The sequence below is a fragment of the Cupressus sempervirens genome, chromosome 1 (genome assembly GCF_028749045.1).
Source record: "Cupressus sempervirens isolate cs-2001-9-10 chromosome 1, ASM2874904v1, whole genome shotgun sequence".
Classification (NCBI taxonomy): domain Eukaryota; kingdom Viridiplantae; phylum Streptophyta; class Pinopsida; order Cupressales; family Cupressaceae; genus Cupressus; species Cupressus sempervirens.
In genome coordinates this window covers 596,566,005-596,638,093 of record NC_143118.1, presented here as the reverse complement: position 1 = coordinate 596,638,093, position 72,089 = coordinate 596,566,005, and the positions used below count along the sequence as shown (strand labels likewise).

Genomic DNA, 72,089 nt, shown 5'->3' with positions numbered 1-72,089 from the left:
TGTTTTACTATCAAGTGTCGGGCATCAGTAATTTAGTCTGTGTTGACTAAGCATTGCAATATAGATAGAGAACTTACGATGACCGAGCTAATGTATTGACTGAGTAAATTGGTATTAATCAAGCAAGGTGATAGTGACCGAGTATTTGAAAAAGAGGTGTGAAAGGTTGAGACAATTGGTGTACACCTACTAGAGTACAAATGCATTTATTGCAATCCCAATTGGAAAAATTGAAGGTATACATCAAATTTGGGCATTCATTTTTACTTTACCAAACGAATTTGAGTGTACAAGAGATTTAGAGGCAATTAAGGTGAATTTAGTGACAAAGTGAGTGAATCATGATGTGCCATTGGAAATTTGATAAAATTAAGTAAGTAAAACTTTTATCAAGCTAGTTGTTTGTTTGCCATTGTCATAGAAAAGTATGTTTCAAAACCCTTGTTTGAAATGACATCATCTGCAACTGTGAGTGAAATGCTAAAGGAGCACAAATTATGAGGAATGATCAATGTCCCCCACCTAATTTCATGAATTGTTCAAATTTTGAAGCAATAGAAGATGAAATTGTCTCTCTGTCATCGATTCCACTAAAGGTTCTAACAGTTTAGTATGTACGAACTTGTTATATGAGAAAAATTAGGGAAGTCTGAGATTTTGAGCTGAGAACAACTTATGAGAAGTTGTGTGATAATGGAGTATTAAAGGATGAGTATAAGATTATTATTGAGAAAGGGCTTACTTGTGCCCTAGGTTTTCCAAAAGTCTTCAAAGTGGAATCGATAAATATTGTGTTGAGTGGTATTCATTACATGAAGGTATGGTTAGAAGGTAGGCCAATTAAGATTTTAAAAGGCCATCATATGCCGACTAACATGATACCCTACCCTAGATAGACCGAAGACAATGAGATGTGCAACAAGAAATGAAGTTGAGAAATCGACAAAGGCTAAATGGAACAGTTGAGGTATGTTAATCGATGAGATTGATGATCTTGCTGTCAACTTTGTAGTACGAGTGATTGCACAAGTTTTATTAGTCAAGATGATTGAATAGTGTGACATGCATTGTAGTGGACCTAGGTTACAAAATTGTTAAAAAAGAATCACAATTATGATCTTGTCAAGCTGCAACTACAACAATTGACAGAGAATCTTGGAGCTATAAGGAAAGTGAAGAATACATCATGTAAGTTTGGCTCCCTGTTGGTTTGTATTATTTTCCATGTACCAAATTCATTTCCTATCATTGGCACAGTGGGATAGGAATAGGCCAACTATGGAGCAAATAAATGACTTGATAAGTCAACTAGGAGAGAAATTTTGAGGCAATTATGGATAACTATTTTGAGGAATTCAAGAAAAAAATGAGATCCATTGTAGATAAGTATTTTGATGATATATATGTTTCATGGTATAAATAGATTTTGTTTATGCTCAGGTTGTACTACCTAGAGTTGCATGGTTAAGGTTGATGCATTATGAGGTAAATGTCAATGAAGTCACAACATCAATGACTGCACTTTTGCTAGAGGATATTGATGTGAATGTCAAGCCATTCGACACATATGACACAATAAAGGATCAAATGAATACAAACATAAGTGCACCCAAGAAAGATAAGAAAAGAATGAAGACAATCAAAGGTCTTGAGGAAAAAGATGATGAGAAGGATTTGAACATGCAGTTGAGGTCAAGGAATCTAAAGGAAAAGAGCTAGCTCTTGTTGAGCCCAAGGCAACAAAGCACAAGAAAATAATAATTATTGATCCAAAGGTTACAGAAGATCTCAAGAAAGGTGTGCAGAAGCTTCTCACACAACAAAAGCTAAAAATTTGAGTACTAACAAGATCCAAGATAGCTTAGCCCCTCGCTGCAAAACCAAAGGAAAGTCCAATAAAGAGGAAACTAACTAGTTCACCAAAGCAAAACCTACCTAGGAGGCTAAAGAGAAGACTGTTTGTAACACAAGAGGACAAAGATGAAGAAAAAATAAAGTCTGATGATTTGAGAAAACTTCAAATTGTGTTGAGACTGCCTCCAATGACTGTGGATAAGGTATGTCAAGAGATTAGTGAACTAGTGAGTTTGACAAGATTCAAAGACATTAATTTTGATTCTTTAAGTAAAGAAGACCAAGAGAAGCTTGAAAAAAATATGATAGATATGCTGATATGATTCAAATCTACACCTATAGAGTTAGGACACAACATTCCTCAAAATTTATATAATAAAGTTTATGTTAAGTTGAAGTGGGCATTAGCCATTGAAAGACGAATTAGGGAGACCATGTTAGCACAAAAAATGCTAGATATAGGGAAGACACACATGTTTATAGCCCTAAAATATTTTGTGAATAAATTTATGCCTAAGGAGAGGGCTTATAAAATTATGATGAATAAAGCACATGAAGTTGAGAAAGAGAGGATAAATATATGGAAGGGGGCATTTGAGTTGCTTATTCCATCAACTAATAAAGAAGATGACAAAAGATAAGAAAGAGGTGGATAAGTTAAGGAAGAAGAGGATGATGTAACAAAAGTTGCAAAACTTGCAAAGGAAATCAAGCAATTGGTAGAAGGTGTGAACAAAAAGATGTTGCTACAATTGAGGACATTCCCGATTCATCCCCGTAGGATCAAAATGTGTTGACTAAAGAAAGAAGACCTAAAAGATGTTGAATCAAATACATCTCTACCAAGAACCAATCTAGTATTACTACAAATCAAGGATTATCCAAGGATTGAAAGTGCCAAAACTGATAGTTTTCATGTTACATCAGTTACTGTCATTACAAGTGTTGAGCAACAAGGCAAGGCTATAATTGTGTTTCCATAGTTTACTTGTATCCCACTGTGCCATACAGTTGAGAAGGTTGGAGGAGCGAAAGAAAAAAAATGATAGAAGAAGGTGAAAAATCCAAAGAAGAAGAGGTTACACAAGCTCTTATACAATTGTCGAGTGCCAAATCAGCTAAGATATTAATTGTTACACTTGAACAACAAGTTATGTCTAGTCAACATGAGCATAAACATGTATCTAGATCTATTGAAAAGGGTAAACAATTACAGATATCACTATCCAGTGATATAACTCCTCAATCTCAGATAGTGGCACAATTAGGTGAGATTACAGAAGAGTCAATAACTCTAGATGAGGCAATCACTTTACCCATGTATGACTTCAATAATTTCGCATTGGAACAAATGCAAGAGCTAAAAACTTTGTTGCACCATAAGGCAAAACAAGAACAACTAACAAGAGAGCACAAAAAGAAGTAGGTATTAAATAACATTAAAGACATTTTTGTTGTTGCATTTGGAATCACTGAGACTAATAGTTGGTATCCAATTTTGGATCAATTAGTGTACATAACTGTGTTGGAAATGTAAGAGTGTAACTAAGAGGGGAAGGGTGAATTAGTTACAACAAAACCAAATCCTTGTCCCTTAGATGTCAAAACAAACTTCTACTGATCATGCAATATGGAATAAATCGATTAACACTAAAATATTACTGATGCTCGGTTAACAAAGCTATCTTAAGATTTATTAAACTATTGTAACCTTTAGTAACTTAGTTACAAAAACATAAAGCAAAAGAAAATAACATGAACATATATTACACCAAGATTAAACGTGGAAACCCAATTTGGGAAAAACCACCTTGCAACTAGTCACAATAATTTTCACTCTTCTGAAGTGAGCCCTGTTAGGAGCCAACCTCATTAAAGGATAAAAAATATACTGTTAAGTATGACCATGTTAAAGGATTTAGACCACCCTGTTAGGAGTGGCTTGGTTAGAGGTCTTTAAACACTTCAATCTTGAAATGTCACCTTGTTAGAGGATTTACAAAATGATTGTTAAGTCAACTCTATTAAGAGAATTTTTTTTTGCTACAATGGTTAGAAAGTAATAGTAATTTGACTAGATTGAAAAAGAAACTAACTTTGCAGAATTAGATCTATGTTCTGGTTCCTAATTAGATGTTCTTTGTAGCTTATCTTTCACAGTTTCCTACTCTACCTTCGCTCACATATCCATCTTTTATTTCATATTCACTTGTACATTTTATCCTCACAACTAGACCTTTCTTATATATCATAAGCTAGGACAAGTCATCTTGAATACCTATCCAAATAATTAATAAACACCCAAATAGTCGCCCTTAATCAATTAATTATTAGACAAATGCATTTTGCTGACACTTGGTCAATACTAGGATTGAACGCTCGATTAATACCAAGATTGAATGCTTGGTTAACACTACAAGTTCTTTGATGCCCGACCACTCAGTCAACACTACAAGTCCTTTGATGTTCAACCACTCAGTCAATACTGCAAGTCCTTTGATGCCCGACCACTCGATCGATACTATAAGCAAGAATCTCTTTATTAACCAATTGGTCGATTAATACTAAGACATACAAGGTTAATACTATAGACTCTACATTGCTCAGTTAATACTGGCATTTGTGTGAACATCAACGACATTATACAATTGAAGAATTGTTTCCAACAAATTGACAAAGTTCAAACAGATGATATTGAGACCAATGATAAATTGATGCAATGGTCTCAGAGAAAGTTTGAGCACAATTTTTTGGAGAAAGTCTCTAAGGAACTTATAACCAGATACATGGAGCTTTCTAATTTAGTCAAACAAATGGAGAAAAAATTGAAGATTATTCATTCTTTATAGATGAAGTTTTTTGATGTTGAGTTCTTCACATTGGAGAATCAATGATCAATTGATATAATTTAGACATATATAAAGGCATGTTCACATTCATTGGGCAAGAACACAAGTTGAAGCTTGCCTTCATTAATAAGTTGACATTTGGTCAACAGAGGTTAGTTGAGTTACTAGCTAGAGACAGTGGCATAAGGAACAAATTGATTTCTATTCAATTCATGCTACTACCACATTTGGAGATCATTCAAAAGGAATTATCTATAGCTCAAAGTCTATTGAAGAAAGACATACATTTTTCCAGTGTTGAGAGCATCATTGATCTAGTTATCGAGCTAAAGAATCATATTAAAGTCATGGAATCTGCAAGAGATAGATGGAATAAAGGACTTGAAGAAATTTTCGCTACTCATTAGACATTTTTTGATAAGTACAAGATAACCCCAACAAACCCCAAGCCATAAGTGACAAAAACAAGGGGGAAATATCTAGAGATAACAAGAGGAAATATCTTCATGACACATAAGAGAAGGGAAAATATAGAAGGTGACATAAATCAAAGGCAACATTATTAGATGGAATAACATTAGAGATTTCAAACATGTACATACTGTATAATAGAGATTAATTTTTTTGCAGATCGAGTTACAGTCTCAAGGGGAGTATTATTTTTTGCAAGAAAAGCTAGGTCGTGACAAAGTGTTTTCGCCACTAATGTCAAAGGGGGAGATTGTTGATCTCTAAGCCTAAGTTTTCTATTAGTGTCTAATACTTAGTCATTTCCTAGGCAATGTTGGATGGTCATCACTACGATCAAGCCATCCAAACAAGGTCAAGCTACAAAGGATGTATTTATTTGTTAACATAAGCTAAGCAAGTCAAAGGTTGTTGAGCACCCCAGTTAAGATCAAGCAAGGATATCAGCTGAGTAACATAGTTAAGACCAAGCAAGTATAAGTCAATTATTGTCGAATGAATAGAATATGTTGAGCGAGTAGAAGCTGAGTGACAACATGAATGTTAGTTATGACCGAGTGTTGGAACATTTAAGCATTGAGTAAACCATTATTGATATGTGAATTTGTAATTACACAAACACTTATGTAAATCATTTTAGTTGACCTCTACATGACATTTAAAGGTCATAGAGACTATTAAGGAGGAGATTACACATTTTGTGATATGGCATTAATCCCTAGACAAGCAGATTAACCAATCAGAAAATCATAATGGAAAACGACAAAAGGATGAAATATGGATTGTTGATCCTAATCTAGAACATTCTAGGATTATCTACTTTAGAAGGGTTCCTCCCCTAAGATCATAAAGAGGAGTGTGTATGTGAATAGAAGTAAAGTGAAGGAGTGAAAAAGTTAAGTATAGAGTGAAAGAAGAATAAGCCTAAAAGAAGTTCAGACAATGCAACCAGCCCAGTGAAGGACATAACAAAGATATCAGATAAGGAGATTAGATTGAGATTTTGAAGAGAGGAGATCCATTATAAGATTATAGAGAAAACCAAAGGGTTAGGTATTAAATCAATTTTAACAGATCAAGTCCTGGAAAATCTCTTGACACAGTGGTTCTAATAGACCTATTTCAAATCTCTTAACAAAGTCTTGACTTTATTATAAGTGTAAAATCCTTTAACAGGATAAGACCTAACAATCTTAAACACTTTAAAGATAGCAGACCCCTCATAGGGTAGATTATCTGATATGATCAAAATTGTAACACTATTAGGTTAACTTTGTTGTTGCAACATTGGAGATTTGTGGGCTTCATCCCCACCCTAGTTTTACCTTCATATTGAAGTGTTTCTAGGTAACCAAAATCATTATGTTACGTGTTGATGATTTTAATGGATATCATGCTTAGATAGATTTCATTTTAGCAATACATGTTTATGTTTTATGGTATAAGATATGAGATATGAGATGGATTAGGTGTGAATTGTTTTATTAGAGAAAAGTATTATAGATCTTGATTCACCCCCCTCCCAGTATCTTGTTTCCCATTAAGATTTAAAACAAATGATGACCCACGTGATGAAGACCATCAAAATCATGTGAATGCTAAATTAAGGAGAAAAAAGAATAGACTTTATATTTTAATACTTTAACCAAAAAACTATCCACATCGTCGCCATATCTTATCTACAAATGGCCCTATTCAGATACCTAAAATTCAATGTCTTGAGAGTAGTTTGGAAACAACATAAAGATAATCATAAGTTGAACCCGTGCCCATATTTTTAATGGGGACAACACTACCTACACAAGCAACACTCGACAAAAACCAATAGTTCTTCAATGCATTAGAAAAGTCATTCTCAAACAATAATCCTTTCCTAAGTATCTTAGTAGCTAGGGCTAAGAGGTCAACATGAGACTAAATGAAATCCATGTCATTTGAGAGGAATACCGAAACCAACTAATGGGGAGTTAAGAAATGCTTGGAACCCGGTGAAAGATCCTCATCACTCAAGAAAACTCTAATATTAGACTCACAAAGATCACCGTTCATGTAGAAAATCAAATTTAGAGAATCATCAGATATGATACCAATAAAGTATTGCTAAGGCAAAGAAAGATGCACTACAACATGTCATTTGAGTTCACCATGCTCCATCTTCTTCGAAATGCACTACAAATAGAGAGGTGGTTCCTTATTCTCATCAATGGATTTAATTGAGCTCATCTTCTTATATCCAAAAAAACATGATTATTTTAGTCTCCAAATGCACAAACATCATATAAAAAAGTGGGAAATGAATGAAGAATGTGTGAGAAGGGATATATTACAAAAATCCACAAGGCATAAAGTTTCATTCCATGAAGCTAGTACATGTCACCCAAGAAACTTGAAGTTGGCATACAAAAATATGTGTACGTAGTGGAGGAGGTTGGTGATTTGGAGCGTCCAAAAATGTTTTGGCAGCATGAAGTAAATGTTGCAACTTTACAGGGAGATTTAGAGACAATATGACATGATATGAGATGTGTGGCGGTGAGGTAATAAATGAAGCATGACTTCTCCATCGAAAGAAGTGCAATGCCTTTAAGAACCAAATCTTAAAAAGATACAAGCTGGTTCTGCCAACATCCATACCAATTCAATGTGGATCACATGCCATGTTGGCAAAAATTCATTAAGAATGATTATATGAAGGATTTGAGAGAGTAATTAACTATGAGGAACTTTTTTATTATGGACACTTGCCAAATGGGGAAAATTAGCATAGCAATTAGAGCAATCATGCAACGATATTTCCAACAAGCTCACAAATGAATCTACAAGCATATTACCTTCTCTGTAGGTGTGTCCTATAACTACATTTTGAAATGGAGTTATAATTTTGTGGGGTTTATACATGACATACCAAATTTTCTAGTTAATTGAAATCCCTATCTTAGCTGGATGAATGACCAAGGCCGAGTCCCCTTCAATGTGTAAAATTGGTAATACCCGAATTTGGCATTGCCCTTAAACCAAATAGAAGAGAAAGAGCCTTAAGATTATTTGTTGTGAAGTCAATTGGAATAGAAGATACTAAAATCAATGTACCCCTCCTATCACAAATTGCAAAGCCAACGCCTAATTTTCCTGGGTTGTTTGGGGAAGAACCATCAAAATTCAACTTCATATATTAATTAACCAAGGGATACTATTTCACATCTTTTCTCTATTTCCATACTTAGGATAAAAAAAAATAGAGCCCATATTTGGTATTTCTAGTGAAGGCCATTATTTCTTCATACTTCATACTGTCATCCCAAGAGGTAAACCACTTGGAATGATGATTTACCTGAACAACATTTATATTTATAATTTCAACAATATTCACAAAAGCTTGAAAGGAAGAGTGTTTCTGCCTCAAGACTATGATATTTCTCTCCCACCATAATGCCCAAATAATGCATGAAGAATGATGCGCCACGAGGAAGTGAAAAGAGAGGATCTTAACAATAATGGCTAGGAATCAAGTAGTTCCCAAAGTGTTAGGAAGTGGAGCCCGTCTCCAACAATCCTAGGCAAATGAACATTGTAGAAAAAGGTGATCCACATCCTCAATACATGTCTAACAAAGTGGGCACTGAAATGGGATAGAGATGTTAAGGTTGGCAAGTCTATCACTTGTCATGATTCTCTTGTGGAGGGAAAGCCAAGTGAAGTAGTATGCTTTTGAAGAAATAAGGGAGTTCCAACAAAACTTGAATGGTGATGTTTTGATTGAATGGATATCCATGGCAATCAAGATCTCATAACCTTCACTAATTGAATATTGCCTAGAGGATGAAGGTGCCAATTTAATCAAATCATTTCCATCTGAATAGAAAATGAATCTTGTATTCAATTATGACTATGATAAATTTTGATAGTATAATGGAAGTGGAAGGAGGGAGAAATCCTTCCAAATAACTCTCATTATTATAAGATCCACCACATCAATATAATTATATAACTTATGGCTAATAATTCTAGAAGTGATTGCTGCAATTATGTAGAGATGGGTTATCAATCAATGATGGATATGTTGACCAAGAATCCATCTTGAAATTGACATCCCTGCCATTGTTGACTTCCCAGGTGACAAATTTGACTAAAACCTCTCTGGATTGTATAGTAAAGTTCCACATTGTATATCCAAGAGGAGGATTTACAATTGTGAATATACAAGCATCATGATTGTTGTCAGTGTTGTTGAAAACTTACAATTGGAACAATTGTTGTTTTATCATTGATGTCAAATCTATTGATAAGACATATTGCAACCTAATATAAATGTCATATCTATTTGATTGATGAAGAAGATATGAGAAATTGCTCATAAAAATTAGCACCTATAGGAAAGGTTGAGTTGTGAAAAGGTACAATGGACATTTGATTAGTTAAACTTTGATGAGACAAAGTGATTGTTTATATCAAAAAAATTAAGCCAAGCTGAGCAATAGAGAAAATGGTAAAGGAATGCCAAGTGATGCTAGTGTCAACTGAGCCACAGTAGGTGTCAAGCAAATTTAGTGTTGACCATGCATCAGTATCGACTGAGCAAGCTAGTCGATGCCAAGCCAAAAGATTTACAACAACCGAGCGTTAAGTGATGATCGAGTGTCAAAACTTAGTGATTGTCGAGTAACACTATTGAAGATGAATTTGAGGAAACTGTAATTCCTAGTCAACTCAGTTGATTTCTTGGGAGATGTAAATTGTGTTGAAGATAAGAGTGATGAGTTGGATCATTAAATTCAAGGTGAGGATTAGATAAAGATCTAATAGACATATTCTAGAGGAAGATCAAGAATATAGACAAGTACAATGAATCGTGTTGAACTTGATTATAAACCCTAAGATCTACAATGATTGTCAAAAATGGTAAAGAAAGAATTGCCTATTTAAAGAGGTATAGAGCCAAAATAGTGTGAGTTCCTATGCATGTGTGGTGGTAGTGTGTATGGGAAAGAGACATACACAGAAAGGTGGATTAGAGACACACACGTGAGAGTGAATGCGAAGCTTAAAGAGATTGCTTACACAGATGTTATTGATAGTGATAAGTGAAATATGAGAAAGAATGCTTAAGTCTTGTTAAAGGGGGAAGACTGATTACTTGAAGGGTTTTTGAGCAAATCAAGAACATAGATGTCAGTGGAGAGCTTATCAGTGAATCAACACCTAAACTGAACAGAGATTTGAACCTGCAAAGTGAGTTGCAATCATACATATCGAAAGCCTATTGTTTTCTTTCTAATCATTGTGAACAATTTGTATTGGAATCCTTTTAATAGAGGTTGACATAACAATCATTTGAAAGATTTAATAGTCTGTGAAAATCCTTTGACAAGGTGACATTCTAACTGGAATGATCAAAGTCCTCTGACAAGGCCACTCCTAATAGGGTGATTAAATCCTCTAACCAGGTCACATTTAACTGTGTGTATTGTAACTTTTAATAGGGTTGGCTCCTAATAGAGATCACTTCGAAAGAGTGAAAAAGTGGTGACATGTTGCTAATGGTTTTTCCCGAATTGGGTTTCCACGTAAAATCCTAGTGTCAAACTTGTGTTGAGTGCTTTACATGTTTTACATTTTATATTCAGCAAGGTATGTTATATTTGGAACAATAATTTTGGTTTACAGTAGAGACTAAGAAACAACTGGATAAGAAGAACAGTAAGAGTTTTATGTTTAATTTTTCAAGTGGTACTTAAGGACCTTGAGTAACTGATTCAACACCACCTCCTACCCCCCTCTCAATTATTCTAAACATTTCTAACAAATGTATTTAGCTCGCATAATTTGGACCCACAAAGAATTAGGATTAGAATACATTTTCCATCCGAGTTTCACACCAAAAGCTAGGTTTCTCAAATGAAGATCATGTAGACCAACCCCTCTTATATATTCATCTTGATACATGGCAATCAATGAGATAAGGAGGACCTTTTTTTTACTTGACATAGTGTCCTTCCAAATGAAAGACAAAATGATTTTCTCCATTTTCTTGATAATGGTGCTTGGTGCTTTGAGGATTGAAATGAAATAATTTGGAATAGTTTCCAAACATGTTTTGACAAGAAGTAACCTTCCCAAAAGCATTAGTCATCTAGCTTTCCAAGAGGAGGCCTTGAGTTTGAGTCTATCAACAATGGCCCTCTAGTAACAAGATTTGTTAACTCCCATAAAAAAGGGGTTTCCAAGATATGAAGTACACAGATTAACTTCTTGAAATTTAAGAATTAAAAAATTCTTAGTTTTGAGAGAGTGCTTGGTATCAAACACATACATCATAGATTTTTTTTATGGTTAATCACTTGGCTTGAAGCAAGTTCATATGATTTGAGAATGCTCTAGATCTTTTGTATTTCTAGAACAACTGGTTGCACAAAAAGGAGAGCGTCATTCACAAATAATGAATGTGCGAGAGATATTGTTGAGTGAGGGACGTCAATGCCTTTTCAATCACCCACTACATGTGATAATGTAATGGTCCTACTAAGTTCTTCTACCATGAGGATGAATAGAACCGAAGATAATGGATCACCTTGATGAACTCCTTGTGTGCTTTTGAAAGACTTTGTTATATGCCCATTGTTAATAATAGAAAAGGTAACCCCTTATATGCAAGCCCTTATCCACTTACACCATTTTTTGTAGAAACCAAAGGCAACAAGAATATTGAAGAGGAACTCCCATTTTACCTTATCATATGCTTTGAGCATATCTAGCTTGATCATATAGGCTGAAAGCTTATTCTGCTTAATTTTATGGAGGGCTTCACGTGCAACCATTGCACATTCCGTTGTGGGAACAAAACCTTCCTGGTGAAGAGATATTAGTTTTGATAAGATGTTGTAGTCCTAAGTAAATAGCTTTCAAAAGTCTTGTAGACTGTATTGCAAAGAGCAATAGGTCTGAAATCAACAAATGTGGGAGGCTGCTGAGTCTTTGGGATACGGGTGATATTAGTTCTATTAATATAAGAAAACCTTGCACCATTTTTCCTTGATTCTTCTATGGCTAGGAGTAGATCGAATCCAATAATATCCCATGCTATCTAAAAGAAATCAATAGTAAAGCCATCAGGTCCTGGCGCTTTATCAAGAGGCGATGAGAAAACCACATGTTTGACTTTATCTACAGAAAATCACCTCAATAACATGGTGTTATCCTCATTCGAGATGAGTTTGGGGATGACATTAAACATGGAAGAGTTTGAGATACAGTTGTTCAGAATTTGTGGTTGAACCAGAGCTAACAGTTGCCTATGAAGTCGAAGACCTTCCATAGCACTAGCCAGAGACTCCAAGTGACGCTAAGTGAATGGAGAAGATAGTCTTATAAGCCTTTTAAATTTTTGCTGAAGCATTTAAAAAACAATGTTCTTGTCGCCATCTTTAAGCCAAATTTCCCAGGATTTCTATTACCAGCAAATCTCCTCCCTGTGTGATAGTTATGTCCATTCCTCTTGAAGAGCTTTTTGTTGAAGAAACATTTGAGATGTGAGCCCCTGTTGGATCATAATGACACGAATACAGGGGAATCGTATCAAGAGTCATCAAAGTTGAATTGTAATTGTTTAAATTCTCAAGATTGTTTATTAATTAGAAAAATCAGTGGTTCTAATAATTGTTTATTCTCATAGTGTCCATATTTCCCCAAAACGTTTGCTCTGAGATTTCAAATAAAATAAAAGAAAAACTTTTGTAACTTTTTAAGTATTTAGAAAATTTTGAGTAGTTTAGTTGAAGGTAATTTAGATTGTAAAGTTCATTATGTTATTGATTTTTTTGTTAAAATGTAAATGACATCAATATCTACAATTCAAAAAAATCAGTTGTACATATCACGATGCGTTAGTTGCAGAGGAAGAGGAGTAGAAGGATATCTATATATAGGCATAAATAATTATTAAGTATTAGACATTACACGTGTTTAATAAATGTTTAACAATTTAATATCAAACAAGTGATTAATATGATTTTATTTTAGTTTTTATCATATATTTACAATTATTTATTAAATATCTAATTTTATTACGAATTTTATATAAGTAATTTTTAAATATTTACATTAGTGAATATACACAAAATAGTTTGAAAAGTTCAATATAATTTTCATGATTTATTTTATTCACTTGTAACATGGTGCTAGAGATGATGCTTATTTTTTTGAAGGAGAGATATTTTTTGATCAGTGAAAAATAGATATATACACATATGGGTCTATGAAGAGAAAGATAAAAAGAGAGTAAGGCTAGAGGAGAGAGATGAAAATAAATAAAAAGGGGTGGAGGGATAGGTGAAGATAGAGAGATATGGAGATAAAAAAAGGAGAGATGAGGAGGATGAAGAGAAAAACATGATTAGATAGAGCAAATTTTGAATTATTGATTTAAAAAAGCTAAGTTATCAATTTCATATAGGAAATGATAGTTAGAGGGATAATTAAATATAGGGAGAGATAAGGGGCCAAATAAGGGGGAGAGAGTAAGATTAATAATATAATGAGAAAGAACGATCAAGATATATGAGGGTATACATACATGGTAGATAAATAGATAGATAGATAAAAAAAATATTAAAAAAATAGAGGAAATTTGATATAGATAGAGAGAGGTGAAAAGTAAAGAGAGGGGTAAGATAAGATAGAGACATGAAGGGAGAAATAAGTGTCTCTATATGAGTAAGAAAGATACGAAGGTAGAAATAGGGAAGTAGATAGGGAGAGTTTGTGAGTTAGAGAGAGACATAAGAATATAGAAATATAGAGGCACGAAGATCCATATATATATCAAAATCTCAATATTTGATATATACCTTTTTATTGACATGACCATTGCACCCCTCAAAGGTGTAAGTTCTAGTTCGTTCAACTATGCAACTTATAATGCCCTAAAATTGACAAGACTTTGGCCTCTTTAAGATTTTGGGGCTCTTAAAATATTGTAATTATCACAAACTAACAAAAATACATGCTATCACAAAAACATTACCAAGAGAACTTATTAAGTCAATGCGATATGATGTTACAAGACACCTATTCTATATAGATCTATCTAATATATCCACACAAGCTTTTTTTAGATGACATTATTATAATGTCTAGTAGTAATAGAAAGCCTTCTTGTACTTTAACTAAATTTAGAGGTGTCAATATCTTCTCGAGTATTTAGCTCTTGCTAGATCTTTTGAATGTATTAGTTAAATGTTTTTAATGTTGCATTAATTTCCTCCTTTTTGAGTCTTTTGGACAATGTTCAATTCAAATTACATGCTTTGTATTAGTGCTCTAGGTTCATTTTTTTTGTAATTCTGTGTGCTATCTCATACATATACTCCCTATTAATATCTCAATTTTTTCACAAAAAAAAATTCCATTAGGCCATTGTTCACTCCAACCTTTGGATTTGGCATTCAATTGGTTAATGAACTTTTGAACTTATCTATCTCTTGTACATCTTTCACTAAGGTGGATGCTTCCACTATGACATATTTAAGCCATTCAATGACTTATTTATCTTATATGTTTGAATCTTTTCAATAATCGTGAGGATATCTTCTCCCTTTTAGGCATCCACTTAGTCAAGATATTTCTCAATCTAATTTATTTTTTCACTCGAGTATATCTACATAGGATTCTTTAAAGACTATTTCTATTTTGTCCCCATTTGCAAGTCTAAATTCTAAAGCTCTATTATATTTTTGGTTTTCTCCTCATTATGCTTCCAACTTGTCCTACATCTCCATTAATGATATTAAAATTATAAAATAAATTGGATACACAATTAAATCATTCAAAATGTAAACAAACTAAAATAATTAAAGATTGCATGGACTTGTTCAGATTCTATAATATAAATATTTTTGTTGTAGTTTCTTTAGTCATTTTAATGATACTTTTCCCTTAAAATTCAATCATTCAACTATACAATTTAGTGAGGTTTAAATCTTGATGACAAGAACAACAACACCACAACTTAACTATCACAGATTTCTAATATTGATAATAAATAAAAATATATTTTATATAAATTAGTAAATATATATATTTTTATAATTTATGAAATATGCATTGTTAATTTATTCAACATTAGAATTAGGCTTCACTTAATTGGTTAAAGTTTGGTATGCAATCATTAGTCCAATTGACTAACATAACATTTCATATACAAATTCATTTGTGCCTTTTCATATTATTTATAATTTTATGGTTTTGAAAGTCTTGAATGTTATAGTCATATAATGACGAGTGCACACATTTTTAGCATTATGATAATTAGTGATAACTATGTGAAATCATGCCAACATCAAATACAATTACCTCAATTTAGTTAAATTATAATCTATAATTACAAATCATGACAAGTGTCTAAAATATTTATAATTAACTAATGTTTTTACAAATTATTTTATTATGCCAAAAGTTATCAACATTCTTTATTAATAATGCATATCTTAATTCCAACACAATAACTATTTATAAATATTAATTAATTAATTTCTCTTATGTATGAACTCAAATAGAAGTTTATTGGTGCCTTTTCAACATCTTTCCTTAATTATATATATTATACTAATAACTACTATTATTTGTGATTTTATAATTTTGAAAGTCACAAGGGTTTTAGTCATATAGTGATGAGTACTTACATTTTTTATATTATGTTAATTAAGGATAACTATGTGAACATCAATAACACTTATCACAACCAAGTTCAATTACATTTACAAATCATGACAACTATCTAAAATGTTTATAAAATTAATTAATTTCATATGTAATTTTTTATTTCAAAATTTATCAACATCCTTTCTTAATTATATACATTTTATGTATATTATACTAACAACTATCATAATTTTACAATTTTGAAATATAGGAAACATTAAGATTTTTAAAATTAAAATTTCATAATATTTGATATTAAAATTAAAAAAATTCTAAACATTATTTATATGTTTTAAATAGTTATATATACTATTTTAGACACCTAATTATTATTTTCTCCCACATAGATAAATTGCATTAATTTTAAGTTTACTTGAGCCCTTCTAACCTTTTATCCATTTTATTAAATATATGACTATATATATTTTTATATTCAATCTCACCTTTTATTCTACATATTGAATTTAAATTAATTTGAAATCCTCCTTTGCCCTCATCCTTTTGCATCCCCCTAACTTCTTCCACTTGAACTCTTAATCTCTTCATTGAGGTATTCCTCCTCTCTAATCATTTGCACATTCCTAGTCCTTTGGGTTAGGGAGAGGGTCAACTCATATTCCTAATCTTAAGTGGTAAAGCTACTTGCCTCCTTAAAGACTATCTCCTTTCAATATAATATCACACATGATACTCCATCCTCTTTATCCTCCCCAAGGAATTAAAAATTCTTTCACTATACTGTCCCAAGTACCTCGGAGGATGAAGACAAGAAATGCCCTTAGTTTCATCATTTTCAACCACCTCCTCTCCTCTCCTCGTAGGTTGACACTTCATAACCTCTCATGATAGGCGTGTACCAAATAGATTTCCATCCTTGATCAATTTCCCCTTTCATCCTAGCCCTCCATTTCATTTCTATCCACACTTAGCCAAAAATCATCTCTTCCTTTCACAATGCAACTACAAACTATAACTTCATATTGTTGGACTAACTGCCAACATTCCCCTTTGGGATTTGTAACATGGTTTAATCGCCTCTTGTGTTCTATAAGTCTAGTGGTTGTATCAGTTGATCTTTTGGTGAAACGACAATTCTAGCTTGCAAAAAGTGATATTAGTGCTTGGTCACAAGTTCAAATCTCCTTTGGTAACATTGGGGGGATTGATGAACTAACTTCTAATGTTCCCCTTCGAGATTCGTGACACAAGTTAATCCTCTCATGTGTTCTACTGTATTTATATCATATGAAGATTGTAAAACATGATACTTGATACTTTTTAAAGATTTTTAATATTATATTTTAAAGAATTAAAAGTTTCATTTAATTAAAAACAAAATAAAATTACATATACATAAATAATACAATAATACAACAATTTAAGGCAAAAAGCCTATAACGCAACGGTAACTTGCAAGTTTCTCATGTGGGAGGTCTTGGGTTCAAATATACCTTTGCTTAACATATAATAATAATTTAAGAAAGAAATACAATTATATATTATTATTATAAAAATATTTTATATACTACAATAAATTTATTAAATGGAAACTAGATTTATACTGTCTAAAGTGAAACTCCATTTCATGGCACTTGTTTGATATGCAATAAGTCTAGATTTATACACTGTCTAAAGTGAAACTCCATTTCATGGCACTTGTTTGATATGCAATAAGTGTAAATTTCGAGATACAAAATGAACAATATGTTCTGTTTAAACTTAAGAAAATAATACAACGAAAATATTAGAGAAAACGTTAAAACCAGACCTCAAATGTATTTTTCACTGTAAGAATAATTATTAATCAATTAAAATTTTATTTTTAATTAAAAACACAGAACAACATGGAACAAAAAGGAAAGGAAAGCGTTTTAATGGTCCACCGCAGCAGCCATAATTTTTGGGTTGACACAAATACCAATGTACACGTGAGATCTCGACCCAAAAAGTTGCCGAATGCTCTGGAGAAACAATCACTAGCGGGAAAAACAAGTCAAACAGAAATCAAGAGCGCCACCTGTAATACTGGCAAAGCGGGGTCTCATGAGTGTCCCTCATGTTTTGGGAATGGTAATGGAGTTGATAGCCTGACAGCGGGCTCTCCATCTTCTACGGTAAGCATTTCGCATTTAAATCCTAAACAATGCGAAGCTTTGCACACGATTCCTATCAGCGTTACTCGAAATGGCACATTCTATACCAATGCAAAACTTCTCCGCGGAATCCACATCTTTCAAAAACAGGCGTCATTCCAGGTTTTTTTTTCCCTCTTGCAGAATTTTTAAATCCTAGTTGTCATGATAACTGCTGGAAAATTGCTTGATTCAGAAAATGCGACTATAAGATGAAAATTTAGGATAAATAATTGCTAAACTTTGAAAGGCTCTGTAATCTGTTTGGTTTGATACGAGTTTACATAAAATGAGACTATTAGATGAAAATATAGGGTAGATAATTTTTTTGAAAGCCTCTGTACCGTATTCGCTTGATTATGGAAATCTAACCATCGATCAAGCTCACAGCATGGATCGATTTGGATTGAGGGACTACGAATTACATGGACATAGGTTTTGTATCGGTCTGAAATGATTTAATCTTTGCATCATCATCCCCCATCGTTGCCGGGCACAATTGTGCAGTACATTTATACTGGTTTTGATGGTACACCAAAGCCGGATGAGTGCAAGAGCCTCTAAAGACATTCTTTTGGTCTGTTGGTGTGGGGTTACTTTTACATGTAAATCACTTGCGAATTTTAGTCTTTCTATACAATAATTATCCAGGTTTTCACTATTTGATAAATCAGCTTAATTTCGGTCCAGGTGTGACTGTATCATTGTTGCTCTGCTCAGCAACCCTTGGTAAGCCACGAGCCTAATTAATCGGTATCGGACAGAGACTTCATAGCTTCAAACTTTTGATGTTTATTATATCAAAAGATAAGATTATTGTAAATCATCTTTGGATTTTTGTACCTAAAGAAAAGGTGAATCAGCTCCCTTTAGCCAAATTTCATTTGATTTGTCTTGAATTAGCCCAATTTCTATTATGCTAGCTTCACTAGCAGGTTCTGATGTTCTAATTTGTATGTTGTTCGTTCTACACACCTCATCTCAATCGAAAGACCTAAAATAATTAAGTTCTAAACAGAAACCCCAAATATTTCAGGGTTTGATCCTTAATATCTTAAAACAAGTCATCGCAGGGGTTTATTCACAACTATTTTAAATAGAACAATCAAGGATTGGTCTGGGTTTATCCTCAACTTTTCTCTGAAAATCATTGTAAATAATTTGATTTGATCAAACTATTCCACAATTTGCAGAATGCCATAATACTCGAAGACCTAGATCAGACGAGTTAGGTAATTCGATCAAATTTACTTTTTCCATAGATTAACAGACTTACAGATCCAGTATATAGGAGAAAATGAGTATATTCAATTGATTAAACTTCAGGAAGGGACTAAGATGAATTCTGAATTGGCTTCAGTCTGCAAAAGGTCCAATTAATAAAAGTATCAATTTTGACTAAAAATGTCGCTTATTAAAATTTCTGCTGTGTACACTTCTGATAGCATATAATACTTATAAAGAAATATGATTAAAATTTGATATATATCCTGTAACACCACCATTGAAATGGTCTCTATTAATAGATCACAGTAACAATTAAATTGTCCTCGCTTGGTAATATTTTCTTCATTTTCACGAATTATTATTATTTGGCGAGCATTATAGAACTACATGCAATTTTTGAAGGCCAGATATTCTTGAACAAGTTGCACAGGATTGATTTCATGTTCGCCAGGTTCGATATGTGTTTCTCCCCTTAAATTGGTACACAATTGTTTGAAGTGGCAAGAAAGAACTCATTGCTATAATCAATGCAAAGGAGTTATTCAGGGTATCCACTAAGGGAATATTCAAGAGTCTGCACAGTCTAATAGTGAACCATGAATTTAGTTTTATACGGTACCAGGCTCTTGATGCTTATCTTGCTTATTGAAGACTAAGTGCCACGGTCCACAAAATCCTGACCCTGCCCTCGAGTTAGCTTATCTCCCGCCTTTCACGGTAGGTTATGGAATTGGAATAGGTTTTAAGTTTTAGTTCAATATGCTTGTGCTAGAAGAAAGGGCCCCGATCCTTGCCTATATATTTTGTTGTCCGAGGCCTCAACTAACCTACTTCCTGGACTTTAATCGTTTGTTCTGGAGCTAGATCACAATGATCTTGCTGTTCTTACCCAAGAGATCACGTTGCTTTCTCCAATCTGTCAGTGGTGGAATCATCTGTCTTTGTCTTGGTTCGATTTCTACACTTACAAAACATGAGCTGGATTGATGGCGAATTTTGATGACGAACTTGTCCAGTGACTTGCTTAAACCTTGCTTTGCATTCAAGACTCGTCTATTCCCACCATCCAGCAAGTGATACTATCAAATTAGCTCCATATTTTTTGTTTCAAATGTTAACAACTTCAAGGCTTTGAAGACTCCTTTTACAGAGGAAGAATTTCGTGGTTGGTTTTGTGAATCAAGAATCAGAGATAGTTCCATTTAAAGAAGGTTTGAAGTTTAAATAAGGTGTTTTTGTAGCACACCTGTTGTGTTCAAGAGTAGTAAATTTGTTAAAGCTTGATGACACTGACAGTTGATATTGACTGTCCTGAGGACGTGCTTAGAGGCAGATAAAGACATGTGCCCTGAGATTCTTCTATTTTCTTAAATACTTCATGCCAAAATCAATTGGTAAGGTTTGTAATTGGACAAAATTGCCCCCAAACCTTCATGAGGGGTGATGTGCCTGTCTTTCCTTTCTCCATTTTAAGGTAGGGTTTTGTGAGGGGGTTTAAGATTTTATTTTAAGAAAGAGGAGATTAGGTGACCAAAATTTTGTTTGGCTATTAGATTATTTGGAATCTTCTTTGTTAAAAATAGGAGTTCCTATCTTTTAGCACTATTTATTTGAGTGAATAAAAGGTGTGGGATTAGAAATGACTCCACCAACTTAGAAAGTCCATATTAGGACAAGGGTCCATTAGAGGGGCTTAAGCTCTATTTTAAAGGAGCTGGATGTCCCAGGACACAAGATTAATTGAAATATCTTGTTACAAAATAGGAGCCTCTACTTTCTAAATCTCAGAATTTGAGTTGGTGAGAACGGAATGGGACTAGAAATTGTCCTACCAATTTGTCAATTTAGAAAAATTTTCTGCCACATGCCAAAATTTGGAGCAAGACTAATCATTTTAACATAATTTCTTTTAGTGCTTAATTTTTAGAAAACTAAAGGTGGGGTCCCATGGGCACCTGCTTCCTTGAAAATAGAGCAGGTGCTGCTGAGATTTTTTAGGGATATTTAAAAAGGGAACCGGTCCTATGGATTTATATGTGAATCCGCTTCAAAAAAAACATAGCTGCTAAATTTAAGGAAGTTTTTGTCTCATGAATTTGAAATAAATGAAATTAAATTTATTCATAAATTTGTTTGGTGGGAATTCATTTTGGTGGGAAAATGAAGTGTAGATTGTTGACAAATGGCATAATTCCTTTCTAAGCTGGTGGGGCTAAATTCAGCCCCACCCCTTTTTCACCCGCTCAAATTGAGAGGGCTAAAAATTCGGGGCTCCTATTTTGTAGGAAAAGATTCCAATTAACTCTTTAGCCCCCCACTAAAAAGGTATCATGGAGCCACCTGCTCTACAAAAATAGAGCCCAAGCCCCTCCCATGGAACCCCTCCCCAAAGATTTCTCAAATTTTAGAACTAAACAGTTGAACTGAATTGAAGAATAAAATTCATGAAATTACCAGCTTTAAACTATTCCTAAAAATCCACAAGCAGCTCCACCTATACTTTCAAGAAATAACCCTTCCATAGAACCAGCCTAATTATTAAAACTATCATATAAGAAACTTAATCAAAATGAAGAACCTAGAAAGAGAGACTGAAACTAATAATTTAGAAAGTTATCTTTAATTTACTTTATGACTATCATAATATCATTGATCAACAATTACATATCATACTACCAATTTTTTTTAACTCAATACATCTGTACGCAGCTGTACTGTACCCAAGGTACCGGCATACCAAAACCCTATACCATACCCATTCCTGTACTAGACTTGGCAACTTAGCAAATTTCAACTGACTAGCCTTCTAAATTTCCCTTTGAGGAGGATAGAGGACATCATCGAAAGGAACACACTTGCACAAGACTTATATATGGATTTTCAGCAGATCAAGAGCAGCGATGTAAGGATTACTACCTACCTAACTTGCTGGGATACTTTTTCCCTAACAAATATTCAACAGAAGCCATTGAACTTCATGAAACACGGTTTAGTAAATTGGGGAGATCATTCTGCCAAAAAGTTCCATATAGGTAGAAAATCTTTCCGCTCCTGTTTTGGCACGTTTCTCTTATATTGGTTGATATATCATGATCCGTAAGGATCCAAAAAGAGAAAACACATTGACAAAAGGATTCATTTTGGAGTTCTGGGGTTTCAAATGCCTCGAAGGGACTAGCAGTATGAAACAACTGGTTTTTTTAGGGGTGGTTTTGAAGCTGCCACATTTGTTAGGAGGGTTTCAAAACCTCGGGTTCCCTAAAGAGCGGTTTTAAAATCAGAGAGGAGTTTATGAAAAGAGCTCAATATAGCGTTCTTGAAAGGAGAAATGTAATGATAAATAGGGTAAGTTTAGTCACAAACAACAAACAACTGCCACATGCCAGCAACCTCTAGATCGAAAATAACAAAATTTTTGAATTTTTTTTGCTGTATTTTTGTGAATTACGGTCTATATTTACCAATAAGCAGTGCAAGACGATTGAAGTATCATTAATCGTCGGATCTTTCACTTGTCAAATTTGGCGGTGGGCACGCTTGAACGTGTCAAGAAAAGTCTGTTTCTGTCGGGTTCACGTATGTTCCAACCAGTCATAGTAGAGCGGGGATGACTTCGCTTGTTTTTGGGGTCTTTTGGGCTTTGACCTTCCTGCCGAAAGATGTTGACGGAGCTGTAGGGTGCTGATGGAGCGGATGGTAGATGAGTTATCCATCGAGCTTTTGCTTAACAATAGATAAATGGAAAAAAAATTGCGTACAGAATATAATTTGAGGAAGAAAGTTTGGTGGATCATTTATTTTTAGCTTGGCGAACCAAAAACAATATCCCTTTACCTTATTGTAATTTGTTTAATAATAGTAATATCGGGGACACTTGAACATTCCTCTCAACAATATTAGTAACACCATTGCAGCCACTTACTATATTAAACTGTTATTTATCTTATTAAACTTATAGCTCTAATATAATTAATATTTTCCAGTTTTCTTTTCAAAATAAAAGATCGTTTAGTATTAAAATTATATTAAAATATAAAAAATACAATAAATTTTAGTAGTAAAATATTAGTTGTATAATATTTTCAACGTTCAAATAGAAAATAAATAATAATTTAAAAATAAAAAGATTGATTACTATAAAACTATTTTAAAATGTTGATATATAATATCTTTTAATAGTCAAATGTTAATTGTATACTAATTTTAATGTTAAAATAGAAAATAATTAATAATTTAATTATAAAATCTAATTTATATTTATGAATTATTAAAATTCATTTATTTATAACTATTTATCATATTAGACTAATTTTTTAAATTTTTACTTGAGTTTATATAACAAACTAAATTTCAACCACTTTTTCTTCCTTTTTACTCGAGAACTAATGCAAGACTATTGAACTCTTCTTCTTGTCAAATTTCTAATGGTCATTTCTGTGTTAGGGTTAGGTTATAGTTGTGCATGTAGTTTAAGGTTTTATGGTTAGGATAAGGAGTTATTATGGTTAGTCTTAGAATTTTAATTAAGGTTAAGGTTGGGATTGAGGTTCGATATAAGAATATGGTTAGTGTTATGGTTAAACTTGGGGTTTTTATGATTAGGAGAAATTACTTTAGTTTTAATTCACCATTAGGGTTAGGGTTGTGTTTAGAGTTGTTTATAATTAGTAATAAGATTAATAAACTAGTATAGATGGTTGTCAAATTTCACTTAGAAAGATAAAAGTAAACATTAACATACTCACACCATCCCATTCCACCTTTTCATACTGTCATTCTATCTATCTATAATAAAGGTTCGTATAAGGTTCAAGATTATTGTAGTGTTAGGTTCTAGATGATGGTTAAAGTATTGTAGTGTTAGGTTCTAGATGATGGTTAAAGTTACAAGACATGATCTCGGCCTCATCCCTTTTAGATGTTGGGGGATTTGCACTCAACAAGACTTGATCCCTGGTGGGCTCTTTGTGAGCCTTTCAACTTCACCAATAGACCAAGGGCCCTTTGAGAGCTAGGATATTTATCTTTGTGTATCTTCTATCTATCTATCTTGTTTTTTCTAACCATCTCTTTTTCTACTAACTTTATCAATTCCATAAATATATGCACAAAAAAATCAAATTGTTTCTTTATTTGAACTCAAATATCTCTTCAGCGTATCCATTGCACCCTAAGGTGCGATTGCTAGTTTATTCTATGTGAACAACTTTTCTATTTTCTCCATCAAATGTAAAGAGTTTTCATGTATTAATCTAGTTTATGGAGCATAATTTGTTGAATATTGTGAGTCAAACTAGTTAATATGGTCTATATGAACGTCATTGCTTTCCATCTGTATGGTCTATATGAACGTTAGTGCTTTCCATCTGTACCATATCTCCAGGTATTGACTAAACAACAAAATAAACGCAATAAGAGAAGTTTTGCCTCGCTAAGATATACATTTTTGTTTTTTTAAACGTTGGCTAAACAACAAACTAGAATAATACAAAACATATAAGATTTAAAAAAAAAAATACTAGTGTTAACCCTTGTAAAATAATAGTTTTTTTTGCAATGACATTAAACTTTCTAGAATGCAAAATATATAAGAAAAGTTTAAAAAGAACATTAGTGCCCCCTTTGTAAGATATTAGTTTTTGCAGGAAACTAATGGAATCATGTGATTCCATATTAATTATATAAATCTAATTTTTTTGAAGATATACTAATGTTTGCAAAAGCTATATTAATTTGTATTTTTTTTAAATTGAAAAATACAATTTTTTGAAAATTGTATTGGCTCATGATTAAAAAGGCAATAAAAAAATTCAAATTTCTTCAACAAAAATACAAATATTTTCTAACAACTCTATTAATAAATGCATTAATTACAACTTTATCATGTTCACATTTGTGACAATGGATTAACTTTTAAAAAAAAATCATTTTTATCTTCCACTTCACAAATGAATGTCTAATCAATATTAATTATCCCTATCTATTTTCCTTACCAAGTTCAAATATAGAGTTAAATGTTTTATATTTCTTTTTAAATATATTTATTATTAGTTTTACATTGATGTTTAATTTTTGTAATTTAAAAATGTTATTCAAATATAGATATTTTAATCAAATACAAAGTTAAATGTTTTATATTTCTTATTTTAAATACATTTATTATTTAAGATAGTTTATGAAGAAGAAGTCATATGAATTTATAGAGTTAAATGTTTTTAAAGTTGTATAATTTAGATATTTTAATCAATGGATGTCTAATCAATATTAATTATCACAATTTCAAATATAAAGTTAAATATTTTATATTTCTTATTTTAAATATATTTATTAGTTTTATATTGATGTTTATTTTTGCCAATTGTAAAATGTTATTTCTTTAAGTTGTATAATTTAAATATTTTAATCAATGAATGTCTAATCAATATTAATTATCAGAATTTCAAATATAGAGTTAAATGTTTTATATTTTTATTTTAAATATATTTATTATTAGTTTTGTATTGATGTTTATTTTTGTAATTTGTAAAATGTTATTCAAATATAGATATTTTAATCAAATATAGAGTTAAATATTTTATATTTCTTATTTTAAATATATTTATTATTAGTTAGTTTTTTTTTTTTGGGCAAAAGTGGACAAGTCACTATATATATATATATAAAACTGGTTCAAGAGCTCAACTGGGAAAGAACCAGAAAAGAAAACCCAGCATCGTTGCAATATGTACAAGTGACTAACATCGATATTTACAATCTTATTATATTGATGAACAAAACTAATACCATCAAGAATTCAAAATTTATCGAATTTTACATTTTTATGCGTATCAAACAGTAAGCATGGAGGACCTGAATTCAACCAAGATTGTTAGCAATTAACATAGCATGCCTGAAGTTTGGAAAAATTACCCAAAAAAATAGAGGGAAGCCTTTGTGCTATCTTTCTTCCATATCCCTGCATCAGGTGCCCTTAGCAGAAGTGGATGCCAAACCAGGATTGACAGAGAAGCCCCATCCAAAATTTGAACATGTTAGAGGAGCAACCTCCCATCTCGAATTGGAGCCTTCAGTTGCGACATCTGAAATGCCAGTGGTAGAAGGCGCACCCCAAACATTTGATTTGGGGAAATCCGAATGGGGAGACCAAGTAGTTTCTTGTGAGACATGGTGTACAAAGCTAGGAGCACTGATAGCCAAAGCCTACCAGACACCTCGTTCACGAATCGACTAAATTGGGGGAGCCAAAGGTATCTTCATGTGGGTTGATTTTGCTCGTGCATCAGAAGTTGGAATACCCAAAATATAAAACAATTTATTATTAGTTTTACATTGATGTTTATATATATATATATTTCTTATTAGTTTTACATTGATGTTTATTTTTAACAATTGTAAAATGTTATTTTAAAAAAGTTTACTCTATGTTTTACTAGCTACTATTTTACAATTTTGCTCAATTTTTTTTATACCATTAATATTACCCCTTAAACTTACTACATATTTCGGTACTTTGATTTAAGTAATCAAAATTTTTTTTAAATTAAATATTTCAACTTATAATTGAATTGGTAGAAATGAGTAGTTCATTTATATAATATAATTTTTATTATTATTTATATATATTTTAAAATTATAAAATTATTAATATTTTTCAAATTCTCTTCAACTCTCTCTATTATTCTACCTTTACTTATCCTTATAATAGCATATCATTCTCTCTTTTAGCTCTCTCTTCGTATAACATTATATCCTATAGGCATCTTTGATATCAACACTAGCTTAGTTGTATATATACAGAAAAATGTTAAGAATGTTTCCATTTTAAAAGATACTTCAACATTTTCCATTAATTCCTCACAAAACACGAAAACTAATCTTGAGCCATAAGTTTCCATCAGTAAAACACAGAGGCGTTGACAAGATAGAGATCATTGCAAAAGCTACTTCAGTCAACCATAAAAACATGAAGGCAGGAACTTTGGCGCATGCACCCCTTGTTGATAATAGCATTAAACTTGAACTCTTATTTTCTAATTAGTTCATGCTTATATTCAATAATTTAAGCTTATTTATTCAGCTCGGGTAGACTCAACCCAAGACTTCTCCAATGATCACATTTTACGATTGTATTATAGACTCTTGTCTTAATATTTTTATAATATTATAAAATATTAAAAATTATTATCTATTTAAATCTTAATAATTATGTAATATTTTTTACTATTCAAAATATATTTTCATTAAATGACAATTTTTAACATATCTTCACTATAATATTAATAGTAATAATCCGTTTATGCAATTTGACAGTCATCATGTCAGTTGTTCTATTCAACTCCATTAACTATTTAAACTCTTAAGTTAAATCAATGTTAGTTTGTATAGTTGATTGTTTCTTTAGTTTTCTGGTTTTTGTCAGTTGAACTATTTTCATAGTTGAACGACTATTAATACCGGTGTATATTTATTGTTACATGCGTTGATACAGTTTTTTTGTTTTTTTTCGTTAAATATTACACAATCATTTCCAAAACTTTCAATGATAAAGCACGAGATCACCAAAATCCAATATCCCACAATCCTGATGATAGCAGAAGATCGCACCTTATCACATCAGCATCACCTGTAAATTGAAATTACAAAATGAGCATTAACAGTTGATGAAATGCCCCTTGCCCTGTGAAATCTCAACCGAAAAAGATGCTGAACTTTGTGGAGGAACATCCATTGGCGGGATAAAATTCAAATAGAAATGTAGCGGGCCATGTGAAAATTAACACTATTACAGTCATTGATTATTAATCTTCTATCGTAAACGATTATTAAACTGCTGAAAATAAATTCACAACTAATATCGAAAAATAACACCATTGCAACTTCACCAATACAATACAGAAAGAAATTCACAACACAAAGAACAATATTTTTGGACAAATTGTCCTTGGAAAAACCCTAAGGGAAAACTAGTACTGTAGATGGAAAATATATTAACTCTAGCAAATCAAGAGATACAAAATTCCTTGCCTCTCATTGGTAGAATTCAGACAACCTCCTAATTTCTCCTGCTGATATTCTCCATTGTTATCCCCAACGCTATCACTGTGCCCTTGCTAACACTGCAAGATTGTTTGCTATCACTGCAAACTCATTTGCTAACACTGCAAATGCTTCTACAACTTGTGTTCCTCTATTTTGTTCTTCTGTTGCTTTATTCTTCAAATGCCTCCATTGACCCCCTTTTATACTACTTAACCAAGAGGTTTCTAGTTGCGTCTTGATCAAGACAACCTAACCAAGAAGTTTCTAGTTGCTTCCTAACCAAGAAGTTTCTAGTTGCTTCTCGATTAAAACAACCTAACCAATAGGTTACTAGTGGCTTCTAGAAGGAGTCAATTAATTAACAAATAAGTATTTGCTAATTAATCACATGTGGACGAACAACTGTCCAAGCTACCTAAAACTAACACTCCCTCTTAGCAAGGAAGTTGTTCTGCATGACACCTAACTTATCTCTGAAGAAGATGAATTTCGCTTTCTGCAATGCCTTAGTTAGAATGTCTGCTACTTGCTCCTCTGTAGGTATGTAGTGTAGTTGAACAACCCCCCGTTGTACACAGTCTCCGATGAAGTGATATTTGATGTCTATATGTTTAAACCTCTCATGAAATATTGGATTCTCAGACAACTTGATGCAACTCTGATTGTCACAGTGTATCACAGTAGTCTCAAACCTTTTGACCAAACAAGGCTACTAACAACTTCCGAAGCCATATAGCTTCACATGTCGCCATGCTAGCTGCTATGTATTCTGCTTCCGTTAAACTCAGAGCCACAGATTTCTGCTTCTTGCTGAACCAAGATACAACTCCTAATCCTAAAATTGAAACAACACCCTGAAGTGCTCCTTTTGTCCATTGTACTTCCTACCCAATCTGCATCAGTATAGCCCATCAACCTGATACCTTCACCTCAAACATATCTGATCCCATACTCAACTTTACCACGCAAGTAAAACATACATGCTTGGCCGCTATCCGATGCATTCTCTTTTCTTCAACCATGCACTGACTAAGAGAGTTTACTGCAAATGCTATATCTAGCCTAGTGTTGACCAAATACATAAGCGAACCAATCAATTGCCTATATAAAGTGGGATCTACATCCTTCTCCTTAGATGTATCTACCTTCCTCCAATTTGTGATCATGGGTGTAGGCATGGCTTTGCAATCCTCCATCTTGAATCTCTTCAAGATTTCAATGCAATATTTCCCTTGACCAAGGGAAATCACTCCATTTGTTTGTCATACCTCCATTCCTAGAAAGTAGTGCATAAGTCCCAAGTCCTTCATCTCAAACTCTTCTGCAAGGTCCCTCTTGCGGTCTTCTATGAGCCCTAGTGAACCTATAAGAAACAAGTCATTCACATAAAGAACAAGAATGTGAACCTCACCACTAACCACCAAGTAGTAGAGGTTAGCATCCGCTTCACTCTTCACAAAGCCCATTTGTTGCAAGTATGTGTCAATGCGCTCATACCACGCTCTGGGAGCTTGCTTGAGTCCGTATAGTGCTTTCTTCAATCTGCACACGTGGGTCTCTTTGTTGTGTGCTACAAAGCTTCTGGTTGCTCTATGTATACCTCCTTTAACTCACCATTAAAGAATGCTATCTTGACATCGATTTGATGGATCTGCCATCCCATCTGTGTTGCAAATAAGATCATAGCTTGTATAGAAGTATACCTGGCCAATGGAGCAAATATCTCCTTGTAGTCTATTCCCTCCTTCTGAGAGAACCCCTTGGCCATGAACCTTGCTTGGTATTTCTCGATGCTAGCATTTGCACCGTGCTTTATCTTATAGATCCAGTGTGATCCAACTACTGCCCTATTTGTTGGTCTAGGCACTACCTCCCACACATCATTTTGCATTATTGAGTTATGCTCCTCAACCATAGCATTCGGCCATACCTGATGCTCTGTAGCCTCTTAATACCTGGAAGGTTCACTATCTACCAACTGACTAACTAATGCCACATAGTCATTAAACTTGGCTGGTTGTCTCCACTGTCTAGTACTCTTCCTAGGAGCTCCCACAAACTCCTAAGTATCCCTTTGTGTCTCTTGAACCTCACGGTTCTTGTTGCCAAATGTAGAGGATGAAATATCAACCTCTAAGTCTTCTATATGCATATCCTTTTGCACCTATTGCTCCATGCTCTGTGAATCTTCACCACCTGAGCCTACACTTGTATTGGTAATTGTATTTGTGCTCTGCTGCCCTTGACTAGGCCTTGGAGCTTCTGCTGGTTGCTCACTCTGATCATTTGCTGACAAATCTCTAGACCTTCTAAATGCCTTGTCCTCCATGAACTTGACATCACGTCTAACAATAATTCTTCTGGTCCTAGGGATAAAAATCCTATATGCCTTTGAGGTTTCACTGTACCCAACAAAGTACCCTCTCTTTGCAGTCTGATCTAACTTGGTACGTGTATCACCTGGAATATGACAATATGCCAAACTCCCAAATATTCTGAAATGGCTAACATCAAGCTTCTTACTAGTGAAAGCTTTCTCTGGTGTCATGCTCCCTAGTACCTTGTGTGGAACCCTATTTTGAATGTAGACTGTTGTATTACATGCTTTTGCCCATAAGTAGTGAGACATATCCTGGTCATGTAGCATAGATCTTGCCACCTCTGATATAGAACGGTTCTTCCTCTTAGCAACTCCATTCTGTTGTGGATTGTAAGGAACAATCCACTCTCTCTTGATTCCTTCCTTGGTACAAAACTCTTGGAAGTTATTTCCTTTGTACTCGCCTCCATTGTCTAACTGAAGAACTTTTATCTTCCTTCCTGTCGAGTTCTCCACTAAAGCCTTGAACTCTTGGAACTGACTGAAAACCTCATCCTTGATCTTCAAGAAGTATATCCAGGTCTTCCTGGAGAAATCATCGATAAAAGTAACATAGTACTCATATCCTTTGATAGACTTTGTTGACATCGGTCCACATACATCTGAATGTACTAGATCAAGAACAACTTTAGATTTGGTGTCACTCCTTGGAAAAGATGCTTTCGCAAACTTCCTCAACATGCATCCCTTGAGAAATCATCGATAAAAGTAACATAGTACTCATATCCTTTGATAGACTTTGTTGACATTGGTCCACATACATCTAAATGTACTAGATCAAGAACACCTTCAGATTTGTTGTCACTCCTTGGAAAAGATGCTTTCGCAAACTTCCCCAACATGCATCCCTTACATACATCATCATGCTTTGTGCTCACCTCTGGAACACCGGTCACGGTCTCACGAAGCAATTTGAGTGCTCTATGATGAATATTGCCCATCCTCCTATGCCATAGCTCTCTAAGATCTCTAGGATTATTGCTGCTCATGAGTGCCTTAGGAGTATCAAATTGCAACCTATAAAGGCGACCACTCCTAACTCCAATAGTTATGGGTGATTTTCAATCCTCGCGCTTAATCAACACGTGTCCATCTAGAGAGTACATTATACCCCCTATCCTGAAGAACAGATACAAAGATCAAATTCATACCTGATCCTAGCACATGCAACACATCATGAACTGGAATTATCTTTCCATTCTCTCTAAAACTTAACAGTCCCTTTCCCAATTGGTTGAGTTTGGATAAGTTTTCTATAGAAATTTGGAGATTGGTGTTCTACTCCTTATAACTGGAGAAGTACTCTCTAACTCCTGTCATATGAAATGACACGCCACTATCTATATACTAGATAGTCTGTGAGGTTGAGCTCACCATACAAACTATAAGTGCAAACTCATCTTCCATTGTACTGGAGAGTTCTTCTACACTTAATTTAAGATATTGCTATCAGGACTATCAGGAGAGTTCTTCTACGCTTGTTGAAGCTACCACCTGCTTCTTTGCCTTCTTCCTTTCTGGGCAATCATTGACATAGTGACCATACTCGTGACATCCAACGCACTTGACCTTACAAAGGTCCTTCTTATCATTTTGTGGATTCAATCCTTTGCTAAATCCATTCTTTGCTTTCCCTTTCCCTGCTAGGGCAACATTCTCCAGTTCCACCTCACTTTTCTGACTCTTGTTGGCTCCATTGACAAGACTTAGTCTAAACTCCTCCTAAGTGAAATCAGTCCATTGTCGATCCCAACTTAGTAAGGTATCTCGTCCATTGAAAACTTGAACAAAGACACTCCATTGTTTAGAAAACCCATTTAAGGCTATTCTCACTAGCTCATCATCACTGGGACTACCTCCAACAGTTGCTAACTCATCCTTGACAAGTCTAAGCTTGGTGAGGTAACTTGTAACATCTTCTCCCTGGTTCATCAAGGTATTCTTCAACTTCTCTCTGAGAATCATCTTCCTATTGGTGGTAGCATTCTGTTATAGATTCAAAATGGCATCCCACATCTTCTTCGCCGTGTCTAGCTCTGAGATATGTGGAACAATATGATCCTTGACACCATCAAGGACAATCCTCCTTGCCTTGGCATCGTCCTTCTTATATGCTGCAAGCTGTGTCGCATCTGTTGGTACAACTATACTAGTGGTAGCATAATCCTTGATAACATTATCTTCCAACAATAAAGAAATTTTGGCCTTCCAAACACCAAAATTTGAGGCACCATCCAATTTGTCCTGATCTCTCAAACCAGCTGAAGCCATCTCAAGGGATTAAAGCAATAATAAATCTAAAGAGATCAAAATTTCTTTCCTAGGGCAAAACTCTTCTACCCTCAACACTGCTTTGATACCATGTGAAATTTAACACTATTGCAGTCATTGATTATTAATCTCCTATTGTAAACGATTATTAAACTGCCGAAAATAAATTCACAGCTAATATCAAAAAATAACACAACTGCAACTTCGCCAATACAATATGGAAAGAAATTCACAACACAAAGAACACAATATTTTTGGACAAATTGTCCTTGGAAAAACCCCTAAGGGAAAACCAGTTTTGCAGATGGAAAATATATTAACTTCAGCAAATCAAGAGATACAAAATTCTTTGCCTCTCACTGGCAGAATTTAGACAACCTCCTAATTTCTCTTGTTGATATTCCCCACTGCTATCCCCAATTTTATCACTACGCCCTTGCTAGCATTGCAAGACTGTTTGCTATCACTGCAAACTCATTTGTTAACACTGCAAATGCTTCTACAACTTGTGTTCCTCTATTCTGTTCTTCTGTTGCTTTGTTCTCCAAATGTCTCCCTTGACCCCCTTTTATACTACTTAACCAAGAGGTTTCTAGTTGCTTTTTGATCAAGACAACCTAACCAAGAAATTTATAGTTGCTTCTCGATTAAAACAACCTAACCAATAAGTTACCAGTGGCTTCTAGAAGTCAATTAATTAACAAATAATTATCTGCTATTTAATCACACGTGGACGAACAGCTGTCCAAGCTACCTAAAACTAACACGCCATCTGTATTACGGGGAAAGCGGGGCCTCACGAGTATCCTAGAGATATTGGAGGGGTCCCACATAGGTATTTGAGCTGATGTGGTGGAGCCTCACGACCTAAAGGCGGGGTCTCCATCTCAAAAGGTGATCATTTTATATTGAAATCCTACAAATGTAGAACAGTGGAAAAGCTCTGCATATGATTGCCAACCATATCAGCCGAAATGGCACACTCTATACCAATGCGAAGCTTGTCCAAGGAATTTACTTCTTTCAAAAATAGGCACAATACAAGGTTTTTTTAATTCTGTTCTTGCAGTATTTTATTAATTTTAGTTCTCATAATTAACTGCTGAAAAGTTGCTTGATTTTTGAATCTGTTTTGACAAGTAAAGCGTGCCTTGCTTACTGACATGAGATTCAGAAAATGATTCTATTAGATTAAAATTTAGGATAAGTAAATGCTGCATATTGAATTTTGAAGGGCTTTGTAATCTCTATGTTTGATCATGGAAAGCCAACCATCGATCAAGCTCACAAAGTGGGTCAATTTGGATTGATAGACCAAGAATTACATGGATATAAGTTTTGTATCGGTATGAACTGGTTTAATCTCTTTGTCATCATCCCCCATTTTCGCCAGGCACAATTATGCATATTGGTTTTGCTGGTACAGTAAAGGCAGAGGAGTGCAAGAGCCTTTAAAGACCCAGATGATTACTTTTACATGTAAAATCACTTAAGGACACTTGCAAATTTTAGGTTTTCTTAACAATAGTTGGCCAGCTTTTTACTATTTTATAAATCAGCTTAAGCTCGGTTCAGGCGTGACAGTATCATTGTCGCTCTGCTTAGGCCTTGGTATGCCAAAAACATAAGTAATCGGGGTTGGACAGAGGCCTCATAGCTTCAGATTGTTTTTTATTAGTATGTCAAAGAAACAGATTATAGTATATCAGCTTTGGATTTTTGTACCTAAAGAAAAGATTAATGGACTCACTTTAGTCATATATTATTTGATTTGTCTTAGCATAGCCCAAATTCTATTATTTTAGCTTAGCTGGCGGTTTCTGTGTTCCAAGTTTGTATAATGTTCATTCTACATACCTGTTCTCAATCAAAAGGCCTAGAGTAATTTATTAAGTACTAAACAGAATCCCCAAAAAAATCAGGGTTTGATCTGTAATATCTTAAAACAAGTCACTGCAAGGATTTATTTGCAACTATTTTAAATAGATCAATTAACGATTGCTCTGAGTTTATCCTCATCTTTCTTTGTAAATCACTGCAAATAATTTGATTTGATTAAACTATGCCATAATACTTGAAGATAGTCCGAAATTACTTGAATAAGATCAGATCAGTTAGGCAATAAAAACGAATCTAGTTTTCCCATTGATTAACAGACTTTCCTCACAGATCCAGTATATAGTAGTTAAGAGTATCTTTATTTGATTAAGCAGCAGGAAGAGACTAAGATGAATTTTGAATTGGCTCCAGACTGTAAAGTAATAGCAGCAACAACTGACTAAATTATGTAGGTTATTAAAATTTCTGCTTTGTTCACTTCTGATAGCATATAACACAGATCAAGAAAAATGATTGAAATGTGATATATTTGCTGTAACACCAGCATTGAAATGGTCTCTATTAATAGATCACATTAAGAATGAAATGGTCCGCTAGGAAAAAATTTCCTCATTTTCAAGATATGTTATTATTTGGCAAACATGTTATGGAACTCCATGCAATTTTGAAGGTCAGATGTTTTTGAACAAGTTTTACTGAATTGATGTTATTTTCTTCAGGCTTATATGATTTTCTCCCTTTGAATGGGTACACTGTTATCTGAAGGGGCATGAAAGAATTTATTTCTATATCCATTGCAAAGGAACTATTCAGGGGTGCTCACTAAGGGAAAATTCAAGAGCCAGCACAATCCAATAGATTATGATTTTAGTTTTATACAGTACCAGGCTCTTGGTATTTATCTTTGTTATTGATGGCCAACTGCCACAATCCACAAAATCCCGACCCTGTTATCTTGAGTTAATTTTCTTACCCCTTTCATGGTAGGTTATGGGATTGGAATAGGTAAAATTTCCAGATGCCTATGCGAGATTAAAGGGCACTGATCCTTGCCTACATACTTTGTTGTCTGAGGTTCAGCTACCCCACTTCCTCGAATATTAATCATTTATTCTGCAGCTAGATCACAATGATCTTGTTGCTCCACAATTTAATTTAATTTCCCAAGAAATGACTTTTTATTTCTTCCCTTGTTTTCTGTAATCTGTCAATGGTGGAATCATCTATCTTGTCTTTCTCTTGGTTGGAGTTGTACACTTCCAAAACATGAAGTGGATTGAATGCGAATGTTGATGACTGAACTTGTTTACTGACTTGCTTAGCCCTAGCTTTACATTGAAGACTTCCATTCCCACTTTCCAGCTATTCAATTAGAATATATTAACACAGGTGATCAAACAGCTGACATTCTCACCAAGGCTCTCCCTAAAGTGAAAGTTGATCATTTCAGAAAGAAACTTGGCTTGATTGAAATGTAAGTTTATGAGATTGAATCTCAACTTTATAAATTTATATTATTTAAATAAAGATGTTTAGAGTGTAAACTCTTTTATCATATGTGTGACTCTATGACTCATTGGCGTACCTTATGTTCAATATTTAAGGTGATAATATTTTATAATGAAATATTGATTCTGATAATATAAGGTGACGACTTTATTATTATTGGATTACTATCGTGATAAATATCACGTGACTTGATATTCAAAGAAAAATCATGATAGTTAAAAGAGCATATTGATGGATATCATGTGACTTGATATCTGTTGAAGATCAATATGTTCAAATTCATGGTGGATATTATGTGACTTAATATCTATGGATGTACTATGATTTTGTATGGTGGATATCATGTGACTTGATATCTGTATACAGACCATAACTAGAAAGAATATCATGAGACTCGATTTTCTTATATACATCTTGAGGATATTACTTTTTATATAAAGAACTTATATATATGTACTTTGTCTTCCCTAGCTAAGAGAGAGTGTTAATGCATGTAGCTTCGATTTGACCTTATTGTGATAAGCACAATGCACACTTTGTTATGCATATATGCATATGTACATGTTGTACCTTCCACAGTCTACAACCGATGATATATATATATATATATATATATATATATATATATATATATATATATGTTCCGAAATCATTAAGGCATGATCGAGATTATTTTTGGTTCCTTGGATGTTTAGATCATGATCGATCTATCCTTTATATTGGGCCGCAGATGTAATGATTGGTTATACATTTAATCACTGTGTTTATGATAGTAACTAATCATGAGTATTAATTAAATGAATGGGTTTGAGAATGAATGTCCATGTCTCCAATTGGAGACATGGCCATTCATCCCCACACCCCTTCTGTTGGTATTTATCCAATCTACTCGATGTAATCTTGGTATCGAAATCTATTAATGCAAGCATTCCAAAAGGATCGAAAATAATTCTGAGTTTGATATATTTTATTTCTGTTATTACTGCACTAACATTTGTAGGTTTTGGAAGTGATTCAAAACATTGGTGTTATTGTTTGTACTCGCAACAAAAATTCTGTGATGAATTTAAAGCTGGTAATAAACTTTACATGGTATCAGAGCTTTGCTAAGGAAAGATCACACTAAGTTTTATAAGGATCAGACTTTTACTTCAAATAACAGTCCTCCCTCTCTCGACAAAGATGACAAACACAATGAGGTTCGAACATCACCTTGAAAGTGCTGATAACTTCAAATCCGGAAACTTCGATTAATGATGTTAAAAGAAAACAAATTAGAATCTTTTGTAAGAGAGGACAAAGAGGAACCTAAAGATGGTCTTGAGAAATCAGAATGGATCGAGAAAAATGAAAAGGCTATGAAGATAATTGTGGATGCTGTTCGAGACCACATAGTACCTATTGTGGCAAAACATACCATAGCATATCATATGTTTCGTACTCTTGAAAATGCAGTTATAATCAATAATACAGGCAGAAAACTTGCTCTTAAAAGGAAGATGGATAGTGTAAGCATGAATAAAGGAGAAACTATAAATGGTTTCTTTATGAGAATCACAGATTTGAGAGATCAATTATTTGCACTTGGTTATGAAATTGAAAATCAAGAATTATCCTTAATAGCATTAGGAGGACTTCCAAACTCTTGGGAATCCTTTGTACAAGGTATAAGTGTTGGATCTAAAATCTTGAAACTAGATCGTTTAAGATCAAATTGTCTTCAAGAAGAATCGAGATTAATGATTAAGGGAAAACACAAAACCCTAGATGAAGATGTTCAAGTTCTTAATACAAATGCTCATAAGAAAGGAAAGAAGAAAAACAACGAAAGGAAAAGAAATTTTAATGGAAAAGGACAAAAGAAAGACTTGTCAAAAATCCAATGCTTCAGATGTGATCTATATGGACATTATGCAATTCTATTCAACTTTCTGGAGTTCTTTATCTTCTAGGTATTAAGAGGAATTTAATATCTATATCAGCACTCGAAGATGATGGTTTTAGAATCGCATTCATGGGAGGGAAAGTACTATCATGGCCTAAAAATTCAACCATTAAAAGGGCTCTAACAATAGGAGTAAGACAAGTACTTTTATATGAACTATGTGCTAAGACAAACCTTGCACTTGTACATGAGACCTCAGATTCAAATGAAATATGGCATAGAAGACTAGGTCATATCAACTTCTGTGCTCTAACATCAATGAAGAAGGTAGTAACTAGAATGCCCAAGTTATTCACAATGAATTGTATAAAGGTTGTGCCTAAGGGAAAAACACTAAAAAGCCATTTCTTCATAGTTTGAGCAAAACTAAAGAAGTGGCTGAACTAGTACATTCTGATCTATGTGGGCCCATGTCTATACCTTCTATAGGAGGATTCTTGTACTATTTGATATTTGTTGATGATTTTTCAAGGAAGACATGGATATACTTCCTTAAATGCAAAGAATCTGAAGAGATTCTTTCTAAGTTAAAAGAATTCAAAACTATCACAGAGAAATCCTCTAGTAAGAACATTAAAGTTCTCTGAGAATAGATAATGGGAAGGATTATATTTCTGAAATATTTAAAGAGTTCTGCAAACTCATTGAGATTAAGAGGGAGTTCACAGTTCCTTATAATCCTCAACGAAATGGGGTTACTAAAAGGAAGAACAAAACTATTGTATAAGTTGTTTGGGCTATGATTTGTGATCAAAATTTGAGTATGTCCTTCTGGGCTGAAGCGTCCAACACTGTAGTCTATATTAAGAATGCACGTCCTCACTCATATTTGGACAATAAGATTCCTGAAGAAGCATTTTCTGGAAAGAAACCTAACTTTAGTCACCTAAGGATATTTGGATGTCCTGTATATGTTCATGTACCTAAGGAGAAGAGGACTAAGTTAGAGTGTCATGTCCCCAATTTTTGGTGACAATTCGATTTAATTAATTTAATTAATACTGGTTGTCCAAGGACGACTAATTAATTATTTTAATTAAATAAATAAATATTAAAAGATAACTTTATATTTAATAAAGTGACTTGGATTATAAAAATATTTAATAAAGTCACTTGAGGGATAAGATCAAAATTGTTCTAGAAGTCTCTGGAGAAGATGGAGAGGAAAGAATAAATAGGCACCCTCGGGGCTCCATTCAAATCAGGCAGTTGATTATCTCTCTTTGATTTTCAGATTGTGATTCAATCACAGGTGCATTGTGGAACCTAGGGTTTCTACAATTGTCACAGTTGGCCATTGAGAACGATAACTCTCAATTGGTACGCAATTTTGAGGGTGTGAAATATCATCCGAATTATTGCAGATTGGAGGTGACGTTGCAGTCATTTCATCGAGGCAGAATTTGTGGCCTAAGGCCATTTTGGAGGATCATTCTGAGAAACAAGTTAAGGGTTTTGTAAAGTTGGAGTTTTCTATTCAGGAATAAGACGACTCCATAGGAAGTTGCAGTGTGAGCGGATTGAAGGCAAAAACGAGTTTCCAAGACTTTCCTTTCAGCCAGCCCTTTCCGAATACTGTTAAGGACGAAGTCTGAACCAAGGGCGATTACAGAGATCAGGTTACAAAGTAACGTCATTGAAGTCGGGATTAGGAGTGGGACCAAGTCGAATCATTTTAGGAATTGTTGAAGTCGAAATAGTTGCACAAAGCCTAGCGGAATTGGAAAATCTGCAAGCCAGGCGTTTGCTGATCGAAGGTCAGAGACTATCGCAGGGATTTAAATTTGCACAACCAACGCCAATCATTTGGAGATTTTAAAGAAATCGCAGGGTTGAAGGCTTTGTATTGAAGACGATCTCCAATCATTACTGCCGCACTCAATATAATGGACGATCCATATTATTGAAGACGCACAAGACCGAAGGAGTAGCAGAAACAGTGATTGGACACGGGTCGGAGTATATATACAAGGTTTGTTCCGGATTTCGGACTCGGTATTACGGCAAGCAGAGGTGGGTACGATCATACATATCAGGCTTCCTCCTATCGTCCAGTGGCTTTAAAAAAAAACCAACAGCCCGAGGGCCCTGTCACAGGTCGCGAATCATAAAATCGCAGGTGACCAAGATAAGAATTATAGAAGGCGGGGGCGCATTTGGTTTCCCCATCGGCTTCATTTTCCTTGCATCCGGTGGACTTAACTTCTGACAGTGCAGACTCCTTAGCAAGTAGCGATTTGAATTGTTTTGGTCGTATTCCAATTACATCACAGGCGCCAAGGAAATCGGGCGAAAAAAAACAATGATCCATTGAGGAGTTGGAGAGAACCCCGTATTCCGACCAAGCTTAGCTTTCTAAGGGAGATTGTATAAAGGAGAGGCGGTACCACATCCAGTCTGTGAAGGTAGATGACTTTGGATCAACTCATGCATTATCCGATTATCAAGTTCTTTCATTACTTAGTTGTAATTCTTCAGACTCAGTTATTGTTAATAAAACGAGGTTGCAATGACCATACTACTTGCAACTGAATCACTTCCTGAATTCTGTCATTAACTATTGCATAAGGATTGATCTTGTTCATGTCAAGTACTTTGATGAGTAATCATTCTCCAGTATAATTACTTAGTGTTTCAGTTCAGTAAGGACAGAGCTTGTTGACTAACTGTTTGACGAAATGTCAAACCTTTGAAGTTTTAAGTTTTTGGTGCTGGAGAAAGCAATAACCTGTCAGGGTTATTACATAGAGCCTTCTGGAAGAAAGGGTATTCTTTTTGGTTTTAGTGAAACAGTAAAAGGATATAGAGTCTACATACTGGGACAGAAACAAATAGAACTAAGCAGAGATGTCATCTTTGAGGAAGACATTGCTTTTAGAAGAGCCAAAACCTCCGATGAGCTAGATACATTTGATGTATCTCCAGAAGAGACTCCTGCTCTTGAGATTCAGAGGGAGTTTCCTGAAGAGACTTCAACTGAAACTGAAATCCTTCCAGAGATTCAAGAAGAGAGTCTTGATCACTCTAAAAGGCCACTTTGGGCAAGGAAAATAATAGAGGAAGGAGATGGACTCACAACCCCTTGAGGAAGCTTTTGAGAAAGCAAGAGACCTAGAAAATTGACATACAATGCTTTATTGTGTTAGAGCTTGAATCTTGAACCTTCTAGTACTTTTGAAGCACTTAAAAATCAAGCTTGAAAAGATGCCATGGTGGAAGAATACCAGTCTATACTAAAAAAATGATATTTGGGACATAGTTTTGAGACCTAAGGAAAAATCTATTGTGTCTTCAAAATGGCTCTTCAAAGTTAAGGATGCTTTAGATGGCAGCATTGAAAAATATAAAGCTTGTTTTGTGGCTAGAGGTTTTTCTCAAAAGGAAGGAATTGACTTTGAAGAAACCTTTGCACCAGTTGTCAGGTACACTTCTGTTAGAGCTGTAATAACCATCACAACAACCAAAGGTTGGAAAATCCATCAAATGGATGTAAAAACTGCTTTTCTTAATGGAAAATAGAGGAAGAAGTATACTTGGAACAGCCAGAAGGATTTGTAACTCATGATGCTGCTTCTTATGTTTGTAAATTGAAGAGGGCTTTATATGGACTTAAACAGGCTCCCCGGGCCTGGTATGAAAGGATTGACAAATACCTTTTAAGTCTTGGATTCACCAAGAACGTGGCTGATCCAAGTCTCTACTTCAAGGTAACTAAAGGTGATATGCTAATTCTAATTCTTTATGTTGATGATCTTCTAATTATAAGGGAAGAACATCTCATTAATCAGTGTAAGAAAGATTTGGCTTCTGAATTCGAAATGAAGGATTTATGAATTCTTCATTACTTTCTTGGTTTGGAAGTATGTCAAAAGTCTGGTAATATCTTTCTACATCAAAAGAAGTATACAATTGATATTTTGAAAAGATTTGGAATATGGGATTGTCAACTTATGTCTACACCTATGGAAACCAACCTTCACAAGCTAAAGGAAGTAAGTGCTGAATCCAGACTAGTTGATTCCACCTTATACAGACAGATAATTGGGTCCTTGATGTATCTTGTAAATACTCGACCTGATATTTGCTATGCAATGAATGCATTAAGTCAGTTTATGTGTGAACCTTGTGAGATTCATCTTGTTGCATTGAAGCATATATTGAGGTATCTTCAAGGCACTATTGGGTATGAACTTAAATATGAAAATACAAGCTTAGAATTACATGGATCTATTGATTTCGATTGGGCCGAAAGTGTAAAAGACCGGAAAAGCACATCAGGATGCTGCTTCAGTTTAGGATCAGCCATGATTTCTTGGATCTTTAGAAAGCAAGCTTCTGTTGCTCAAAGTTCTACTGAGGCAAAGTATATTGCAGCAACTATGGGAGCTAGAGAAGCAGTGTGGCTTGGGAAGTTGCTTTCTAATTTGTTTGGTGAACTTATGAAACCTACCACTATTCACTGTGATAACCAAAGTTGCATCAAGTTATTTGTGAATCCGGTATTTCATGATATATCTAAGCATATAAAAATTCCTTACCACTACGTAAGAGACACGATGGAAAGAAGAGCTATTTAATTAGAATATATTAACACAGGTGATCAAATAGCTAACATTCTCACCAAGGCTCTCCCTAAAGTGAAAGTTGATCATTTCAGAAAGAAACTTGGCTTGATTGAAATGTAAGTTTATGAGATTGAGTCTCAACTTTGTAAATTTGTATTATTTAAATAAAGATGTTTAAAGTGTAAACTCATTTGTCATATGTGTGACTCTATGACTCATGGGCCTCCCCTATGTTCATTATTTAAGGTGATAATCTTTTATAATGAAATATTGATTCTGATAATATAAGGCGACGACTTTATTATTATTAGATTACTATCATGATGAATATCATGTGACTTGATATTCAAGGAAAAATCATGATAGTTAAAAGAGCATATTGATGGATATCATGTGACTTGATATTTGTTGAAGATCAATATGTTCAAATTCATAGTGGATATTATGTGACTTAATATCTATGGATGTAGCATGATCTTTTATGGTGGATATCATGTGATTTGATATCTATATACACACCATAACTAGAAAGAATATCATGAGACCTGATTTTCTTATATATATTTTGAGGATATTACTTTTCATATAAAGAAGAACTTATAGATATGCACTTTGTCTTCCCTAGCTAAGAGGGAGTGTTAATGCATGTAGCTTCGGTCTGACATTACTGTGATAAGCACATAGTATGTATATACGCACAATAGCATGATGCACATGTTGTTATGCATATATGCATACATACATACTGTACCTTCCACAGTCTGCAAACGATGAGATATATATATATATATATATTCCGAGATCATTAAGGCATGATCGAGATTATTTTTGATTTCTTGGATGTTTAGATCATGATCAATCTATCCTTTATATTGGGCCGTAGATGTAATGATTGGTTATGCATTTAATCATTGTGTTTATGACAGTAACTAATCATGAGTATTAGTTAAATGAACGAGTGTGAGAATGAATGTCCATGTGACTTGAGTATTAGTTAGATTGCTATCATGATGAATATCATGTGACTTGATATTCAAGGAAAAATCATGATAGTTAAAAGAGCATATTGATGGATATCATTTGACTTGATATCTGTTGAAGATCAATATGTTCAAATTCATGGTGGATATTATGTGACTTAATATCTATGGATGTACCATGATCTTTTATGGTGGATATCATGTGACTTGATATTTGTATACACACCATAACTAGAATGAATATCATGAGACTTGATTTTCTTCTATATATTTTGAGGATATTACTTTTCATATAAAAAAGAACTTATATAGAGACAATTGGAGACATGGCCATTCATCCCCACACCCCTTCTGTTGGTATTTATCCAACCTGCTCGACACAATCTTGGCATCGAAATCTATTAATGCAAGCATTCCAAAAGGATTGAAGATAATTCTAAGTTTGATATATATATATCATTTCTGTTATTACTGCACTATCATTTGCAGATTTTGGAAGTAATTCAAAACATTGGTGTTATTGTTTGTACCTGCAACAAAAATTCTGCAATCAATTTAAATCTGATAATAAACTTTACAGTAGGTTATGGGATTGGAATAGGTTTGTTTCCAGATGCCTGCAAGATTAAAGGGCACTGATCCTTGCCTAAAGGGCACTGATCCTTGCCTACATACTTTGTTGTCTGAGGCTCAACTAACCTACTTCCCTGAATATTAATCATTTATTCTGCATCTAGATCACAATGATCTTGCTGCTCCATAATTTAATTTTATTTCCCAAGAAATGACTTTATTTCTTCCCTTGTTTTCTTTAATCTGTCAATGGTGGAATCATCTATCTTGTCTCTCTTGGTTGGAGTTGTACACTTCCAAAACATGAAGTGGATTGAATGTGAATGTTAATGACTGAACTTGTTTACTGACTTTCTTAGCCCTAGCTTTACATTCAAGACTCTTCCATTCCCACTATCCAGCGAATGATGCTGTCAAACTTGCTCCTTATATATTGATTCTAATCTTAACGACTTCAAAAGCTCTTTCTTTTACAAGGTAAGAATTCGATTGATTGTTTTCTAGGCCAAGAAACATACATAATAACACTTGAAGGACTTAAATCTAAATGGAGTGTTTTCGCAGCCCACCTGTTGTTCAAGAGCAGTAAATTTGTCAAAGCTTGATGAAAATGACAATTAATATTGTCTCTCTTGAGGATTTGTTTAGAGGCACATAAGATGTGCCCAAAGACTCCTCTATATTCTTAAATACGTTCATGCCGACATTTCTCGGTAAGATTTTTTAAGTGGGTGAAATTGCCCTATCCCTCTTGCTTACTATGTGTTACATCCCAATTTTTGACCTAATTTAAAATATAGCCGTTGAAGTCACATGAAGTCAATTGACAGTTAAATTGGTTATAATCCTGTGAAATGATAAGATGGTTAGTTGTTATAATTACTTATCACGAATTCATGGAATTGAATAGACGGTTAGCCATTATGATTATTTATGATTAAATAACTTGTTATGGTAATATGATTTAACTACGGAGAATTTTCTTGTAGGAAGCATGTCGAAGGGATGGAAGCATTGTCAAAAAAGAATTAGGCAGGAGCATCACCATCATTGGGCAGATGGGTTGAGGACCTAGTGACTTGAAACATGATACATCTGTGGGCCCTGCATGAGCTATTAAATAAATAATTTAAAATGTAAAATAATTTAATTGAATTATAAAACATACCTCAAAGGATTTAACATGTTCTTTCACCTTATTATTATAATAGATATATCTATATACATACACATTAAAATAAAAATGAAATGGCACCAATAAATCTAATGATGTCACCTCATCGATATACTTATGTGAACGTATATAAGAATGTATTATAATAATAAAATGAAATTATAATCTCTTCAACTCCTCATTTCTTTTCCCTCTATATTTCCCTTCTTTTCAAATCGAATTAATGTTTGAATTCGAATGGTCATCTTTGAAACCGATAGAAGCTAAGGAGTCTCGGCGAAGTCTTTAAGAGAGCCATGAATTGACCAAGCAACATCATTCTCTCCTTGTCTGATACGTTTCTCTTCTAAGCCGTGATAATCATTCTAAGCCATGATACTCATTTCCAACCGAGTCATTTTTAATCTATTTGCTCAATCGGTAATACACTGATCTATTGCTTATTCCACCAAGAGACCAAGCTAGCGGTTGAAAAGAATTGCCCTACAGGAGTTTTGGCAAACGACGGGAAGAGCCACATCCCAACTGACTTCAGGCCAAACTCAGGTCATGATTTCTGTGCATTGCATTTCCATATAATTCCTTTCTTTCATGAATATAAGACCGATTGTAGTCGGCTTTTACAATGTTAGGTGTATGAATTGTAAAACATATGTATTTGATTTTCCTTCCTTTCTGGAGTAAAGGTCTAACTGCAACTGAACATAAATTGTTAGGACTGAGAATGAAACATTTCATGCAATTGAATATCATAAGTCTTCTTTCTTTAAATAGTAGACCGAATGCAGCCAACATACTTATACCATGCTGATGGTCTTATGCAATTCATTGAATCAATGAGATCTTCTAGTTTTATCTTTGTAAAATCGTAACATCATTATGAAATCGAATTGTAGCTGCAATGCGTATTGAAATCAATATCAATAAACATGCTGTTTATAATCTCCAACACAAAGAACATAATACTTATAGAATCTCTAACACTGAGGAATTCACTGGTGATGAAGCCATGAAATGGTGAAGAGGTGTAAATAAAACAGAATGATCATAATCTTTCAGACACCTAGGATTCATTGACAAAGAAGCCATTGAAATGGTGAAGAGGTGGAGTTAACATGCAAGAACCAAGAATGAAATCGGATATGAATAACTAAGTAATGAAACACTTAATAGCTCATGCATGATCCTGTTATTGTAATCTCCTGTTGTCAAGTCGAATGGTGTGTTTAAATACCAGGATGCTCAGTAAATGACAGATGTTCCAAGTCCAATTCTGGGTAGGGAAGGCCTTTCTTGTTAGAGATTATGTGGGGATAAAGATATGGTCCAAGGTTGGGAGGTCAAGCCCTTGACAATGTTTTGCCTCTTCTCAAGTTGTTGGACATACCACAGGCAAAGATACGCTATATAATCAAATGTTTGTTGGAAATAGGCATTTTCACTTTTCTGAGACAAAGTTAAGATTAATTGAGTTATATCATTGTTACAGTTATCTTACTTTTAGTTGCGAAAGATAGATTTTATCTGATGGATTGCTATATCAATCTTTCATTTATATGGATAATAAATATGAGCATATCTTCTAATCTTGAGTTATTGCCACAGTTAAGAAATCGGAAGGAAAGGAATAATACAGTGGTATCTGGAACCCTAAATGATATAGTGGTATTTGAAGCCCTAATTGAAATTACGTGGTATCTGAAGCCCTAATTGATACAGTGGTATCTAATGCCCTAATGATCCAGTGGTAATTGAAGCACTAAGTGATACAGTGGTATCTGAAGCCCTAAATGATCCAATGGTAATTGATGCCCTAACTGATACAATGGTTTATGATGCCCTAATTTTATATAGTGGTAATTAATAGTAATCGTCATTTGTTTTTGATATAGCGGTATTGGATGGTAGTTGTTATATGATATTATTATAGTGGTATTTGTGGACTAATTTGGGTGATTGCAAAAGCATTGTTATAATGATTTCTGATTTCGAATTCCATGGTATGTGGATTTTAATTTCTATCGTAATTCATTGATGGTGTTTTAAGTTCTTAGTTAAGAAATTTTGTTTAACTGATTTTAACTGTCAATCTCTTTCATATGAATGAAACTAATTTAACTGTCTTCTTATGACATTGAAGTATAACTGTATTCCTTTAAGTATGTTAGTTGTTATTTAAGACCCGGAAAAACTAGTTGTTACATTGTGGTCTCCACTCCAAGCCCCCACTATTTATTGAGCTTGTCACATAAGAAACTTGATTTCAATGAGAGGGTCTGGTAGTGGAGACCAAAATTGAAACCTAGACAATTATCTTTATGACTATCATAATATCATTGAGTAATGGTTAAGTATCATGCTAACAAAAATTCTATACATTTTCAAAAAAAATTGTATGCCTATATTACCTGTACCCTGCTGTCTCAAACTAAGAATTTTTTTTGGTTGTACACTCCACAACATATCCATCTCTGCACTAGAATTGGCAACTTAGCAAATTTTAACTGACCTCTTAGGACTACCAGCATACCAAACTCCACAACATATCCATCTCTGCACTAGAATTGGCAACTTAGCAAATTTTAACTGACCTCTTAGGACCTTTTCAATTTGTATGTTAGGAGGATAGCAGACATCATTCAAAGGAACACATTTGCACAAGACTTCAAGATATGGATTTTCAGCAGATAAGAACAGTGATTTAAGAAATATTAGCTCCCTAACTTGCTAGGACGCCTTTTTCCTTACAAATATTCAATAGAAGCCATTGAATATTATGAAACAAGTTTTAGTAAATTGGGGGGATCATTCTGCCAAGTAATTCTTCATAGCTAAGGAAATCTTTCTGCTTCTCATTTGTCACATTTGTTTCTTACATTGGCCAACATATTATGATCTGTAAGGATCCAAAAAATGAAAACTTATTGACAAAAGGATTCATGTTGGAGTTGTCAGGTTCGAAGTGCCTTAAGTGAACTAGCAGTATGAAACAACTGGTCTTTAAGGGGCGGTTTTGAAGCTGTCTGTTTTGTTGGGGGGGTTTAAAATCACTGGTTACCTGAATGGACAGGTTTGAAATCAGTGAGGAAAGTATGAAAATAGCTCTATATAGTGTTCTTCAAAAGAGAAACGGAATGATAGATAAGGGGAACATTAGTCATGAACAACAAGCAACTGCTGGATGGGCCAGTAGCCTGGAATTGATGGTGCAAAGGATATGTACCACTCTCCCTACTCTCAGCTGCCACGATTTACAATAATCTGCTGCATTTGTTCTAGCTGGTTATTAACTTATTTATAACAACTTTTCAATTTTCTCCATCAAATATATGGAGTTTTCATGTATTGGCATAATTTGTTGATGATTGTGAATCATGCTAATTAAACTCCCATTGCCTAATTAGTTGATACATACATACAAACACACACAGACACGCACACACACACACACACATGCGCATGCACATGCACACACGCGCGCGCACACACATGCACACACGTGCGCGCACACACATGCACAGTATTTCAAATTTCATTTGAGTTAAAAGATGGTTTGTGTGCAACATATTCAGTACTGACTTGATTTTCTTTTGGTGGAAGCAAACTTGGAAGCCTTGAGGATGGGAATCCACTAGAAGTGTGTGTTCAAACCTTTGATGAGCCTGCAGTTGATCAGGCTGGGGGATATAATTCTTCTGCTGAGAAGAAAATTACCCGTTCTCAAACGCTACTTATATCTCCCAGTGGTCAATGCTGTCCAGTCGTTGAAAATGAAGAGGGCTCGATACAACAGCCCGACTTTAACCCTGAAAGTTCTCCGAAGCTGAAGAAAAAAAGAAAGGATAAGATCATACGTGCAAATGAGGTATTTCTTGAACCAATCTGCACTTCTTTATGTCTGCTTCAATTACAAGCTCATATATTTTACTATTTTAGTACATTTGGCTTGGGGATGTAGGATGTCCTATCCAATTACCATGATTCTTATCTCTATGGAAAAGTAGTACCAACAATTAAAGTTCGTGCTGCAATTCGAGGTGGAAAATGGAGTCCTCTCCTTATGTGGGTTAGTCCAAGGATTTTGTGATTAGTTTCTTTGTGTTAGCTTTAGATAGTTTTTGCTTTCATTGTAATCACATATATTCAGGATAGGCTTCTATTGTCACTCTGAGTTTATCATGCTTGTGGAATTTTCTGCAGGTGGAATCTGTGGCAGCTCTCATACTTATTGCCCTTTATGTGAGGTCAACGTATGTGTTTTTGAACTTCTACAAAATTCTGTTCTAATGCATCATATCTTTCATAAAGGAAATTATTAGATATTTGAAGCAGAAATCTGTTAACCTTGAGTCAGATTTATTCTTTAGATTCTGTTGTTATTCCTAGGGACTTAATATTAGTGATTTCTAACAGATACACTTCACAGTTTCATCATTCTATTAAAGTCTTAAGGAGCACATGTGCTTCTTTCTTTGTGTTGGACTACTTGGTGAAACTCTACAGGTGAGACATGGGATTTCACTTATGTGCTACTTTTATGCCTACCGAGTAAGCAGAATTTTATATTCACTGGATTAAATCTTATCTTATAAAGATTTGTCATGTGGAAGAAATGATGTATCTGTTTCTCCTTTTGTGGCAGTGCACCTGTTCGACTTTACTATATCGTATCATTTACAGGCATAATTGACCTGATCAGTGCTCTTCCATTTTTCATAATATGGAGGTTCATCATAATACTTCCTAGATACCAAATTTCAATATACCCACCTTTGCCAAATATTGACAAGAAAAAGTGAACTAGCTACAATTGTTTTTCTTTTTGTGCAGTCAATGGAAGCAAGATGATGCTATTCCACAACTTATATTGGTTTTACGCTTCTTAAGGTGCATATGCTGGCTTGATTATTTGGGATCCAACGAATGGAACAAGTACAAGGTAGATAAATAAACAGAAAGAAAAGTTGATTTTGTTCTGATCTACGCTTTATTTATTTGGTGTGCAAACAGAATTTTTCCTCCGTTGGCATCCATAGTGCTTGCAAGGAATACCATTGGACAACAAATATTTCTTCTTACGGCATATACATTTGGTGTTGGTAATTATCTCATAAATTCCCAAGTTATTGTTCATTTTACTGAAGACATTCTTGAGCTTTTATCTTGGCTTCTTAATCACATCACTTTGGTTATCCTTTGCTTTAATGGGTAGGTGTCTAATTGGCAACCCATGTGTGATGCTTGACTTAATTTATTCAGGGATTTGATAAGCTCTTCATTGAGACATATTTAGAATGCTAGTTTCCTCCTTTTTCTCCCTAAATATTGATTTTGTAGTTTTGAGCATGTATTCTATAGTGTTTGTCTCTTCCTGATTTGAATTGTGGTAGAGATATTCTAGGATGTTTTCCTGGGAGGAAAATAAATACTGTATTAATAATTATCAATAAAAATCACCTTCCAATATGAGGAATTAAGACCAACCATAGTTCAATGACTCAAACTTGGCTAAAACTTGGCAGCAAAAGAACATGACTCAGACCTGGCTAAAACTTGACAGGAAAATATTTGATTCAGGCTCAGCAAAAATATTTGCAATTTAAATTAATTCACTTTGTTACAGGGAGATTCACTAAGCATTCCCTATCTGCATATTTTTGCCGGGAATGTCTGGAAACTCAGCGATGGCACTGCCTGGTGCCAGGAGCGTCCTGTTGCCCCGGGAGTGGTTAGGGGACATTTGGGACATCCCCTGCTGTCCCTGGGATGGCCGGACACCTGCAGCCAGGCAGCCAGGCAGCCATTAAAACAAAAACTGACTTAATTTAAGTAAACAAAACACTTTTTTTACGAGTATCAATAATGAATTCTTTTGGCCTTCATCTAACAGTAAAATGAGCTAGTCAGCTCTAAAAAGAACTAGTATGACTACTATTCATAGAAATAAAGCATACAACTGTAAAATAAGAGTATAAAAATATAACTCTTTTCCAATGATAGGAAACATGCAGCAGTGTACAGCTGTAGAAAAGAAGTATACAACTGCAAGACAAAGCCGAAGGCTGTGGAATGAAAGCATGTGTATGGAATAAGAGAATATAGCTGTAACCATTTTTTGCCAAAGGAAAGACATAGGACTGCACGCAGTTGTTGAATGATCTTGCAAATAGTGCAGTGGGATCACTAATTAGTTAATATTTATTAGTAATGTTTTGAAAATAAATTTTGAATTCTGAATGCATATTGAATATTGTACTATTATATGCTAAGGTTCTATAATGTATATATGCATGCTTTATCCATGTGTTTATATGAACATTTCACATTTTCCATATATTTATATAGTCGTCCACTTTACCACCCCTAGCCATCCTCAAAATTGAATTTTTTTTTTGGTGTCCTGGAAACTTGTCTCCCTGTTCATTCTTGTCCCGGAAACCTGAGGCAACCTTGTAAATTAATAAGTAGAGAATATGAACTTAAATACTTCATGACAAGCATTAAGGATGAGTTTAGGGAACACAAAAAGTGTATTTTGATTATTAATTGTCATGAATCAATGGCTACATATGATATATATGATTCATATCTTTCAAAAGGGTCAAAATTCAAATTTCAAATACTTATAATTCTCAACCACAGTTTACAACCTCCTCTTTCCCTTCCTAATAATGTGCCAGCCCCAAACTGGGAGGTAAATGTGGCTCATTCTCCTCAGGAATGAATAGATCCTAAAAATGCTGTCTTGCTGCTGCTTCTATCTCAATTTCTGCAAGATTTTCATTAGTGGACATTACACCCACATATTTGGCATTCCAATTTGAATATTGATCAATGTCATATAAGGCAATTGCATCACAAGATTCCTTCCCCTCAAATTTTATGTGTGAAGGTGAAGGTTGCATTGGATGAGAGAAGGTCATTGAGGCAAGCTTATGTCAATCTGTTTCTGTTCTTGATGTTAAATATCTCAAATAGGTTCTAATTGCATTCACATCTATAAGTTCTATAACGATAGCACAACAAACAGATGGCTAGCCTTTGAAGACCTGGTGTTCAGCACCATATTCTACTCACGAAAAATTTACAAATACTACATTTGAGACATTATAAATATTAAGGTAAAATTGCATTTATCAAAGGTGGTCTGATTAAAGGGCTTAATTAATAATTATTCTGACTTAGCTATTGGATTGTCCTCCTTTGAATGGATCCAAATGAAAAAATGGGCTTCCCACTCCAATCTTGTAGACCTAAACCTAATCTAGAAGCGTTCTCTAAGGTTTTCTTTGGATATCAATGCATGTGGTAAGGCCTACCATAACTTTCTCATTTGGAAAAGAAAAATTTGAGGTTTAAGTAGTATCCCATGGCATGAAATGGTTGTTGGAGTTTGTTGGTCCATTTAAGATAAATAAATTAAAATATGCTTAAGGACTTCATAATTTTTTGTTTATCCCACGATCAATAAGTTGGCCTTATTGATGGCCTCATTTAGATAACCCATCAATCAAACATAGAATCTCTACCAAAGACTTCATTAACTAAATTTTTTAAAAATAAAAAATAAAAGATGGAAAATTTAAAGTAATAAATAAAAGATTTGTAAATCATAATCTTGAATGTTACCTTAAATAGCTCTCTTGTACTCTTGGAAAACATATTGTCAATACTATCTTAACAATCCTGTCCTTTTTGTCTTTTGGGAATTTGAAGATTCCAATTATTAATTGCTTACAAGCACCTTCTTAAGAGAAGGTAACACTCTTGCAATGATTCGCCAATTGATAAACTTTGTGTTAAGTCACGTGATCCCAAACTGCACAAAGTCCCTGCCTTTGGTGTGCTTTCTTATCTAGCTAAGTAGTAAGTACAAAATTTGATAATGTTTCTATAAGCATTAAACCACACCTTTGATCCACCCAATCTCCCTAATGTCCCTAGACATTAAATGGATGTAATGGGCAGCACAAGGGCACTAGAAATGGCCCTAATGTCCCTAGACATTAAATGAATGTAATGGGCAGCACAAGGGCACCAAAAATGGTGGAATGCCTTCCATAAGGAAGTCTCCTCATGGCGACATATACATCTGCATTGTCAATGGGGATTTAGACAATGTTATCCAGCTCAGACTCCTGGACCACCTCCTTTAACAAATTGTAGAAAGTCTTCGTATTTTTTTTCATGTTAGGCATACATGCTTGTGCCACTCCAAGCCACTAGGAAGTTACTTGTGTATGCCAAAAATGTGACACTTCTCTAAGACACTCTATCCAAAGGATCCAATGGATTAAGAACTTCAAATGGCGACTTAGAGCTTCCTATCTATGACGTGCAAGGGAAAACTTAGCAAATAGTAACAATGAGTGTGCCTCTCAAATGAACCTCATAGAATGGAAGATTCAAATACAAGAGCAAGAGTGCTAGTATCTAAGAATCAAGTGAGTATGTCAATGCAAGCTAGAATGAGTGCTAATCTAAGATGCAATGCAATAACAAGAAAGAAAGTTAAACTAACAAGAGGCACAGATTACCTTCCTCCTATTTAGACTAGGTGATGTAGGCCAATGCAAAAAGGAAACTAAGCTATAATGCAAGTAAAATAGATTGAATGTAAACTATGATGAGTGCAAGAATGCTCCAACAAGATGCCATAGTGCAATGAGTGCTCCAATAGCTCCAGAATGAAACCTGCAGCATAATAACAGCATGAGAGTCTAAGATATGAAAGTGGGTAGAGAGCCTCCTTTTAAAGAATAATGGACAGTAGGGGATTAAGAGGCAAAATCTACAGTGGAGAATAATTCTCATTTTGACTTCAGTGCACAAACATCTCCAGTGGCAAGATCAACGGTTATGGTTAAGAGCCAAAATATGTGTGGACGAGAATAAGAAGCAAAAGAGATTCTTTTGCCTTATAAAGTGTACATTCAATGTGTTGACGAAAATGTCTTTTTCTTCTATTTTTAAAAGAAGGAAATTCCTTTTTAAGGTGCACACATAAGATAAAGGGGATTTTATGTAATTAAAAGGGAGCATGTTCTTCTAATTAAATAAATACTTAGGATAAGATGGTCAAATTATAAGATATAATCTAATAAATGATTTTTTGAGGATTTGACCAAAGATAAATAATTGATAAATATGCAAAAATTGATTAAGCATAAGATGTAGTCTGGCATAGAGATCAAAATGCTGAAAGGGGGCTTATAGTTTACTAGACAATTTTTGGGTGATTACATTTGCCCCTCTTTGACTAATGCGTGAGCAATCTGGGAACACATTAAGTCAAAGAATGTTGATTTCAAGAGAGCTGGTAAATATCTGACTCCAAACCTGATCGAATGAAGCACAAAGAGATAGATAGGATGAATCATAATTGATAATAATAGGATGAGAACCGATATGTGTTGAGGTTCTAGGAGGATCGCTGCAATTGTAATGACACTGCCTATTCAGTATGTGTTTTTCAAAGGCAACAACCCAATATATTTTTTATATGGAGAATAGTCCAAGAAGAGACATGTGCCTTCATGGGACATTTCTATTCATTAATATAATGACAATTTAATTATAGTTATAATTATATATATATTTTCCATTAATCATTATATTAATTTCTCTAATATAATAATACTTAGATATATTATTTATATCTCATATATAATGAACATATATATATATATATACATACATTACTATTGACTTATATGTTTATCTGACTAAAGCCACAAAACATCAACACTCCCTCTTAGCTAGGGAGGATAAATGCTTGTATTACCTCAATGTAATATCAAGTTAGCAAGATGAAGGATATATTTGATTAGAAGATATCCATCATTTAGATATCATCTCATGATATCAAGAGTAATGGCCTCCTGAATGTCAAGTCATATGACATCACCAAGTACTTTGGGAAATTATATTAAGAGTAATGGCCTCTTGAATGTCAAGTCACATGACATTCACCAAGTGCTCCTTGGGTAATGGCCTCTTCAATGTTGAGTTGCAAGATATTCACCAAGTCTTGTGAGTAATGGCCCCCTGAACATCAAGTTGTATGATATTCACCAAATATTCTGTGTAATGGCCTCTTGAACATCAATTTGCATAACATTCACCATGTCTCAAATTGTTCATAAGGTATGTGCACACGCATTCCCATAATGCTTACCATATGAACAACCATGGTTTGTTTAAGAAACTTAATCCACCATGCAAGTTATCATCTATCACGATCTACTTAGACACCATAAATTGTCCATCACAATAGAAAGTCATGGTCTATTTAAGGAACTTAATCCACCATGCAAGTTACAATCTATTTTCAGACATCATAAAATGTCTATCATAATAAAAGATTAAGTTATTGGAAGATTGTCACCTTCCAATAACTTTTACAAGTGATAATCATTTGGAAGTTATTACTTCCTCATGATGTACACGGGGGGTAGGCTCATCAAAATCATGCAATCACACATGGATTTCCAAAGTTCTTCTGAATATTAATCTTTAGAGCTCCTCATCCAATGATGCTTCTGATGGAGTGTTAGACCTCCTCTGAATTTGATATCAATTCTCCTTTTCTTGCAAGTACATCCTCGAAAAAGATCAAGGAAAATAGCTCTTATAGTGCATTTAGAAATACAAATAAGAATGTTAACATTAATTAAGATGTTAGTAATTTAACTCATGCCTATTACTAACAACATAATTCTTAATTTTATATTTCAATAATAGAAAGATTTATAATTTCTCATAGATTTACAATAACATAACTCTTTATAATATTACCATAGCTATTTTCAATTATAATCCCATATCTATGAAGTGAATATTATAAAGAAGATATACCTTGTTTGATTGGTGCTTGATGCCACACCTTATAATCATGTGTCTATGTCCACTTCTTATATTAACTCACGTGCTATTCACTTTATTATTGACTTAATTTGTTTGGGATATCACACCTGATCTCTACTTATTTACGATTGATAATTTGACCCTGCTCTACAGTACTGTCGGTACCACTTTCAGCTGACCATAATCTTGATATTAGTTGGTTTGATGTGTCCGGCCATTTTCTTTGCTATCGCAAAACAGACCATTTTCCCGTCAGTGGGAGCAGCCCAATAAGGGAGGCGTCTTTTAATATCCTTCTTCAGAATTATTTCCCGTTGATCCATTGGTGCCCGTGCTTTTAGCCCATTAAATATGTATAGAAGACTTTGCAATATGACGCAATTTGACTGCCTACAGATCAGCAATTTCTTCAATGACTCTTTGGATCTCATATGTTTTTGAGCCTCCATAGTCCTTTATGTTCACCGTTCTCATAACTTGTACTCTCAATTTCATTTATAAATCAAGAGCGCCCAAGGCATAACCACACAATACTGTGGTCATTGAAATACATACACAAAGCTCAAACATTTACCTCTATGATTTGATCACTGCTCAGTCTTGTTTGCTACATTCACATATATGCCCTTAACAATATAGCACCCAAATAGAATCCACATGTAGTAACACCAATCGAGCTAACATCTTTCCAACAAGGCTAGTTAATGTTCACTTAGCCCCTCAAGAGGCCTTGCTCACCATCATGTGGGGATTGCCATTTAATCATTCGAAGTCAAAAAATGTTGCCTTCCACATTTGAGTTGCTGACACATTATGCCTATGTTCAATATTAGCCATGTGCCTTTGCAATATCAGCTTTGAGAATTTTTTTTGTATTATTCCTATAATCTATCTGCAAATTGTAATTCGATCATCCTTCAACATTCTTCAACAATTATACTTTACTTCCACGCTTCGCTTTGATACCACATTGAGGTTATACGAGGATTGCTGCAATTGTAATGGTACTGCCTATTTGGTATATGTTTTCCAAAGGCAGGAACTTGATATATTTTTATATGGAGAATAATCCAAGAAGAGACATGTCCCTTTATGGGACATGTCTATTCATCAATATAATGACAATTTAATAATAGTTATGTATTTATATATATTTTCCATTAATCATTATATTGATTTCTTTAATATAATAATACTTAGATATATAATTGATATCTCATATATAGTGAACACATGTATAAATTATATCTCACATTATATAAGTGTATATATATATATATATCTACAGTAGTATTGACTTATATGTTTATCTGACTAAAGCTACAAAACATCAACGATATGCCCAAGATAGATAGATAGATCAAGATGAATCTAAACCCATAAAGATAAGACGAGACTTGATACATCCAAGATAGATAGATCAAGAGTCTGCCCCAGGTAAAGCAAAAGATAGATACATAATCAATTTGCAGATAGATAGATTAAGGTATTCTTGCTCCGTCGGGATCAAAATCGAAATTATATAGAGGAGATGCCGAAATGAGATAGAGTTGATCAAATTGAGATAAGATAAGGTCCACGATGACAAATAAGAGACTCAAGGAGCATAAACCTGAGTTTGACCACCGAGCATTGAGAATATGCCCCAGTTTGACTAGGGAGATAAAACAATAGAATCGGGCCAAAATAAGAAAGAAAGTGAATAAAATAAAATGGAATGATGAGAAACAAGAGATGAAGATGATGGAAGAGATGAAGAGACGAAGAAACGAAGATTGTTTCAGAAGATTTGAATGTTTACCCCAAAAGAGATCAGTCAATTGCGTTGAAGGAGAAATTTAAGACATGATTTTGATGATGAAGTTGGATTTTGATTTGGATTCCGAAAATGGATTCAGGTCATTGAAATTAGGTTAGGGTGCAATCTTCACAGAAATCCAAGACTTCGAAAAATTAGGTCAAAATATTATATAAGGGGTCCAAAAGATGTGATGACATGATTAACCCCTTTGACTGAAAGGATAGAAGAAAGATGAAAGATGATGAGTGAAAGATCAAGAGATGACGAAGACATGATTGAGGGAGAGAAGAAAAGATGATCGAGCACAGTTGACGGCACGTCCAAAAGTGATGGAGACTCTCTTTGAACTCATATGCAAACTAATAGGAAAATGCAAAGTGTAATTGCACGAGTCAATTAGGGAGGTCCTTGTTTTTATCATCAAGCTTTATTAGGGACATCGCAAAATCATACAACCATCACTAGCACAAGACTATGAAGATATGAATATGATCTATATCGGATAGGATGTGAGACCCTAACCTATGCATCAAAGACATATAGGTCAAGATGAAGGTGCAATTAGATTCCCTAGGTTTAGTATAGAAAGATAATGCTCACATCGAGACACAATTTTCAAGCTGGCCATAAGCACGGTCTTGCAATGCAAATATAATGTAATAGGCAAGGACATTGCCTCAATTCTCCTAAGTGCCCAAGGGGTTAAAGCAAGATACACCTAAGATCACCAAAACTACACCCACAGACAAAAGTCAAAGAAACACATGCTTCATGCTCATAGTCCTCTAGTCCAAGCGACATCTTGGAGAGACTAAGGAGGGAACACTCAGCGAAAATCATCATCAATCAACATAAAGAAAATAAGTCAAGAAAATCTCAGTTGTTTTAGTTTAAGCGTGATGTAAGAAAGAAAAAGATAATCACTGACTTGCTAGGACTAATGCTTGTAGGTGAGAAATATAGCATAACGAGATTGTGGCCAAAGTGTGAGCTTAGGATAGACTATCCAATAAGTGTTGAGAAACACTTGATGCCAAGGGAAGTTTTGTAAAACACTATTTGGGGTGAGTCACCAAGAAATGCCAATCCACACAAGAGACCAAAGTAAGATATGTTGGTGCCCCCTAGACCTAGACAAAGAACAACCCCTGACCAAGGAGACAAAGGTAAGAGATGGAAGAGAAAGGGTTCAGAGTGGAAAGTGACAAGCTGATAGTTATAAGCTCGTGGGTCTCAAGTAGTGCCCGTTTCTAGGTTTTCATCACTTGGAAGGATTTTTTTTTTTTTTTGGAGATACATTAAAGCACTTATTGCTAGGTTTTCATTGAGATGATAATTTCTTTAGGACATTTTCTACTTTTTAGGATTTTTTGGGGCCATATATCAATTTTTTGTGGATTTTTTCAGGACTTTGTGATATGTACAAATCTCTGAACAGCGAGAGGAGCATGTTTAGAATTTCTTCAAGTGAAGGATGTTGATACGTTTAGGAAGTTCTCCCTTAGGTGTAGAAAGATGATATGCACCAAACCCAAAAGCAGTAGTAACTTTGTAAGGACCTATCCAACTAGATTCGAACTTTCCTTTCTATGTTCAATTTTTGTTGATTCTCTCTCAAAACAAGTTTTGCAACATGAAATTCTCTAGAATGGACCTTCTTATTGTAGCTTTGTGACATCCTTTTCCGATAAACCCTCATATGGTAAAAATATATATGCCAAAAATGTGACACACTTCTCTAAGACATTCTATCCAAGTGATCTAATGGATTAGGAACCTTGAATGGCAACTTAGAGCTTCCTATCCATGACGTGCAAGAGAAAACTAAGCAAATAGTGGCAATGAACATGTGTCTCAAATGAACCTCAATAGGAGATCCTTGCAAGGTGCACCATAGAATGGAAGATTTAAAGACAAGAACAAGAGTGCTAGTATCCAAGAATCAAGTGAGTATGCAAATGCAAGCTAGAATGAGTGCTAATCTAAGATGCAATGCAATAACAAGAAAAAAAGTTAAACTAACAAGATGCACAAGATTGCCTTCCTCCTATTTAGACTAAGTGATGTAAGCTAATGCAAAAAGGAAACTAAGCTATAATGCAAGTAAACTATGATGAGTGCAAGAATGCTCCAAAAAGATGCAAGAGTGCAATGAGTGCTCCAATAGCTCTAGAATGAAACTTGCAGCATAACAATAGCATGAGAGTCTAAAATATGAGAGAGTGGGGAGAGAGCCTCCTTTTAAAGAACAATGAACAGGAGGAGATTAAGTGGCAAAATCTACAGCGGAGAATATTCCTCATTTTGACTTTGGTGCACAAGAATCTCGAGAGGCAAGATCAATAGTTATGGTTAAGAGGCAAAAGATGTGTGGAGGAGAATAAGAGGAAAAAGAGATTCCATTGCCTTGGAAAGTGTGCATTAAATGTGTAGACAAAAATGCCTTATTTTATAATTTTCAAAATAGGAATTCCTTTTTCATGTGCACACATAAGATACAGGGGATTTTATTTAATTAAAAGAGAGCATGTTCTTCTAATTAAATAAAGACTTCGGATAAGGTGGTCAAACTATAGGATATAATTGAATAAATGAATTTTAGAGGATTTTATCAAAGATAAATAATTGATAATTATGCAAAAATTAATTAAGCATAAGATGTAGTCTAGCATAGAGATTCAAATGATGAAAAGGGGGCTTATAGTTTACTGGACATTTTTTGGGTGATTACAACTTTTGTTCTTAGCCTTTCTCTACACATCAGATATAATGTTGCAACCCTTTTCCACCATATATTTATGTTCCATTGTAATTTTAATGACTTCATTTAATAGTTACCCGTGTTAGCAAGAAAACTAAGGGATGTAGACTAGAGTTCTCTACCATAATGATTTATGGTTTTGTAGTATTCTTACCCCAAACTTAGTCCTATTGAGGCAACCAAGGAATTATGTATGGATCTGAGATTAGAATAATAATATCACACGTAACATAATAGATCAAAACTCAAAAGTGTCTGTATTCATTATCACTAGTCATATATTACATTTCTTATATCTCCTTTATATATTCACTTTATCTGATTCATTGTTTTATATTACATTCTCCTCTTTGCTTATGCTGACCTCAATACCTTTGGGAATGGATCTCCTAACCTACTTATATTTATGAACTTGGGACGTGGCTCTTAGATGGTATCCCTCAAGTACATTCTACATTCTAGAATTACACTTGGGTGTCTTCTTATGGTGAGATGCAACAACTTCTCCGATTTAGGCACTTAAACCTTGATATCTTTTGACTGATAACTCCGGTTAAGCTCCAAGAGATATTGAATCAAGGGGAAAACCGAAAGCAAGGGATTGAAGGAAACAAAAAGACAAACAATCTAAACAGACACTAAAAAACACAAAAGGGACTTTGGATGCCTCAAAAATCAAGTATAGGCTAACAAACTGAAAAGACGGAAAAGACTTGATGAGAGCCTTTAGTAAAAGGATTCATTATATAAATTGGGAACAATTGGTTGATCAATCTTGGCCAATTAAATGATGAATTATCTCAGAGAAACAGGGAACTCAGTTGAAAAAGTTTTGTACTGTTACATTGTGTGGTGACAAAATGCAGGACAGCATAGCCTTGAAAGATCTCCCCTTGGGCTTGGCCATGTGGTTCTTGAACTCCTTTAGGTAGACATGATCAAGATTAGCATCTGTGATCTCATGGTGGCCATTGCTGTCATGTCCCCTTTTAAGTGACATAACTTTTACCAGGGGATTTGCCTATCATCGACTCTTGTAAGCAAATATTTTTGGAGAGAGAGTCATTCTGTTGACAAATGATTACATTTTTGCTCCCAGAAAATTATTATCCAGTAAGTGGGGCCTACTTGTTTTAATGTCGAACTGAGATTGTACTTTAACTTTATAAAGTTATTTATTTAATTTTTTAAAGTTATTTATTTAATTTTATAAAGTTAATTAATAATAAAATATATTATAATAAGTTGTTCTGGAAGCTTCCAGCGACTTCTCAAAAAGTAAATAAATAGAGGGCAGGGGGCACCCATTGGAAGGAAGCGGTTTTGTGGATTCAACTTCGATTTCAGTTGGAGCAATTTGTAGTCATTTGGTCTGCAAATTCTCGAGTTATCTTTGGGAACGAAAACTCCCATTGATAAGCAATTTTGAGGGTGTGAAATATCACCTGAATTATTGCACAACAGGAGGTGACATTGCAGTCATTTCATCGGGGCAAAATCTGTGGCCTAAGGCCAAGTTGGAGACTGTAATCAGCGAAGAATTGTTGAGGGAAGGAAACCGGGCTTATAAGAATTTCTTCAGAGTCAAGGCAGTGGAGGTTCTTTGAAACATTACCTAATAACATCGTCGATTTTCCATGAGGGTTGTGGCGCTTCTCCTTGACATCAAGCTGTAGGCGGATTTGATTCAAATCAGTCGATGCCGTTTGAAGGATAGGATTTATATATTAAAAAAATTGCAAAGATCATTATATGGGAATTGTCGGAAAGAAGTGTACTAGGACCGCTGGCGGAAATCTTTCACACCAACTCGAAACAGCAGAGTCACCTTTGGACATTGAGAGCATTTATGAGCATCGATTTTCATCAGAACCGAGTCGCATAATTCCTGGGAGGGCAGGCCGAACGTATCAGCGAAATCAGTGATTGGGGAGAAGCAGACGGACTCTGTTGGAAGGTTGCGAGTTATTAAAAGAAAATCGCAAGCCTGAAAATTAAATACGAATTTTATAGCCGGAACTAGACAGCGCGAATTGCATCATTTCGGGTTTGATTGTTCATTTTTCCACCCCGGAGACCTTCGTTCAGAGACTGCAAACAATCCGTATTCTTCACTGTAGAAGTATTGGAGAATAACTTAATACTAATACGACCTAGCACATTTGCTTGTTCACTCCAGGCGGACACGGGTCAGATCGTCATAAAAAGGGGAGGGGTGCGAACTCTATCAGAAATCGCACCAGTTCGGAGGTATTGATCGGCAGGCAACAAGAAAAACGAACAGTATATGACTAATTTGGCGGTACGAGTTATAGCTCAGATTTGGAGGAAATAAAAATCTGAATCGATCACCATCCGGACAATCTCACTCAAACAGTGAATAATGGCAGCAGTAATCCAGGTTCTTAATGTTACTCGATTGTTTATGTACAGACATCGTCATTTATTTTAATTGGATTATTGTTCTGTCACAGATCTGTTCATTAAATTAATGTCCTTGAATTCTGTTGATATCACTTGCATTTGTTAACAACTAGCCCTTTGGTGAATTATTTGAGACATTACTCGTTGCATGACAAATTTCATAGTACATTGTCTTTCATAGAACAGCTCAGACTACAAGATAGGAATTTGTCTCAGTTTATCACTGGTTCTTAGTGACCTTTGTAGTAAGGGTCATTACAATTGCCAAGCTTAGATGGCTTAGAGAATCCCTGGAATTTGTACTTCATTGGACTCATAGTTTTCATGTCTTCTACACAATGGGCAGGTGTCAATACTATTCAAGATTTTATTCAACTGCCTAAACTAAGAACAAAAACAAATTATCTAAGGAACTGAAAGCAAACTATTAGCTGAATCATCACCCTCACAAGCAGAATATCTCTTCATGTTATATCCCCTTAACCCACATGAGCATGAAACATTAATAGAAAAACAGTACATTTGGGCTTCAGGGTTTCCCTACTTAGATTTCCTTTTGGTAATTGCAAGTATGTCTGCCCCCAACACTTAGCATACAGGCTTTGACAAAGTACCAATTTTTTTGGGGAACAGAGGTGTTAACATCCCTCATCCCTTTTGTAACATACGAACTATACTATCCTAAAATAAACTAGCTGAGCAGTCTCCATGTTTTGATTGGATATCTTGGCTAAAGGAAACGAGAATTAACATGTGTTGAAAAATATTCATCTTGGAATCTCAAAGCTAGGCAAAATAACCACAAAATGTTCTACAACACCACAGAAAGATAACATACACCAATGAACTAAATCATAAATAATATTCTGTATTATGTGGGGAAAAGTATTATTAGAAAAGAGGCATTTATAAAGCCTTAAACCATTCTTGTGAGCCATGCCAACAACTACATAACCACTAACTGTCCACAAACAAGACTTAACATATGATTAATACTTAAATACAAATAAAAACAAACCACTCATGGATCATAAACTCTAGCAAAAACCCCTTGATCCAAAGGGAAAACAAACAAAGGACTTTAATCATTTATAAATTTGACTTTCTTTGCCACTTTGTGAATTTGGCCACCTATCTCCTAGTACTGATCAATTTTTATCAACACCTGTACAGATCCTCTTGCTGCGTGATTCTTTGCTCTGCATTCCTCTGTGAGCAAGACCTTCTGCTAAATTACATCTAGTGCCTTCTCGTCACTCTAAAGATCCATTGCCTTTTCCTCAACGCTACTTGATACAATCATGCTGAAATTCATCTAATAGCATCACTTTGACCCCACCTTGTATATTCCAGTCCTCAGATTGGATCATATCAGATCAAAACCCCACTTACCTTCCTGTACATGTCCAAGAACAGTGTAGAAACCTAATGCATATATTTTGTAGGTCATTCTATCAATTGTTTTTCGAACTCTAAATTTTAAAACACATCTTTATCTCTAGCTGCTTAGAAAAGAAGATTGCTTAATATCAATCAAAAAATGGTTGATAACTACTGAACAAGTCAGATTTCCAATTTCTTCTTAACAACAATCCATCTTCCTCTGGCTATGTTGTGTCAGACAATGCAAAAGAAAACAATATCTACATCATGAATGAACTAAAGCAGAAATAATAGGCCATTTTATGTGGGGATAAAATTCATTGTTACAAATTAGGCTTTTATAAAGCCTTCAACCGTCCCTGTGAACCACCTTAACATTTATGAAACCAACACTACACATTACTAGCAATTGAAATATTAATATAGATAAAAACAAAGCACTTTTCGATCACAAAATCTAACAGAAACTTAAAGAATTGAATATGACTAGTGTGAAGGGAGGCATCCCCTCCTAGGTGTCACCATTTTATAAAAATGTGCAATTAAATAATTCAAGGGCCTTGCTTGGAAGATCTGATTGTGTTTGGCTTCATTGCAAGGACACGGTAAGATAACCTCTAGAGTATAAAAGAATCTAACATTCTTACTACATCTTTGAAAATTTGAAGGGCCCATTCATATAAATTCTTCCACAAAATTTGCATGTCCAGAAACTTGCAGGCCTATTCTGTTGTAGCCATTTTTGAAATATTTGTTGATTCTGATGTGATCCAGTCTAAAGACTGGAATATTCTCCATCACTTCTAGTTTCTTCATTTACCTCCCGACAGTGGCCTGCTTGTGAGATTTTTTGATGGCCCCTCTACCAGCCTTGATGAGATAGATAGTACTGATCTGTAACAATGTATATGAAAAAATGGCCTTGAGGGCCTGTACGTCCCTCTCTTCAGAACATGCTGAATCCATCGAATCCAACATGATGATCAGAAAATATTTGCAAATGATTTTGAAGGCATACAAAAATAAACCCAAATCATCTTAAAGAGAGTTTCTGTTTTTTAAATCCGACATTCATATTGTTCATTTGTTTCTTGCTCGTCTCTCCCATTTCTAGTCTCAGATGAACCATATTTTTTAGTAATTTGAAACATTGGTAAAGCCATATTTGGCTGGTAAAAGTTATACAGATTTATACCGGTTTCTCGTTTTTCAATCACAATTTCTGTAGCTTATATTTGGTAGTATCTAAAATGTACCAAGCATGAAAAATAACATTGAATTTTCATTAGAGGCTTCAATTTTCGTTCATTTATGTTTGTTTTTATTTGTTTATTTGCTATAGGTATTGCAAATCAGTTGTGCTTCACTAAAGGAATTGCTCTAGTTTTATGCCTTTGATATGTAATAAATGACAACTTTACTTATTACATTTGTGCAGTTTTTATTATGGCTGGTCTGCTACACTGGGTTGAACAAAAGGCTACCCCACTCCATATCAAGAGAGAGAACAATTGCGGTTCTCATGGATGTTTAACATTTTATCATGCCTTCTACTTTGTTATTGTTACAGTATGACCTACGTCCTCTAATTTTATATTAACATAATATGTGACCTGGCATACAGATTCTTATGTTTGAAACATAATAAAAACTGATACTGTTTTCTCTTTCTGGGACAGATTTCAACTGTGGGATATGGTGATATTACAATGAATTCTGATTGGGGCCGTGCTGTTACGTTATTTACCATATTGATAGCCTTGTACATTTTACCTGTACAGATTAATAAAATCTTGGAGCTTGCATCACGGAGGTGCACTTTAATACTCTACACAATTGCTTAATAGCTATTGTATGTTTATTTGGATGCTCAAAAGGCATGATTTAATACAACCATATTTATCCAGTTTGTGAACAAATAATTACACTTTTTCAGGCCATATGGGGGAAAATTTGCTGTGCAAAAGGTGGTTGGTTCAAGATTTATTATAGTTAGTGGAAATTTATCATATCGAACTGTGCAGGACTTTCTTTCAGAATTCTATCATCCTTCTCATGATAAAGGTTGGGAAGATAAAATTTAAAATGACTAATAAAGTTATTGGTCACTGCTAAAAATTGGTTATCTGTCTTGTAAATACAGTATTGAATATTCAGAGATGAAGTATGCTCCTAATTAAAGGTATTGGTTAATTCTTTGTATTGCTAATTTTCTTTCAGACATGCCAGCATTTCCTCTTAGAGTTGTGGTTATGGCCCCATATAAACCTTCGTAAGCTTCTACCTTCGAATGATTCTAGTCTTTGCATTGTTCTATTCCAAATGTTTTATATCTGGACTTGTTACAGTACAAATCTATGTACTGCTGTTTCTTCCTTTTCTTTTTGGTGTTTCTCAAAAGTCTGTTTGTTCACTTTATGTACTGGTGATTCTTGAATCTTTACAGATTCGAGATGAAAAGCCTCCTAGCACATTATAAAGGCCGTGTAGAGTTTATTGAGGGCACACCTTTGAATGAATTCGATCTTGATCGTGTTAGTGCTAAGATGGCATCGGCTGTATTCTTAATGGCCGATCGAGAGGCTGTGGTGAGATTCTGAATTTTTTTATATATCCAGTTTATGTGGTTTTTCATTATTTTGTGACTACCACTCACAAGTATATATTGAAAGGACATATTGTCCACCATTAGTGTATATGTCAATCAATTAAGCTGTATTAGGTGATTTAATAACTGATTAAGTATGGTATTGAAGAATGCTGATGCAGAGGATGCAGCGCAATTTGTTCGTACATTGAGTGTACATCGACACTGTGGCACAGGGGTTCGAGTTATTGTAGAAATGTTGAAACCTGAGAATCAGAACAGTGCCATTTTAGATGACGTAGGAGATGAAATTGAGATTGTATGCCCAGAAGCGATTCGTTTTCAACTGCTTGCACGAAGGTGGTTATTTTTTTAAATTTGTGCAGTGAATTGATTTGCCAATGAACATTGTAGTACTTATAATCTTTTGCATATCGCCATTTCAGCTGCCACATCAAAGGGCTGCCAACCTTTTTGACAAATCTATTCAAGTCAGGCTTGGTTGTCTCTACTACAGGATCTGAACATTGGGTGCAGCAATATGCAGATGGTCGTAAGCAGGAAGTGTTTCCAGTGATATTGCCTCCTTGCTTTCACGCGGAAGGGTTAATTTTTGAAGAGGTCAGTCATTGCTTCAAAATTGCAAATCAACTGCTCTAGCTAGACAACATGAAGAAGCTAGATGCATGTTGCTTATTCTAGCTTTAATCTGTGTCATACTGAGGTAATAAACTTAGTGTTCTGCCTTTGGCCCACTCCTGCTCTAAACATATTTTCTTTTGGAAAATTAATAGAATTTTTTATCTGCTATCTTAGAAAAAGGGATAGTCAGGAGGAATACAATGTAGCTGCACCGAACTGTTAATGCTAATTATTGACAGATCGGCATTTTCAATTTTGATTTGACTGCATTGCACAGCACTCTTTCCGTATTGTGTGACATTGAGGATTTGATATGTGTAATTTTTGCAGTACCGGTGATTAGACTTCTAGGTCTACAATCAATGACAATCCTTTAATTTTATCCCCCTTTTAAGCAGGCTGCAGAGGTAGTTTACAGGAAGCTCCATGTTATCCTGTTTGGTCTTGACATTCTGATGGGTGATACTAGAGAAATAGTTCTATACCCAAAAGGGCACCAGATTTTGTTTTCTGATATTGGTTTAGTTATCGCTGAAGACCTTTGGGCTGCAGAAGAAGTTTCTAAATTTGGACAGGAAACTACTTTTCTTTCCTGTTCTGAGACAAAAGTCTCCATGGAAGACAGCGAACTCTTAGAAGAAATTAAGCAGCGAAGGTTTCTTCAAAATACAAGATCCATGGATCTCACAACTGCTGAGTTTTCAATCAGTTATGATGATGATAGCAATAAATCAAGATCTGAAAGCTCTGCACCACTCATGAGGTCGAGAAACAGAAGCAAACATCAGAGCCAGATACGACAGATTATTTCTGCCAGCCATGAGGATAGTCAATCACCTGGGAACTCCCATTTTCATAAAAATACTTCTACAGCAACATTGCATCACACATTTTCACTGGAGGAAGCAATAGACGTTGCAACAAGCTGGCCACCACAACATAAGTGGGAGAAACCTGATCCATCTGTTTTGGAAAGAAGGGTGGGCGCCATAATGGAAAATTTGTGTACCAGAACCATTTCAGTAATTGATCTGAATACACCGCACATATTATTGTGTATCCAGGGAAAATGGCCTATTAACATTTTCTATTTCATTAGCCGTCTTAGAATGCCATATCTACCAAATCCACCAGTGGTTATTTTACATCCTAAAGAACCACTCGCTTCTGAATGGGGATGTGTTGGAATGTTTAAAGATGTCTATTTTGTAAAAGGGTCACCATTATATGAGCTAGATCTGGTTCGGGCTGGTGTCATGCAAGCAGGTGCATATATTTTCCTTATTGAAATGATCTTACTTTGATTTTGACGCTCATTTTCTAGTACTATCTACATAAAACTTCTGAAGGACTCAGATGGGCCTCTCAACAATGTCAAGATTATAGCTGAGTTATTTACTTTTAAACTGATTGAATGTTGTGTTAAATGTTCTTTTGGTTTTTGAGCAACATTATATTTACTTCAGGCTTAACTTGTCATCTGATTTTGTTAGTTGTAAATTTATCACTTTCATTGGTTCTGTCTTGCTTCTACAGAAAGAGTAATTATATTGGCACAACGAAGCTATGAGGAAGAAACTAAAGATGAAAGTGATCAGTCCTCTATTACAGAAGCCTTTTTTGATATAAACAACATTTTGATAGCTGCAACCATTGAACGCCTTCTTCGACCAACAAGGGACCGCATAATTGTTGAACTACAGAAAGAAGCTGCAATTCATTACTTGAGGCCTAAATTTCATATGAATAACAATATGTTTGAGAGTAGAATTTATGCTAGGAACCGGGGTTCAGACTACATGTTTTCACCCTCGTATATTGAGGGAAAGGGTTTCAGTCCTGCTGCACTTGACTTTTTGATGTAAGTTTCTTTTTGCCTTAATTGCTGTTTTTAATTGAATTTTTCTGACCTTTTAGTTGTTGATTTGATCAATTATTAAATAAATTATCCTGGAGCAAATGCTAACGAATTTAATTATACAAAGACAAAATTGTGTTTCCTTTTGGGTAACACTTCAGGAAGCCTGTTTGCTTCCTCGCAAATATATAGCCAGGCAGTTCATGGTTACTTTTTCATGGTCTTTTTTACAGTACCTGAATAATCTATGTACCTTGCCAGAAAAATCTTATATGGATATGGACTTACAAATTGTATCTCCAAGTTTTAAGATGATAATAATAGAAAATGTTTTCCCTTTGCAGGTATGCTACGTTTTTTAATCGTAATGCAGTTGATATAGTTGAGAAGTTTTTATCGGTTGGAGTAATCATAGGAGGTAATCAATCTTTTGGTGGAAAACTACAGCAGCTTCCAGTTCCCAAATGCTTTGTAGGGAAAACATTTATGGAACTCTTCATAGAGGTTTTGCAAGAATATATTCTTGTATTGGGCCTTCACAGGCCAGCAGGGACATACAAGTCAGTCGTTTCATATGTCTATACCAATCCACAGCCTGCTGAGATATTGGTGGCAGGAGATCTAATGTTTGCGATTAAACCATAGAAGTTTTGCATATTTTCCTCATGCCATAGACATTATAAGGCATACGTATATCTTATTATTTATTTATTCTCAAGCAGGGTGGTGGTTGAGTGCATGCTATTCTGTGCTGTAAATTTATTAAAGTCTTACCTGTTGCTAGTAGATTTTTATTATAAGGATTTATATTTTGATAAAATGACTTAAAAAATTAGGCCAGTGGAGAAATTTAGACAAGCGAATTATATTGTATTGTTAATTTCTAATCGAGTATAGTGCAGTTTTAATTTTCTTTGATTGGCTTGGGTTGGCATTCTAAAAGCACTAGCATGTATAATAAATGATATCAAAGGCTTTAGGGACTTGAACTACTTTTTTCCCGTTTTTTAAATCCTTACCTCTGAATTATGAGTACTACTGTTCACTTGGTGCTGAATCATGGATGTCCAATTCACAAATTGCTGCTGGTTTTTAGCATTGAGTTTCGGCTTATATTTAAGGGGAACAATTTTCTTATATTCAAACGAAATTGCTCGAATGGTTGTACCTACTTTCAATAGAATGGTTGGACCCATTTGGTTGCGCTCAGCAGTGGGTTTATTTTAGGCTTCACTATCCTATGCTGAGACTAGGGATGTAATGTCAAGAAAAATATATTCATTGGAGCTTCAAAGTATAGCTTAGGTAGTTGAAATGAATGAAATACAATGCGGGCAGTAAAAGTAACCTCCAAAAAAAACTTGGCAATCTATATATTTTAATTTGGAGCGAAACCTATTTATTTTTTGTCACACCAGGGCCAACCATGACCTTCACAACTACTTTTAAAATGGCCTTAAGTGGAAAGAAAAATGTAGTCTTTGAAACTATTGAAATCTTAATTAGTAGCCAAAACCTTAAAAAATCCTTGGCTGCCAATGATGACCTAGAAATAGTCAAATAATGGAGGAAGTCCACCTATTGAAATTATAGATGAAGAAATTGGAGGAAATGCAAGGATTATTGATGCTAGCTCTTATTTCTTATTTCATTAGTTTCATGGTTCTCTAAGAATGTTATTGGAAGTTGGATAGAGACTTGAGATCAAAGTGGGATGGTGAATAGAGATCAAATTTTATTATAGGTGATTACATGCGGAACTTGGAGGTCCACTCCACTATGCTCACGGAGATAGTCACATAGCCCATACACTCAAACAATGAATGTGCATGGGGTATAGGCTTATACATGCCACACACAACATACATATCATACACGATAAAAGTGTAAGCATTATGAGTCTATGACATACCATATATCAATTGTCAAATCAATCTATACAAGGGAATTTATAAATCACGCACACAAGTATCTAAAATATACATAACATCAAACATGATAGGACAGCCAAGCACAAGGTAAGACAACCATACATGCTTTATCTTCACAAGGAAAACATATGATAATCCAATACTCCACACCAACAACAAAGGCATGAACATATTCTAGTTCTTGCTCAACTCTATAGGGTTAGGTGTTAGAGAGCAAGAGCGAGAAGTGTAGTTGTGTAGCTAAAAGGGATAGCTCATGCATAATGGAGTATTCCTTAATCATGTGAATCAATGTCAAATGAGTGTGATGGGGACACAAGCCAACAACCAGAATAG

At 34.5% G+C, this 72,089-nt stretch overlaps 1 protein-coding gene across 3 annotated transcripts; it reads left to right on the top strand.

Annotated features, from left to right (window-relative positions):
• The first annotated feature begins 17,910 nt into the window (after positions 1-17,910).
• On the top strand, positions 17,911-70,561 carry LOC149578847 (uncharacterized). Of its 3 annotated transcripts, none has more exons than XM_089832110.1 (18): positions 17,911-18,121; positions 49,113-49,365; positions 49,459-49,566; positions 49,701-49,750; positions 49,914-50,003; positions 50,143-50,226; positions 50,331-50,387; positions 50,511-50,599; positions 66,174-66,304; positions 66,415-66,548; positions 66,672-66,799; positions 66,956-67,007; positions 67,182-67,323; positions 67,492-67,682; positions 67,769-67,943; positions 68,363-69,230; positions 69,501-69,825; positions 70,167-70,561. In XM_089832110.1, the coding sequence occupies exons 1-18, from the start codon at positions 18,051-18,053 to the stop codon at positions 70,465-70,467; spliced, it is 3,249 nt and encodes a 1,082-aa protein (XP_089688236.1). In that variant the 5' UTR covers positions 17,911-18,050; the 3' UTR covers positions 70,468-70,561. The 3 variants fall into 3 exon arrangements, with proteins under 3 accessions (XP_089688236.1, XP_089688229.1, XP_089688245.1); XM_089832103.1 differs by having other exon boundaries at positions 49,101-49,365; XM_089832119.1 differs by lacking the exon at positions 49,459-49,566 and having other exon boundaries at positions 49,101-49,365.
• The last annotated feature ends 1,528 nt before the right edge of the window (positions 70,562-72,089 follow it).

Excerpts from the sequence above, each read along its gene's own strand:
- LOC149578847 (XM_089832103.1), top strand. The coding sequence starts at position 18,051 with ATGGCACATTCTATACCAATGCAAAACTTCTCCGCGGAATCCACATCT. Across the intron at positions 49,366-49,458 it reads AGATCATACGTGCAAATGAG|GATGTCCTATCCAATTACCA; the intron begins GTATTTCTTGAA and ends TTGGGGATGTAG. Across the intron at positions 67,324-67,491 it reads TGGCCGATCGAGAGGCTGTG|AATGCTGATGCAGAGGATGC; the intron begins GTGAGATTCTGA and ends ATGGTATTGAAG.